Here is a 72,089-nt window from a genome sequence, read left to right as displayed (position 1 = left end):
CAAAGGTAGCAGGTGCATTACACAGGCCGAAACAGAGAACTCGAAACGGCCACAACCACCTGTCAGTACAGAAAGCAGTCTTTGGCCTGGCTTCAGGGCTGAGGGGCACCTGCCAATATCCACTGCGCAGGTCTAATGAGGAGAACCAGGACGATCCATACACCAGATTCAGAGCCTCATCAATGCGGGGCAGTAGATAGGAGTCTTTCTTGGTCACGCTGTTTAAGGGTCTATAGCCCACACAGAACCTTTTCTTCACCGTCTTTTTTTTTACCATGACAACCCCTGAGGCCCAAGGGCTGTCAGATGGCTCAATGATGCTAGCTTTCAGCATCTCGTCAATTGCGCTGTCCGCATCTGCCTGATGTGCAAGGGGAACGCGGCGGGGGCGTGCTTTGATAGGTCGTGCAGGTCAAGCATGCACAGGGCTGTTCGTAGAAAGTCCAGTCCTATGATGCAGGGGTCGCGTACCGCGGCAACCCACACCCGAAAGTTCATGCATAGTCCCCCCACTTGGATAGTCACCACCCCCCTTCCAAGCATAGAGGTGAGCTCGCCAGTCACTGTTCGAAGCTTGACTTCCAATCGTGCCACGGCTGGGAATACATCAGGCCTCAACAGTGTTGCAGTGTAGTCGGTGTCGACAAGGGCTACACAAGGAGACCCCCCAAGCGAAATGGGGACGTGACAGAAATCCCCCGCATGGGTCCAACCAACCACCCTCACAGACTCTGCAGTATCACCTGCTTCTGGGGAAAATGGAGCTCCTCTCCCCCATCTTTGTGGTTGGGTTCCGTCTCCAGGATACAAGGCGTGTTGGGACACAGGTGCAGGGGTCTGCGGCGTCCACTCTACACAGACCCCGGCCCGTTTCCCTGACCATCTGCCTTCTTGGGGCACCGCACGCTAATGTGCCCAGGCTGGCCACACACCCAACAAACTGGAGGGCCCCGTCGGGAACGAGCACTACTGCGTGGCGACTGCAGTGTGCTAGTGCGAATAAGCTCAGCCAGCTCATCCACCCGTAATGGTTGCTCTTGGATTTGGTTCACCGGTGTGGCAGAGTGCACAACATGGCCGTCAACATGGTCAATCCGTGTGGTGTCCCCTATGACCTCTCTCTCCACGGCCAGCTCCAGTGCCTCCTGAAGAGTACGGGGATGAGCCAGTTGAGTCTGTATGCGCAGTTCTCTTGGGGTAATGGCCCGGATAAACTGGTCCCTGGCCAGCTCACTCTGCACAGTGAGTCAGTCGGCATATGGGCATATGCACGCCTTGACAGGATTTCAATGTCATTCGCGAACACACGCAGTGGTTCACCACCGTCTTTGCCTGTTAGAGAGCTCCGAGCGTAGAACATTAGGTTGACTGCATTGTCCAAAACGCCATCTTAGGGAACCAACAAAGCGCCATAGTCATCTCTTTCGGCTGGGCTGAGCAATAACAAGCAGGACAAAGCTTCCTCCGTAAGACACATGGCCAACTGCAGTGCTTTATCCTTCTCAGTCCAGCCAGCAGCCCGTGCCAAAAGTTCAAATTGGGCATGGAAGGCCTCCCAGTCTGCCCTACCGGAGTATTTTGGAGTCTTGACAGGCTGATGACGACAATGGCGACCGTCAACGTCGTTCGCGCTGGCTCCTCCTCCAGCGTTCAATGAGCCGAAACCAGCATCGAACGCCAGCTTCCTTGCGGCCCGCCTCAGGTGGTTAACATGCTCCGAAACACTTTCGGGGTTCATATCACGGCCACATGCGCCATCGTAAGAATTGTCCACCACCTCCTCCTTGACTCGCGGGCGGCCGCCGTAACTTTCTTTACTCGTTGCTATACTGTCGTTATCACTTCTGACACCAGTGTAACGTTGTATAATAAATCATGCCGATTTGTTCATCAGCGATCACTTTTCTTATTAAGCCAGAAACGGCTGCTGTTGGCCGCAACCACGCCGATCAGAAAACTAAAAAAACAACAACAACATAACCTTCACCCTTGTCGCTTCCCCGCTGCATTCACAGCCTCCCCAAAAAAGAGGAAGACACAGAACCCTTGAACTATTTACAAAGTGGCTACAATATCAAAAAGTGCAAAAGAACAGAACAAAGAACAAAAGACGACTTGACAAAACTAAGCTTGACGACAAGACAGGTCAGAAAACAGGGACGAGAACGTCGGAGAGCGACAACGACAAGTGACAAGCGACCAACCAGAAATGAAAGCAACCAGGGAACTAAATACAAACACAGTGTAGCTGCCGTCAAAGGCAAATCTAATTTATTTCATTCCTTTATTTCATAGTTTAATGTGGTTCAAAAGTACACTGAATGAAGACATTATTTTGTGTTTAAAATGTTAAGTAAGGTATAATTGTCAGGTGTTTTGGTTTAAAATCGTAGTAAAGGGGGGAACTTGTTTTTTCTTCCACATGTATAAACTGTTGTTTCGGGACATGGGCATAGATGCACACAATGGCCAGAAGAGGCAATGTACCCTGAAGAGAAGGCAAGACGACAAGTCACGTTTGTGTGAAGATTTGTAAACCTTTATTCCTTTTGAGTGAATGTGGCCAATGAGGTGCTATTTACTTTAAGTTTCTTTATTGTTTTGTGAGCCATCCTTATTTGTGTGCTTTATCCGTTTATATCCAGGGGTGCGCATAACTGGTACGCAGGTACGCATGCGCAACAGAAATCAGGGATGCGGAACGTCAAGTGCGTCACGACGCGCCTTTGCGTACCTGTACACACTGCCATCAATCCACTATTTCATCAGAAGCACAACGAACGAGGTGAAAAATGCCAAAAAAACAACAGACTTGAAGCAAATTTTTGGGTCTTTCACCACCAAAAAAGAAACAGCCAAGCGAGCCTGAGCCGAACTAGAGAGCATTTTCAAAAAAGTGGCTCCAAGATGTGCCGTGGCTTGAAGCTAATGATGAGCGTACTGAAATGTGGTGCAAGATTTGCCGCTCACATCCACATATAGCTGATAAAAGAGGTGCGTTTTGCTCAAAGACCTGGGTCTGCTTTTTGATGGATCGGAGGACATCACAAAAACTGAGCAGGAGATCGTTTCCGTCGTGTCGGTGTCCAGTGACGGCGAACTTACCTCAGACTTCGTTGGACTAATTGAACTGGGTGCTGATCGAACCGCACAAGCCATAACTGACGGACCAGTGAGACTTTTTGAGGACGCAGGCTTGAATAACTGGGCCGCTAAACTGGTCGCTGTGTGCACGTTAACGTTGGAGCGTACAACGGCATTGTGCCGAAACATAAGCAACTCTCTGCAGTTGGAGGCTCCCTGGTGCACATTTTGTGCACCGCAGACACTGGAGAACTGAGCCAAGTCAGGTGATCACGGTGTGCCCTACTGTGTCACATTTAAAGCTGATGCAGTTTTATTTACAGAAAGGTGGTGCAAAAAAAACACTGAAACACTGAAGAAATTGTGCAAAGAAAATGGGATCTCTTTTGTGTAGTAAGTTTTATAACGTCAGGAGGACATCAAGGAAGAAAAAAAAGACCAGAGTACCCCACACTATTTCCTGGTACCCATGAAAAATATTATGTGCACCACTGAAGATAACAATGATTTGCATCGCAAATAGCGACATCTGTCGGTGAGTTGGTGACATTGCTCCACACAGCCAGCAGCCAATCATATCACAGCGGGGTGTGTCCTGTTCTTCCGCCTTCGTGCGGAACAGACTGCAGTTTTCACTCAAGAAGTCCATTCAGCGCTACTTTAAAAAAAACGGCGCCATCTTTCATTTATTTCGTCTCACAAATAGAAGCACACGAGTTATCGCCTCGCGGAGATCAAGTGCGGATTTGTTGGGATTGGCGTTTGAAAATGTGTGCAAGAACGACACCCAAGTACAAAGAGGAACTTTGTGGAGTAAAAGAAGAGAACGAGCAACATCTTCCACTGCTGGGCGAAGGTTGCAAGCAGCCTCGTGTTGTGCTACACAAAGCAGGTTTGTACACGTCTTACTCTCATTTGCTTAGTAAAGAACGACTTTCTATCGTTAAAAATATGCATCACAACATTAAGTTGTTTGGGGAAATCGTTCAAGGTTATTGCCGTTTTATTTTTAAATGTTGCCTTTTACTTGTCGGTTTGCTGAACATTTGTTTTTGCCAAATGAAATCAGTGCAGAAAATAAATGCCACAGAATAAACAATAGTGGGGGGTAAACTCCATGTTTTTTCCCAGTATAAAATTTGAACTGATTATTTAACATTTTACATTTTCAGTTTTTTTATATCTTGTTCAAGCAACTCCTAATGGAAGGAATTCTATCTGACTCTAAAAACTGTGCACACTGCGGCGAAAACATCAATGGCTGTTCATCAATTTTAGTGGATAAAACACAAAATATTAAGTTTTTTAAAAAAATCAAGTACGTATTGGTCTTATTTATTCATGAACTTTGTACTGGCGTAGTCGGGTGAGAGTTAATGAACCTCGGGTGGCCCTGCACAGTTTTGTGCACATGTGCGTAGTTCACCTCATCCAAACATTTAAAATACATTTAATGCATCTAGCATGCTTAGCTCGCGCATGCTTAGCTCGCGCATGCTAGCTCGCGCATGCTAGCTCGCGCATGCTAGCTCGCGCATGCTAGCTCGCGCATGCTAGCTCGCGCATGCTAGCTCGCGCATGCTAGCTCGCGCATGCCAGCACTGATCCTCTTCTGCCCTGACCATGTGTGGAATTGAAAATATTGTGTAGACAGCGAGCTAAACATTTTTCCAATAAAAGCACAAAGAGGAGAGTCTTATTTCACGCTTTTATGGAAGTCCTTTTTGTGAAACTGCAAACAAATACAGAGAATGACAAAGAAAACATGTGGATAAGTAAACAGATCGAAATATATATACATGTATATATGTGTATGTATGTATATATGTGTATGTATGTATGTATGTATGGATGCATGTATATGCAAACACACAAAACATGTGCTAACCTTGACTGTTATTGGATGAAATGATATTTCAGGAGACATTCAACCACAACAAAAGGAAACACAAAATACTGGCAGTTTAAATGTAGCAAAAAAGCTTGTAAAATAAACTGAAACTGAACTAATAAACATACTGCATAAAAATGTGCTTAATTATATATATTACTTGCAGATTGTGCCAAAATTAGCTAAATCAAGGAGGATGCAGTATGAAAGAAAATAAAGCCTTCTTCATTGACGTGTGTCTGTTCAAAATGGCGCCCCGTGTTAAAAATAAATGCTTCACCCTTGTCGCTGACGTCACATCTCTTCTAATTTCTGGGTCCAGAATAGATACGAATAAGGGATTGCTGCCAGTAGCGGCTCCTCAAACCAATGAGAGATGTCATGGCAACACATCTAATCGACAACGTTTGGGGAGGGATTTCACTGGTCACCACACCTTAGAGTCACTGTTTCAAATCAAAACCAAAAATATCTCTAAACAGCTTACAAGCAAACAATGAAGCAAAGAAATAAAAATAACACAAAAAGAGTTTCTCTCATGCCATTCATATCCCAAATAAACAACACAAAAACAGTGCTGATGCATTCTGGGAGCCTCAGCCTATCAGATGGCTGGTAAGAAAGATGAGTGGTGTGCTTTGGGCAGTGTGTTTATATTTATTATTTTATATTTTTGCAGTCTGTTGTCTTAACCTGTGATGTTTCTTGCTAGCAAGAACATGAATCATAAGACAGACTACAACATCGTGGACAGCTGCCCTTTTGTCCAACTTTCTCCTGCACCATCTATGTCACAGTCAATTCGAAGCAAAGATGTCTCAGACTTTGGCCGGCAGGGTGTGCTAACATGCACGCTGAAATACCTCAAGGGGAACATGCCCAATGGTCGGACGAGTTGCTCAGTCTATATAATAGGCGTGTTGCATTACAAGGCGCCTCGTTTGTTTTTGGGAAGATTTAGGATTTATGGTTGTGAAAATACGGTACCCATGATGAATCTCTAAATCTCTATCTCTAAATGCAAAATGAAATACTTGGAAACATATTTCACTTGAACGATTCCTATTCTATCAATGACATTATGTTGCGATGGCCCCCATCAATGTTAGGGTCCCACAACAGGTGTTCCATCAGACGCACACAATAACCTGTGTGTGCTAACTTCAGCTCGCTTCCAGAAACGTCTGTGACTATGTCCGGAATGAAATCGGGCATCAGCCGCAACGTGCTTCCTTTTTAAATGCTCGTTTATCACTGTTGTGCTGCTAGGAAAGGGAGGTTTACATCGTAGGACGTAATTTTGTGAAATGCCCCCATGGTCCGGTCCAAGTTGGGGTCGCACGATTGCTCCGTGTGCGGCAGGCACAAGTCAAGGTAGCACGGTAGAAAATAAGACAGTCGCCACATGAGCTTTGACTTGACCAAACCAAATTTGTCTTTTTGTGTTCTGCAGACGTCAGACAAAATGATCTCTGCTCTGTGAAAGAGGAGCCAGACTGGACTCACATCAAAAAGGAGGAGGAGGAGGAGGAGATCAACAAGTCACCAGTGAACGGTGTCCCGATAAAGACTGAAGATGAAAACAAGGATGAGAGTGAGGACAACAGAGGGGCGGAGCCTACAGGCAGCAGCTCAAGCCATCACGTGACAACAGAAGTTGATGAAGACCACTGGGGGCCATCACAAGCACAAAATGAGGACACATTATCAGACGCTCATGTCGATGATGATGATGAGGTTGACAATGGGCAAGCCGAAGGTGAAAGGGCATGTCACACTGACTCCTTAACTTCAAAGTTGTCTTTAAAACCGCACACAAGAACCCACGGTAAAGAAAAACCTCTTTCTTGCTCAGTTTGTGGCAAGAGTTTCTCTTTTAAGTCAGATTTCAAACGGCACACAAGAACACATAGTGGAGAAAAACCCTTTTCCTGCTCAGTTTGTGGCAAAAGTTTCTCTCAAAAGGCACATTTAACAGAACACACAAGAACACACAGTGGAGAGAAGCCTTTTTCCTGCTCAGTTTGTGGCAAAAGCTTCTTTCAAAAGTCAAGTTTAAAAAGGCACACAAGAACACACACTGGAGAAAAACCTTTTTCCTGCTCAGTTTTTGGCAAAAGCTTTTCTGTAAAATCAATTTTAACATGTCACACAAAAACACACAGTGGTGAAAACCCCTTTTCCTGCTCAGTTTGTGGTAAAATGTTCTCTCTAAAGGCACATTTAACAGAACATACAAGAATACACAGTGGTGAAAAACCCTTTTCCTGCTCAGTTTGTGGCAAGAGTTTCTCTCAAAAGTCAAGTTTAAAAAGTCACACAAGAACTCACAGTGGAGAAAAGCCTTTTTCCTGCTCAGTTTGTGGGGAAAGATTTTCTTTCAAGTCAAATGTAGTTAAACACACAACAACACATCGTGGAGAAAAACCATTTTCCTGCTCAGTTTGTGGCAAGAGTTTCTCTCAAAAGTCAAGTTTAAAAAGACACACAAGAACACACACAGGAGAAAAACCTTTTTCCTGCTCAGTTTGTGGTAAAAGCTTCTCTGATAAGTCAACTTTAACATATCACACAAGAACGCACAGTGGAGACAAGCCATTCAGATGCAGCGTTTGTGCTAAAAAATTCTCCACTAAACAGCATGCGGAGAGTCACAATTGTGCTGGTGAGAATAGCAGCGATCCTTGAAGCTTAAAAAAAAGAAAACAAAAAACAGAAGGAACTGACTCTTTGTGGTAAGATGTAAATTTTGATTTTGAATATGTGATAAATTGAATTTTGCAAAGCTTTTTTATTGACACTAAGCCAATGTGATCATTGCCAGAAGAACCATTGTGTCTGAGTGATGATGATTTGTTTTGGTGTTTACATCAAACATGTAAATAAAATAAATTGCCTTTGCCTGGAATAACATTTTTTAACATTATGCTTTTCAGTTGTCTTTTTAATCGTACCTAATGGAAAAGTTGTGAGAAGAAACGGTGCTTATGAAATTGCTGCCTTCCACAATCATCAATAAAATGACTTGTTCTACTTGCTCAACTGGCCTTCATTGCTCTAAGAAAAGGTGAAAAACATAAGAAGTTGTACTATAAAAAGAAGAGGAAAGAGAAACGCAAATCGTCTCAGTTTCTCTCAAAGGTTTTGGAATGTCAGGAGTTGGCAATCTGATGGCGACTGGAGTCAGCGTTTATTTGTCACCCCGAAGGAGATGATCCGCATCACGCAGTTCGTTGCTGCTGCTGTTGTTGTTGTTGAGCAACGAGATAATTCGGGCCAATTGTATCTCGTTGTTGCCAGGAACTCTTCGTTGGGCCCAACACCTCGTGAAGGTGGTTCCTGTAGTTAGGCTGCTGCTGCTGCTGTTGCTGCGCGTCTGAAGACTGAAATGAAATGAAATATTTAAGTACAGACGCTCCCCTACATACGAACATCCGTGTTACGTGTTACGAACAACGGTACATACAAACATATCTGCGCGTATGTCAAAAAATGTTCGGAAAGAGGTGCTGTAAGTTAGCTTTTGTATTGCGCGCCTTTTTCCGAGTAGTGCTTCTTTCCGCCGCTAATACCGACGCTTGACGCTGTGAGAGCATCCACCTTCCTGATGAAAAAAACGAAGAAGAATACTCTGCAATCGTCGTCAGAGCGCTTCTTTCGGCCTGTTTCGAGTAAATCCTCCAAGGAAGATACTTATCAACCCTCATCTTCTTCCTACATTGAAGTTACGGAGGAGGAAGTATCTTTTGAAGCCCATTGCGGCCTTTCATGTTATAAAATGCTCCTCTTCCTCCATCATCTCCTTAAGCATCGGGTAAATCTTCCAAAAGTAAGTTAAACTTCATTTTATTTATCTTATTACGTACATGTACTTCCTGTGTGTGTCTCTCTCTCTAACATTCGTAGTACAGTACTGTAGGTATTCTCTCCATTTTATTAAATGTTTTTTTCAGTACAAACCAATACAGGTTACTTATACAAGCCTTAAACATACTTATATAAACCTTCAATATACTTATATTGGCCTTAAACATAAATTATAAGACAAAATATAGCGCGAAAGCAACTTACAAACAAATTCAGCTCACGAACGACCGTTCGGAACGTATCTCGTTCGTAAGTTGGGGATGGTCTGTACTTAAAAAAACGCTAAAATATTTTTTAACACATTTAACATTTCAAGAATAAAATAGTGAAACATTGCAATTTAAAATGCGCAACCACATACAGAGTAAATTAAATTAATAATAAAATAGAAACATTTACTCAATATTGAACAAATTCAAGAGTCCTAATTTTGAAAGATAAAAATTTTTTTAATCTAATTTTAAATATATTAATTCAATAAATATTTGGGCACATATTTAAATGAAAAAATATTTTGACAAATACTCGAGATTGAAATAAAAAGTATTTAAAAATATTTGTATATTTTTTACATGTTAAAATAATTGAATAAACATTGTTGTAATCTCTAAAGCAGCGGGGTCAAACTCATTTTTGGGGATGGGCCAAATCATAGTATTGGTTTCCCTCAGCGGGCCGTTACGACGTTACCGCGTACCGAAACAAACTGATGGTTCGCGAGTTTTGAAATCAGAAGCCAGGAAGTAATTGTTTGTTCAACAATTCATTTTAAAGGAGGAGGATTGCTAACAAATGAACGACAATATCTCAGATCTCAATGTTGTTAGAAGTGAAATAAATGTGTTAGAAACAGGAACTTGACACACATGATTTCCTCTTTGTGGGCCACATAAAATCAGGTCGCGGGCCAGATCTGGCCCCCGGGCCTTGAGTTTTACACCTGTGATCTAAAGGATCTAAATCAAGAAGAGCAAAACGTTCCGTTAAAAATAGTGTCTGGGCATTTTTGTTCGTCATGACATGCAATGCACAACTCCGAGTGGTGTTAAAATGAATAAATAAAACAATCAAACAAAAAAGGTTTATAGAAGCATATAGATCTCAAGGGACAATATTATTGAACCAAACAATGATATTTGAAAACAAAAAAATGTTTGGAATGATTACAAAAGCAATAAGAGCAGCATGTTAGAATGCAGAAGACCCTTCTATCGACTGTGTTTTTGAGTCCTCCCGGACGTTGTACTGTTGTAAAATGCGATTGGACAGTAAACAGCCAATCAGAATCAGCCCTAGTGTCCGACTCCTGATTGGTTAATAATTGAGGCACAGTTTGCATCGTAAGCATAAAACCGTGGCCGTGTCCAAATTAACAGGCTGCGACCTCCGAAAGCTGCTTTTTCGGCCCGACACCACCGCACGTGGTGTCCAAATTTACGCTGGCCGTGTCCAAATTAACAGGCTGCGACCTCGGAAAGCTACTTTTTCGGCCGCGTGACGTCTTTTTCGGCGCGGCACAACCGCACGTGGTGTCCAAATTCACGCTGTCACGTACGGCCTTCGAATCCAGCCTTGAAATCGGTATTCGTTTCCGTGGAGACGGCCCCAGAGCCAAGGCCGCTTAGCGCAACACTTACATTACGCCCACACACATTGCTCCGCTGTTCGACGCCGATGTGACGCATTTACGGTGGATTTATATGAATGGATAATCTGCGACGAGCTCCAGATTGAATGAATCGGCGCAAAAAGAATATTTGTATTAAGATTTCATTTTGAACAATGGAACCTGAACTTTTCTTCATTTTATTTCACTTTTTAGTTAACTTACATTTTGTTCTTGAGAGGAGAATCATGCTTTGCCATCGGAAAGTTGTCTTTTATCGAACAAATGAAGTAAGTTACAAATACGTCTACCAGCATTTTCACACTGGAACCAACATTGACAGGAAAATAAGTATATAACGTGATTGTTACAGAGAAACTAAAAATATAGCGAGTAAGATAACTTCAGTAGTACATGTGTTTGCTTCATAATAGAACGAACATCCATCGATCCATCCATCCATTATCCGCGGCTTATCCGGGATCGGGTTGCGGGGGCAGCAGCTTCAGCAGGGAAGCCCAGACTTCCCGCTCCCCAACCACATCTTCCAGCTCTGCCGGAGGGATGCCCAGGCGTTCCCAGGCCAGCTGGGAGACGTAGTCTCTCCAGCCTGTCCTGGGTCGTCCCCTGGGCCTCCTGCCGGTGGGACATGCCCGGAACACCTCACCAAGGAAGCGTCCAGGAGGCATCCTAAACAGATGCCCGAGCCACCTCATCTGGCTCCTCTCTACGTGGAGGAACAGCGGCTCGACACTGAGTCCGAGCTCCTCACCCTATCTCTAAGGGAGAGCCCAGACACCCTGCGGAGGAAACCCATTTCGGTCGCTTGTATCCAAGATGTTGTTCTTTCGGTCGCGACCGACAGCTCGTGACCATAGGTGAGGGTAGGAACGAAGATCGACCGGTAAATCGAGAGCTTCGCCTTTTGGCACAGCTCCTTCTTCACCACTACAGACCGATACAGCGTCCGCATCACAGCGGAGGCTGCACCGATCCGCATGTCGATCTCTCGCTCCATCCTCCCCTCACTCGTAAACAAGACCCCAAGATACTTAAACTCCTCCACTTGGGGCAGGATCTCCTCCCCAACCTGGAGAGGGCATTCCACCCTTTTCCGACGGAGAACCTTGGTCTCAGATTTGGAGGCGCTGATCTTCATCTCAACCGCTTCACACTCAGCTGCGAACCGTTCCAATGAGAGTCGGACATCACGGCTTGACGAAGCCAACAGTACCACATCATCTGCAAAAAGATGAAATACTGAGGTCACCAAACCAGATCCCCTCATCGCCTCGACTGCGCCTACAAATTCTGTCCATAAAAGTTATGAACAGAATCGGTGACAAAGGGCAGCCTTGGCGGAGTCCAACCCTCACTGGAAACGAATCCGACTTACTGCCGGCAATGCGGACCAAACTCTGACATTGGTAGTACAGGGACCCAACTGCCCGTATCAAGGGGCTTGGTACCCCGTACTCCCGAAGCACGATCCACAGAACTCCCCGTGGGACACGGTCGAACGCCTTCTCCAAGTCCACAAAACACATGTAGACTGGCTGGGCGAACTCCCATGAACCCTCAAGGACCCTGTCTAAACCAACCGCCTATGTGAAAGGACTGGTGGGGGAAATTGATATAACGGTTCTGATTGACTCTGGTTCTAACATTTCGCTGATCTCAGAGGAGTTCAGAATGTCTCTACCAGTGCTTTGTGATGAGGTTTTGAGTCAACAATACACTGTTGCATGTTCAGTGGGGGGTCAATTGTTGGACACATTAGATACAATGACTCTTCCTTTGCAGATGGGGACAGGGCCTGGCAGCCAATTGTTGATGTAGTACGGGGGTCCACACAGAAGGTTTTGTTGGGTTTTGATTTCATGTTACAAACTCGTGCTGTGATGGACGTTGGTCGTGATCTGCTCCATATCAGTGATTTGGATATTCCTCTTATGCGCGCCACTGATTTCATACCTAAATGTTGTAATATTTCTGTGTCTTTTGATACAACTGTTCCACCCTGCAGTGAAATGTTGGTCCCTGTTAAGGTGGGCCTACCTCCCAAGGCTATGCCTCCAATGGGACCCTATCTAGGTTGCGTTGAGTCGGAATTCCGGGACACCCTTGGACTGGCCATTGCACGAACGGTGGCGCCAGTGGAGAATGGGTGCACGTTGGCTAGGGTGCTCAACCTGACCGGGAAGGAGCTGAAATTGCACTCTGGAAACCATCTGGGAGAAGTCCATCATGTGGACGAAGGTGATATATCCGCCCCAACCGAAGGCTCGGTGGCCACACAGGTAGCTTCTACACTACCGGATGTTTTGAACAGTATGTTGTCTGCTGAGCAAAAGCGGCGATTTACTTGAGAAACACAAGGGGCTGTTCCGGTCCGGCCGAGAGGGGAACTTGGTCCGGCAACCTAATCGAACATCGCATTCACACGGGCGAGCATACTCCGATAAAGAAGCGGGCCTACCGTACATCTCCAGGGAAACGGAAGGAGATGGAGAGACAGGTACAGTGCCTGTTGGACGACGGCATCATTTAGGAGAGCTGTAGCCCATGGTCCTGTGGTGCACGTCAGGAAAAAAGATAACACCTGGAGGTTCTGCGTGGACTACAGGGCTCTCAACTCTGTGACCATAAAAGACTCTCACTCGCTGCCACGGGTGGACGACACGCCGGACGCCCTCACAGGGGCCACCTGGTTTAGCACTCTTGATTTTTCGGACGGCTACTGGCCGGTGGAGGTCTCACCAGATGACCGTGAGAAAACAGCATTCTCCACGGGCCAGGGCCTCTACCAGTTCAAATCCATGCCCACGGGCCTTACCAATGTGCCGGTGACTTTCCAGAGAATCATGAAGATGGTGCTGAAAGGGCTCCCGTGACATGTCTGCATGGTCTATTTGGACGATGTTCTCCTTTACAGTAAGTTGTTCGAGGAACACCTCGTTGCACTGGAGGAGGTCTTCTCCCGGATTGGCGCGGCGGGGCTGCGCCTGAATGCCCGCAAATGCCAGCTAGCCCGGGACGGGTCTTTGAAACTGTGTAAAACCGTAAGAATACTAGTCAATGTTACGTGAAGAGACAGAGATAGTCTATAAAACTGATAGAGGATAACAGGGCGTATCCTACGCGCGTGTAAAAAAAAAAAAGTAGAAAAGTACCGTTGTGTGAATGAAAAAGTGTGCATGGAGGCTTGCAACCTCATTTTGGAACAGGAAAATTAACTGACAACTGTCTGGGAAGCAAAGGCAAGAATTCCCGCCACTTGTGGTAGAAGCTCGGGAATTACCTAAGACAGAGTAATCGTCGGCCTGTTCTGGGACTGGAGGACAGTTGAGTCACCCTAGGTGAACCACTGACTTCCAACATGGGGAAATCAAACAGTAAAAAAGTTTACAAAAAGGATCCGAAGCAATAATTGACATGGAAGGACTGGAAATTTATAGAAAGCCAGAAAAAGTAAAACACTTAAACTCATGGATAACAAAATATGAATTTGCTGGTCAGCTTAATACACAAAAATAGTCGACTTACAAGATAAAATAAAAATAAAACGAAAAAATAATGGAAAAAAAAAAAAAGATGAATAAAGAATACATTTCTGGCCTGTGGACTCCGGAGGCAGCTGACAGGTGCCGACTGGCCAAGCGGAATACAGCTTCGGTGGTTGCCGAAGCAAAAACTTGGGTGTGGGAGGAGTTCGGTGAGGACATGGAAAACGACTTCCAGACGGCTTCAAAGAAATTCTGGTCCACCATCCGTCATCTCAGGAGAGGGAAGCAGTGCACCATCAACACTATTTATAGTGGAGATGGGGTGCTGCTGACCTCGACTCAGGACGTTGTGAGGGAGAATAGTTCGAAGACCTCCTCAACTCTACCGACACACCTTCCTTTGAGGAAGCAGAGCCTGAAGACTCCATGGTGGACTCACCTATCTCGGGGGCTGAAGTAACCGAGGTGGTTAACAAGCTCCTCGGTGGCGAGGCCCCGGGGTTGAATGAGATCCGCCCGGAGTTCCTTAGGGCTCTGGATGTTGTGGGGCTTTCATGGTTGACACGCCTTTACGACATTGCGTGGACATCGGGGACAGTGCTTCTGGATTGGCAGACCGGGGTGGTGGTCCCCCTTTTTAAGAAGGGGGACTGGAGGGTGTGTTCCAATTATAGAGGAATCACACTTCTCAGCCTCCCTGGTAAGGTCTACTCAGGGGTACTGGAGAAGAGGGTCCGTCGGGAGGTTGAATCTCAGATCCGAGAGAAGCAGTGCGGTTTTCGTCCTGGCCGTCGAACAGTGGACCAGCTATACACTCTCTACAGCAGGGGTGTCAAGATCCAGTCCTGGAGGGCCGCTTTCCTGCATGCTTTCAATCTCTCCCGGCTGCAACCCACCTGATTCAAATGATCAGCTCATCAGCAAGCTCTGAAGAAGCCTGATACCCCTGCCAGGGGTGTCAAACTCCAGTCCTCGAGGGCCGGTGTCCTGCATGTTTTCCATCTCTCCCAGCTGCAACCCACCTGATTCAAATGAGCAGGATACTTATCAGGCTTCTTCAGAGCTTGCTGATGAGCTGATCATTTGAATCAGGTGGGTTGCAGCCGGGAGAGATTGAAAGCATGCAGGAAAGCGGCCCTCCAGGACTGGATCTTGACACCCCTGGTTTAGACTCACCTCTGTCGCATGAGCCTTCCAGGGAGGCAGGAGCCCCTGCCCCCTCACAGTCCTTTTGACCCTGCGTCGGCGTAAATGACATCTGGGTCTCAATGACAGTTACTTGATGTTTCCCGACTCCTGGCTACGTGGGGATGGATACAGTGATCGGCGATGAGGTGATAGAAACCTCACACCGCGACTTGACTGTCAATCCTCTTCAGTGTAATGGCCCCGTGAGCCGCCGTCGTCCCGCTGGCGCGATGAGAAGTCTGTGTTGGCATCCCAGTCCCCTCGCTCTCTCGGCACCATCCTCTGGTGACGCATCCTACCTGCAGCCCACGATGGGGAGAATGGCCCCTCACACACTCGTCTCTCCTGACGTTGCCGCTGGTCGACCTACAGCCGTACTCCCCGCAATCACAGCGGCATGTGCGTCGCTGACCTCCACGCAGCCCCGGGTCCTGTAGACGCTCTCGCTGTAAAGGGGAGCCACTTCGGCCATTCTCACTTCCCTGCTGGCGTGTTCTTAGCTCCCTCAGCTCCGTCTGTAGGTTGTCCATCTTCCTTGTGAGATTCTCCACCACATGGAGGAGACCCTCCGAGGCGCCAGCCATATCATCACCAGCTGGGACCTGTGACGTTCCGAGCTTAGCCACCAAGGTAGGATGCGGGAGGGAGTAGGCGGGTCCACCCAACGGGTTGGTCTTCAGTGCATACCCAGCACGCTCACAGCGGCTAGCCACAGTCATCGCCTCCTCGATGTCCATTGCCCCCTGCTCGTGACACTTGGCTTGGAGGGCAGGATCGAGGCCCGCCAGGAAACGCCAAAACTTCTCCCCCTCTATTGCAGGCTTGTCATAACTTGGAAACACCTCAGCCACAAGTCTGGATACGTCAGCAGAATACACCTCCAAACTTCCGTCCACCTTGCACGGGCGTGCTGAGATGCACGTCTGAAAGTACAACAGGAATTGCTTCTGTCCAAATGCTTAGTGCAGCTTCTCTTTCTTCTGCTCATAATCACATTGTACATCCGCAGGGAAACTGTCCCACAGGGGGAAGGCTGCGCCATCCAGCTTGGTGGGGAGAATATTGAGAAGAGTCCGCTGTCTGCGCGCGCACCGCAGCTTCAAACTGTTTAATCCATGTAGCGAACGGCATCTGACCATCACCACTAAACGGTGGCGGCAGCTCCACTTTAATTTTCAAGTCACTCACAGAACGGTTACATACAGAAGGGTAATGGATAGCCTCGTCTTCCACTTTCGACGTATCCTCCATTTTCCCGCGGGAGAACATCTCCGTCGTAGCGCCCGAACAAGTTCAAATTGTTCCAAGAGATCCAGAATACAAAGCAAAAACACTCCAGTTACCGATGCCACCAATGTAAGATCCGAGTTTAGGACCTTTCTGAGATCTTGTCAACAATAATAGGAACTTAGGATCAACTTGGGAGCGTCACCCGTTTATTCAATCGGCAACAGTTCAACACTCTAACACACTTCTTTTTGTCGCTCCGCTCTGATGTCATCACAAACCAGTCATAACAAACAGAGATTAGAGCACATGAACCACTCCTACGCCTATACTAGATTAAGCTTCCCACGGTACTCCCGCCACTAAACTAGCTATACTTTGCAGCTAACTCGCTACCGTTGCTTCACCGTGCTAACATGCACTTCGTTACTGTATTCAGAATCTATTCTCGTGACTCTGGGCCCTTAACCTGATACATTCCACGGTTATGTGACATCGTAGGATTATACCTGTTCTGCCTTTCATTTTGCGAAGTATATTCTGTCTCTTATTTTGGTGTCAGAAAAGTTCTTAATGCTTTTATTTTGACATCCGGTTTGACAAGAAACAGTTTGGCTGCCATTTTAGATTCCAGCTTGCAAGTTCCTTTCCGATCAAAAGTAGCGTAACTACTATCAGTTTGCCACCTGCTATAAGCTTCGTGTTGTTTGTGCCTTCGAAAGCATCGTCTGTAAGTTACGCATTTGCGATAGAAAGTTATTTAGCAGTGTTAGTTTTATACTGTGATACGTTTGGACTAATCGCAATGTTTATAGACTGTGATAAAACCACGTTTGGTGAGCTTTATGTTTCATGTTTGTATAGTATCTTCAAAAGGCTTGTGTCCTAACTAATTACCATATACAGTGTTTATAGAAAACGTGCTATAATTCATTTGCATTTTCATATGCACATACTTTAATTAAGCAGTCATTTATCGATGCATATTTGTCTGTTTTAGTTTCATTATGGTTCTTATTGGATATGACAGTGCTGCCCAATAAAGCACTTGGAGCTTGGACGCTATTTCCTGACTCCCGTCTTCGTTTTGAATGGAGTTTGGCTCGCTCTTGACTTGTGTACACTTATACATGCAAGAGTAACAGTACAAAACCTTAATGCCAAGTCACAGCAGAAGATTAATTCTGATATGCAGACAACTTTTCTCTTTAGGCTGGCGTAGTTTATTTCAGCAACACACACGAATTGCTCTTCACAAGAGCCAAAAGCAGAGAGAGAGAAATAAGGCGGGAACTCCGGCCAAACATCGCATGTTAACATCATCTGTCAGCGACAGCACCCCTTGTGGCAAATAAGCACATTACAGTAACAAGCAGTCATACAATAACACTCAACAGCTTTGCTGTGCTTCACTAAAAGCCACGCAGGAGAAGAAAACTTTGGCTTTCTTTCTGGGCTTTCTCAATGAAAGGTTCGAGGGACTGCTCCACGTGAGTGACAAAGACAATCTTGGCTGGTTGATTCATTTGTACAGTCATAAGGCTTGTCTGGTTGTTTTGCAGAAACTTCTATGACAGTTCCTAAATATGAACTTGACAAACGTATTCAACTTTACTCTAGTTGCCGATTTTGTTAAAACATCTGCCACCATGTTGTCGGTTGGACAGTATTTCATACCAATTATCCTGGACAGCAGGGGTGGGCAAACTACGGCCCGGGGGCCACATGTGGCCCGTTAAATGTTTTAATCCGGTCCGCCGAACTATAAATGAATAAACCTTGTTCATGTTTTATTTTCTTAATATTGTGGTTTTTCAAAGACATATATATTGTTTTAATGGTTTTTTTTCATTTTCATTTAAAATTAAATGTATTTTTTTTTCTCAGATGAGGTGAGGTTACCAAAACACTTCATACATCTGCTCCTGGTCCGGCCCGCCTGTCAAATTTTAGAACCCATTGTGGCCCGCCAATCAAAAAGTTTTCCCACCCCTGATGTAAAGGATCACGGGAGCCTATCCCAGCTGCCTATGGGCGAAGGGCACACTTCACTCTGAACTGGTCGCCAGCCAGGCACAAGGTAGATAGAGACACTGTCATTGTGTGAGAACCGAAACCATGCTGTCCGCACGCAAGTCAGGCGAATGTACCACTACACCAGGCATCACCAAATGGCGGACCGCGGTCCGGATCCGGACCGCGCGATGGTTCGGACCGGACCCATGACTGATCTACGATGAATTTTTTTCAGGGCGCATTCGCAAAGGTTGGCGCTGCAACTCTAGTTAATACGGAAAAGGCGTCACTGATTTGAGCCAATCAAATCTTTTGTTTACGATCCACTGCCAATTGCACAGCAGACCGGAAGAAAGTGCTGCTGACAGTATGCCTTGCTAAACAGTTAGCAAGGACGATGCGTGTTGTTTTCAACGAATGGACGGAGAAATTTAGTTTCGTTCTGGCTGCAGCCGATTCAAAACCAGTGTGCACCATATGCTCCGAAACCGTTGCTATATTGCGAAGCGCCACTACGAAACAAAGCCCTTTTATGCAAAGTTATCCGCTGAAGTTTGAGGTGAGCGCACACAGAAACATCGAACTTAGAGTGCAATATAACAGATTTTTACATTTTCGTTTACAGCCCAGCGGCATGCAAACGAATGTTCACTAAAAGTATCATGGATTTTGGGGAAACCTAAAAAAAAACATTAATTGATAGGGAAGTTGTGAAGGAGTGCTTAAATGCGGTTGCACAAACATTATTTAAAGGAAAAGACAAAGCCCAGATGTGTGAAATAATCTACCAAATCCCAATGGCCCTGACTCCGTTCCAACTCAGATTTTAAATGACTGGCAGGGCAGTCACAAACTAATTTTTCTCATTAAGAGATGTTAAAAAAAATATTCAAAAGAAAAGGTGGTGTCAAAGCTCATTTTGAATTAGTTTTTCATGAGGACAGCCATTTTTATTGATTGTGTACTGAACATGTTGACCTGTTTTACTTGGATAATTAGGCTTTCCGTTTTTTTCTAGGCTGATAACTCTTTGATTTGAGAGGAAAAAAAGGTAAAAGATGTTAACTCAATGCTAAGCACTTGATATATTTCTGCAGGAGATATTTGATATTTTTTTTCTGGAAGTGGCAAACTTAACTTCCTGGAGCCACATTTTCTTGAATGTGAAATGCACGCCTTATATTTGTTTGACTGGAAAAGGTGTTTAATGTGAACATTGCTAAATATTTAGTATATAAGTGCGCTCTGTTGAAAATGACTAAATATTGAAACTAAAAATGTAAACATAGGCTAGACATTAAGGGAAGTTGGACTTTGGTTCTGACCTTTTAATTGGAAGAAATTTTAGTCGTGGACCTCTGTAACTTTTAATTGAATACTTCTGCACTACCCCATCAGTGACTATCCCAAATCTATTTTCCCATTATTAACAGTTGACGTGATAAAGTGATACTTTGTCAACAAGTTTGCACCTTTGCCTTTTTACAGGCTTTTTCGCCAGCGCTATGGTGCCTTGCTTTATTTTTTGCATGAGATATTTTTTTTCGCCCACGGGGATATTTCACATAGATTGAGCTGTTGAAGTCAAGTCAAGTCAATTTTATTTGTATAGCCCTTAATCACAGACAGTCTCAAAGGGCTTTACATAAACATAATTAAGATTGTTTAAGAATATGCAAAAAAGAAATATCCCAGATCAAAATTTCACGTTGTGGTTTGACAAGTGTTGATAAATTATCTTTTCCATGAGGTATTTATTTGTTGTTTATTCATTTAATTGTATACCCACTTCAATATTTAAGTATTTTTTCTTTCAGTTTTTTTTTACCTCTTTCAGTATTTAATTCGATTTTCATGTAATTATTTAAGCTTGCTTATGAATTACTATAATATGTATTCAAAGATTTTAATATATTAATATATTTAATATTTTTAAATACTTTTTATTTCAATCTTGAATATTTGTCTTCATATTTGTTCATTTAAATATGTGTGGAATTATTTTATTTATTTTTTGAATTAATTAATACATAAAATTTGATTCATTATTTTTTATCTTTCAAAATTTGAAGCCTTTAATTTGTCCATGATTTAGTAAATAATTCTATATTTTTAATTTAATTAACTCTGTATGGTTGCGAATTTTAAATTGAAAATGTTCACTATTTTATTGTTTAAATGTTAGAGTGTTAAAAAAATTATTTCAGTGTTTATTTAATGACTTAAATATTTCATTATTCATTTCAGTATTCATTAAACTATGGTAATTCACTTATCCAATTCAGACAGCAGCAGCAACGAACTGCGTGATGGGGATCATCTCCTCCGAGGTGACAAATAAACGCTGACTCCAGTCACCATCAAGTTGCCAACTCCTGACATACCAAAACCTTTGAGAGAAACTGAGACTATTTGCGTTTCTCTCTCTTGTTCTTTTTAGAGTTCAACTTCTAGTTCAGTTTTTCACCTTTTCACACAGCGTAATAAAGGCCAGTTGAGCAAGTGGAACAAGTGTTTTTATTGATGATTGTGGAAGGCACCGATTTCATAAGCACTGTTTCTTCGCACACCTTTTCCATTAGGTACGATTAAAAAGACAACTGAAAAGCATAACGTTAACAAATGTTGTTCCAGGCAAAGGCAATTAATTTTATTAACATCTTGATGTAAAATCACAAAAAAAAATCATCATCACTCAGACACGTTGCTTCTTCTGACACTGATTACATTGGCTTAATGTATATAAAAGAGTTTTGCAAAATTCAATTTATCATATTTCATTCAAAATCACATTTACACATTTCTCTAATCTCGTTGCACACTTGAGTACAATGACAATAAAGGGATTTCGAATTCTAATTCTACATCTGACCACAAAGAGTCAGTTCCTTCAGTTTTTTTAAGCTTCAAGGATCACTGCTATTGTCACCAGCACAATTGTGTATTTCAGCACTCTGTATAGTGGAGAATTTCTTAGCACAAACACTGCAACTGAATGGCTTGTCTCCACTGTGTGTTCTTGTGTGTTTCATGAAACTTGACTTTAGAGAGAAACTCTTGCCACAAACTGAGCAGGCAAAAGGTTTTTCTCCACTGTGTGTTCTTGTGTGACTTGTTAAAGTTGACTTATGAGAGAAGCTTTTGCCACAAACGGAGCAGGAAAAAGGTTTTTCTCCACTGTGTGTTCTTATATGTTCTGTTAACGGTGCATTTAGCGAGAAGCATTTTCCACAAACGGAGCAGGAAAAAGGTTTTTCTCCACTGTGTATTCTTGTGTGGATTGTTAAATTTGGCTTTCGAGAGAAACATTTACCGCAAACCGAGCAGGAAAAAGGTTTTTCTCCACTGTGTGTTCTTGTGTGAGTTGTTAAATGTGACTTTTGAGAGTAGCTTTTGCTACAAAATGAGCAGGAAAAAGGTTTTTCTCCACTGTGCTTTCTTGTGTGGCTTGCTAAATTAGTCTTTTGAGAAAAACTTTTGCCACAAACCGAGCAGGAAAAAGGTTTTTCTCCACTGTGTGTTCTTGTGTGCCCTGTTAAATGTGACTTTTGAGAGAAACTCTTGCCACAAACTGAGCAGGAAAAGCGGTTTTCTCCACTGTGTGTTCTTGTGTGAGTTGTTAAATGTGACTTTTGAGAGAAACTCTTGCCACAAACTGAGCAGGAAAAGCGGTTTTCTCCACTATGTGTTCTTCTATGTTTTGTTAAAGTTGACTTATCAGAGAAGCTTTTGCCAGAAATTGAGCAAGCAAAAGTTTTTTCTCCACTGTGTGTTCTTGTGTGTCGTTTTAAAGACAACTTTGAAGTTAATGATTTCCCACACTGAGAACATACCCAACTGTCAGTGTGACATGCCCTTTCACCTTTGGCTTGCCCATCATCATCGTCAGGAGGAGAGCGTGATAATGTGTCCTCATTATGTGCTTGTGATGGCCCCCAGTGGTCTTCATCACCTTCTGTTGTCACGTGATGACTTGAACTGCTGCTTGCAGGCTCCGCCCCTCTGTTGTCCTCACTCTCATCCTTGTTTTCATCTTCAGTCTTTATAGGGACAACATTCACTGGTGACTTGTTGATCTCCTCCTCCTCCTACTCCTTTTTGATGTGAGTCAAGTCTGGCTCCTCTTTCACAGAACGGAGATCGTTTTCACTGACGTCTGGAGGACACAAAAAGACAAGCACACATTTGGTTTGGTCAAGTCAAAGCTCATGTCGCGACTTTGTCTTATATTGTTTCTACCGTGCTACCTTGACTTGTGCCTGCCACACACTGAGCGATGCGTGCGACCCAGATTTGGACCGGACCATGGGGACATTTCACAAAATTACGTCCTACGATGTAAACCTCCCTTTCCTAGTAGCACAACAGTGATAAACGAGCATTTAAAAAGGAAGCACGTTGCGGCCGATGCCGGATTTCATTCCTGACATCGTCACAGACGTTTCTGGAAGCGAGCTGAAGTTAGCACACACAGGCTCTTGTGTGCGTCTGATGGAACACCTGTTGTGGGACCCTAACATATTGATGCAGACCACTGGGGGCCATCGCAACATAGAATAGGAATCCTTCAAGTAAAATATGTTTACAAGTATTTCATTTTGCATTAAGAGATAGAACTAAATGTTCCTGGACTTGTTGGTGGAAAAGGGGGTTGTGACGTGCTCCCTTTTTAAGCCCATAGTAAGCCAAAGATGCAGATGTATTCCTTGCAGCATGCGCTTGTTCACTGATGAGATCCGTGCAACCTTGGATGGATGCATTTAATGTATTTTAAATGTTTGGATGAGGTGAAACTATGCACATGTGCACAAAACAGTGCAGGGCCAACCCAAGGTTCTTTGACTCTCACCCGACCAAGACAGTACAAAGTTCATCAATAAATAAGACCGATACGTACTTGATTTTTGGAAAAACTTAATAATTTGTGTTTTATCGACTAAAATTGATCAACCGCCATTGATGTTAATGCCGCAGTGTGCACGGTTTTTAGCGTCAGGTTAAATCATTCCATCAGAAATTGCTTAAACAATATATGTCAGATATGTTTTTGTAAAAAACTAGACAAGCCTGCACAAATGAATCACCCAGCCAAGATTGTCTTGGTCACTTGTGAGGAGCGGTCCGCCAAACCTCTCAGTGAGAAGGCCCAGAGAAAAGCTTTCCCACTCCTGTGCGGTGTTTATTTGAAGCACAGCAAAGTGTGACCCACTAAATATGTGGACACAGTTTGGTTCATTGGGGGCCTGTAACAGATTTTTGCGGGCTCGTCCGGGATCTGCATCGCTTGATGAACAACTGTATGCTGATCCAGTGATTATTGGACCCGAGGACTTAGACCGTGACAGCGTGTTGTTGGAGTGGAGAGGTTTCCAGTGAACGACTCAAGAGAGAGCAGGACTGTTTGCCCAGGCCGACCACAACACACACACGACGTCTGACGACGCCAGGAAGGGACTAAGCTGGTCCATAAGGAAGAAACTGCACTTTTTAACAGCTCAAGAAGCCTATGGGATCACCCTCAAGCTCGAGTTGATGGAAGGACTTGACTTAACCAAACTGAGCAGAGGCGACGAGGAGGCTTGTGTTGAGTATATTTCTGATTATATGTATAATTTAAAACACGCAGGACTGGAAGATGATGGTATGTCAGGCTTGTTGGGCCAACAAGCTATTGTTGATATGACCTTTGAAAACCGGGGTAGGGGTGTATTGTGGACACAAAATGATCCAGAAACTGGAACCGATATTTCAGTTAAGTCACCACGCGTCAGGTGATGCTGCAAAAATTTGTCGAAGACATGAATCATTAGATACTGCTATTGAGACGGCGGTTCATGATACTTATACCGAAATGCGTCAACTCCTCAGGAGCTTAGAAGAGGTGCAGAACACATTTAGACAGAGCGCTTCTACATCTAGTCTAGGTTACGGCCTATCCAGAGCCAGCCTGATAGGCCCCACCCAACTCTTACCATCACAACTCCACAACCAATTTCCAACTCACCTTTCACGTCTACAGGAGCTATCTTACCAGAAGGTATGATTTCCCTCAGAGATCTTTCTTTGCTACAGAGAAAAGATTTTCAGATACATGGAGGGCAAATAACTGCTACAACATTAGACATTAGCTATCACAGTTTATGTAAACAGATTGATGGGGAACCCAAAGAACAGCACACTGACGAAGAGATCATTCTGGGAATACTTTGAGTAACAAAAAGTGGAAACTATAAAGACATGTTAACCAATAAGGAAGATCTTACTCTTATAGAGCTAAAAAGGTTCCTACAATCCCAAGTTGGTGAGAAGGGCAGCACTGAGCTCTTCCAAGAATTGATGTGTGCTAGACAGTTGGAAAGTGAAGTTCCACAACAATTCCTCTACCGTTTGATAGGGTTGGAACAAACAAAAATGTTTGCGTCAAAACAGCCAAATACACTTTTCAAATATGATGCGGCTACACTCCAGGGCGTGTTCTTGAACGCAGTCTATAAGGGCATGGGGGAGAAACACGAAGATGTCAGGCGAGAGCTAAAACCATTTGCTCGCTTACCCCACTGTCTCTGATGACGCGCTCCGAAGACAAGTGCTCAAGACCACGATGGAGGAAAGTGAAAGGAAACGGAGACTTGGACCCAATTTCAATCGCAAGGTCACCAAGCCCACAGCACGACTGCTGTCCCAGCTGAGGCACTCCACACTGTGGAAGAGACTAAAGTTAAAAGTAAGGATAATGTTATACAAGAATTAAGTTTTCAAGTTGAGGCTTTGACGCAAGCCATGGAGACGCATAAACGAATGGTTACACCAGCTGAAGCACCAAAAGGGCCCTGTCAAACAACCTACCGAGATGACTCAGACAAAACCAGACCAGTGAGCAAGACAGCTCGACGGTATGGATGCCCATAATGCATTGCCAAGGCCCTTCCAGATTGTCCTCATTGCTTCCCTTGCGGGCAGGAGGGTCATCGTGCCATAAGTTGATTGAAAAGACAGAAGCAGTCGGGAAACGGACGCCGCTCAGAGGAACGGGACATCCACTGATCGCCCCAAATGATACGTCCCATCATGAAGGTGTTGCAGCAGAAAAATGGGACATGAGTGCCACAGCTATTCAGACACACCAAACCCCTCAAAGGTTAGCCCCACTAATCGGGCGAAAATCCCTCTTAAGATGTAGTATGAACGGTCACGATATAACTGCTCTATTAGATACTGGAGCCATTGTCAGCATTGTCGACCGTGCTTGGAAGGAAAAATATTTACCGGGACAAGATATTTTTCCTCTTTGTGAGCTCTTGGAAGAAGATCTCAGTGTAACAGCAGTCATAGGAGATGAAGTGCAGTCCAGACTTTGAACTACCCTTTGTGCTTCACACTGATGCCTCTGAGAATGGACTTGGTGCCGTGTTCTATCAGCGACAGCATGGAAACCTAAGGGTGATAGCTTATGCATCAAGAACTCTGTCTCCCGCTGAGAAAAATTACAATTTACACTCTGGGAACCTAGAGTGCCTTGCTCTAAAGTGGGCAACGTGAGACATGTTTCGGGATTATTTGTTTTATGCACCACATTTCACGGTATATACTGGCAATAATCCCCTCACATATATAAATGGAACAGCTAAATTGAATGGAGTGGGCCATAGGTGGGTGGGTGAGCTGGCAGACTTCCGATTTGAAGTAAAGTACAGGCCGGGAAAAGTGAATATCGATGCAGACGCCCTCTCTCGCATCCCGCTTAACATCGACTCCTATGTCAGGGAATGCACTGAGGAGCTCACGAGAGAAACTATCCAAGCTACATGGGAAGGCTCTGAGAGTGCAAGAAAGCAAGATGTTGCCGCACTAAATCTGACTTCAGGCTCAGAAGTCTATATGAAGGTGTCACCACTCACCATTAGTCACAGTGAACTAGTTGCATCGCAAAGAGCCGATACTGCCATAGGTGAGTTGGTCCGATTGAAGGGAACAAAGACAGAATTAACCGATCGGGACAGAAAGGGAGCTAGTGGCGTAGTGAGCAGGCAGATGCATGAGTGGGGAAAGCTCCACATGAAAGATCAATTTTTGTATCGGATCACTGGTCAGCGACAACAGCTCCTCTTACCATCACAATATCACTCTATAGTACTAAAACATCTCCATGATGACATGGGCCACGTTGGAGCAGAGAGGGTCATCCACCTTGCGCGAGACCGCTTCAATTGGCCATTCATGAAGAAGGAAATAGAGCTGTATGTGACCAGGAAGTGCCATTGAAGTGCCAACAGAAGAAACCTGTAACACACGTCAGAACACCAATGGGGAACATTACCACCTAAGCACCACTAGAACTTGTTTCAATAGACTACATGCATTTGGAACCCAGCAAGGGTGGCTATTAAAGGAGTGGAAGAGTTTAAACCTGGCTAGTTTTATTCGATGTCCTGCATCTTGTGTCACTGTTATTCTGTGGAATGCTGTGTGTGTGGCTGGTGAAGTTGGAAAAAGAAAGTGAAAGAATGTGAGGTTTGGGAGGTTTTAGGTCGGTGCCTGGCGCAGACAGATACCTCGAGGGGGAAGGGATGCACAAGAAACTGGACCCTTCAGCCACAAGCAGGAGGGGCCACCACTTGAAGAAAGACCAAGAGAAGCAAGCTAAAGTTAACTGCAGCATACACATAGCCAATAGAATCATGCCAGGATGCCTTTGTCTCTGTGTCATTTGCATATTGTGTCTATAAATTAATGCTGAACAGCGAAGACAGAGAGAGCTGTATTGAGAGGGACCCAAACTCAAGTTGTAGATTTGTGTGTTAGGAATAAATCCACTCGTGTGTGAAAATGCCGGCTTCCTGATACCTTTCTATTGCAGAACGAGCGCGCATATTGTTGGATGAGTGAGAGTTGGGTAAAGTCACAAATTGGAGTCAGATTATTAATTTGAGTTTACATTGGTTTAAAATTAAATTCTAACATTGATTTAAAGATAAATTCCAACAATTTATGGTGACGCCTGACGTGATGCATGAGAGGTAAAAGAAGTTTGGAACTTCGAGAAAAACCACATGAGACTGGGTCTCGCACGTCCACACCAGGTGACGACCTGAGAAAGGATAAAGTATAAAAGAGCCACACATCCGACCATCTTTCCTCTTGGGCCCACAGTGAAACAAGGTAAGCAGAACCCTTTCAAATTCTGCACATTGGCAACGCTAAATTATAAGAGGAAGGAGGAGCGGAACGTAGTAAGCGTAAAAGTGTTGGACGCTATTAGGGTGTAAAATCTGGGATTTACCTTCTAGCATAATTAATGGCGCAAAAGTAAAGTAGTATAGTTAAAAAAATAAATAAAAAGTGTAACAGTGTGGACGTTAGTAGGGTCTGAAATCTGGGATTTACCTACTAGAATAGTTTGGAACTATTCGTGGTTAAGATACGGTATAAAATCTGGGATTTACGTATCGGGACACGGTTTAAAATCTGGGATTTACGTGTCTGTGTGGAAGCTGTGTGAATGTGAAGGCTAAAATTGTTCTGCGTAAGAAGTGGTTGGGACACACACGAGTGGATTTCAAGATGGCGAAGGAGAGTAAGTGTGATAGTGGTCTCGGGTGTGGCACGGAGATTAAGGATAAATTCATAAAAATGAAACATAAAAAAGAGAAGAAAAACATGAAGTAGGGATGAAATAAGAAAAAAGAAAGAAAGAAAGCTAGAGAAAAGAGAAGAAATTGTGTCAGTGTAGAGATTGGAAGTTCAATAAGAAAAGAGAAAGGAACAATTAATGTTCCATTGAAAGGAGGATGATGAAACAGGCAGTATTGAAGAAGGTGTGACTTGAACAAATGAAAAGGATAAGAATTAGGGTCTGCTGTAAGGAGGAATTGAAGAAATAAATATTTTATGTTTCATACTTTAGTTGATGGTCTTTCTATTAAGGTAACTGTAATTAGTAACTGGAATGAAATGCACAGATGGAAATGACATGAAGAAAAAGAAAAAGATTGGTGTTATGAAATCTTAATTGAAGGAAGCTTTGAGAGCATGAGAAACCTTTGCAAGAGCATAGGTGGTTCCTGACTTTGTAGTTTGTGATTTGATACCTTGATTGGTTGAGTGGCTTTGGTAAGGCTACAGTGAATTTGGAAAATTAAAGGAAAAAAAATAAGAGTGAGAAAGATTTTACAGAAGGCAATGAGTATAGGTGTAATCGTAAAATCATGAGTGTGCTCTAACAAAGAGTTAACAGCTCTTTGAAGTTAGATGCTCGTTCCAAAGTAGGGGGAGGAAGTCAGAGAAAGAGGATGAAGTGATTGAAAAAGTGGAAGAAAAGACGGAATGTCTGAGAGGCATTTATCCACAGTTGCCAGACTCGCAACAGTATGTGTTTGAGCCGCCGCCCGATCCGACGGCGCCATTAATAGGGGGGGGAGCAGAATGGTTTGAGATGCAAAAGATAACGATTCACAGATGACACCAGCGACCATACAATTGATCGAACAGGCTGTGAATAATGAGAGAGAGGGTGCGCGGAGAACAGCAGGGGAGTGTGGAGACGCCCGTGCTGGCCCCGGGGGGGGGAAGCACCAGCAGGAACATGTAAACATTTCAGACACAAGAGGAAAAACAGGCATCAATGGCAGTCGTTAACTGATTGAAAAGGAAGATATGCCTTTTGGTGCTCTCGAAAGAAGGTCACAGTCTTTTTGTTTCAGAGGTGTGTCTCGGCACCCCCCCCTCGATGTTGCAGACGTTGATCTAATCTTCAGGCATCTGCCTCTCATTGAGGTGTGGAGCAGTTTTTTTTTTACAGTGCTAGTGTAGTAAGGTACGGGATAAAATATATGTATTCAACCTAACAATAAATACAAATTAGCAGGGAATTAGAACACAAGTTAAATACTGAAACATGCAGGGGATGCCTGAGGAACAGCAGGGCGGCGACAATCTTATTAAAATTTAAATTTTTAAGCAAAGGGATTATGGTTTTGGGATAAGTTTTAAGTGAAGTATTCTATGAACATGTTGAAAGAAAATCTTTGGAAAGGGGAATATCTAGCCATTGGAGATTGGTTTACCAAATATAAAGTTGGACTAAATAGTTTTGTAGATGATTTATTAACTGATGTGTATTAAATGTGACAAAGGTGGAAGACAGATGTTTTTTTTTTTTTTGACTGTATGACGCGAACGCTGACATGACAATTTTAGAGGATATGACATCATTCCATAAATACCAGACTGCTAACATTCGCATCTATGAGCTGTTTGATGTCACAGGTGCAGTTTCGTCAGCTACGTCCTTGAGAGGAGAAACAACTTCACGGGGAGTGAATGGGAAAATCCAGAGACCCACAGTTGTAAATTTTGGCATACGCGGGCTAAATTAAGGCAAAATTATGGATCTGCCAGCACAAATCTCAGTGAAATCAAGGCGGACGCGCCAAGGGAGGGGTCTCCGTGTGGAATTGGAAAGTATCGTTTGGTGAATGAAAGTGTGAAAGAAAAAGTGTTTGGATGCATATGTGGTTTGAGTGAATGTTTAAGGGACGGGCCTCAGGACAGAAAATTGTTTGAGGTCACCGGCAAGCCCTTACAGTACTTAGGATGCAATGGGTGGACAGGCCTGATCAACCTGAATCCCTATTGCACTCCCGAGTATTGATTTTCAAATTGTTTTTGGAGAAAGATTGGAGTAATTAAATTCAAGCATCAAGTGAATGATTGATTGACGTTATTACACAAAATTTATGCAAAACTGAAAGTTTTGGAAGGAAGATAATTTGTCTCTTCTCACTGGCAATTGCCACACCTCCAGTTATCTCCACAGGTTTGAGGTGACATGTGACCAGTGTGACCAGAAGGCCAGAGAATGCTTCAAATAGCGCCTCACCACTACCATCCCAGAGGTTCTCCTCAACAAGGAGGGAGATATAAGATATATTCACATTGGATGCGCGACTAGATAACACACACCCAGTCCAGGATAGGGCAAAATTTTCTTGGATTGTTCAGACTTTTCCATATAATACAGCACCACAGCAGTGATACTTGAAGTTAATGTCGAATTAGTCGCACTGTTTTTATGGAAAATTACTCACTTAACGCAAGGGTAAGTTGTTGTAGAGGAGATATTTCAGACAAAACTGACCCTGAAGTGGTCACAAGCACGTGTCTTATGTTGGATGTATGAAATTTTATTCTGATATTTTCCATTGTAACGTATTTCATTGTATTTAGGACTAAGACATTGTAAAACACTGTTTGGAATAACTTATAGAATACCTCAAATTTAAGAACAAATGGGAAATAGATGTTGAAGCAACTTTAGTTGACCATATGTGAAAAATGTTAGGAAAACAAAAGACAGGCGCAAATTTAGAGTGACAAAGCTCTTTCCGTCTCCCAGCAGGGCAGTAATCTAGTAAAGCCAGGATACTGGGTGCTTGTAAGAAGTTTGAAGATAAGACATTCGTAATTACCCAAGGGGGGATTCCATGTTAAGTGTTAGTGACAGCTCTCACAGCTGTAAAGATAGCAGAAAGGTCAACATTGGTTTATTTGACACGTTGTAAAAAGGTCACGTTGGTTGAAATCTCCTACAAAGGAGACACCAGACTAAGAGGTTTATACAGAGTTACAAGCGGGACAAAATTTATTTAAGAGGAACTGTCCTCACTTGAGGCCGAGGCCAGACCTGCTGACCAGCATGATGGTCACCAGCTAAGTGGGGACACCTCAGGTGAGATTGGCCGTGCCGTGCATCAGATATTTCTGGCCCGTTGGGGTCGATGTTGCTGTGTCTTTCAGGTGTGGAAGGGGGAGACAGGCCTGGTCTATGTGGCCAGGGCGAGACGTGAATAGAGTGAGACTTCCGGCAGTGACCCATCCAATAATGTCGACATTACACAGCTGTTCCAGTCGGCCGTCCACAAGGGCGTGCCCCTCCCAGTGGCAGAAATCAGGCGAAATAGTCCATCAATGAGAAATGCTACTCGGGCTAAGTAGAACACATTTTGTACAGAATTTTGCACGACATCAGAAAAGGAAAATATGGGATTGGATTAAGGAGCGTGACTAAAATGATTGTACTTGCAGGTTTAGAAGGCCAAGAGAGATAAGAAAAAAGGAGGCAGCTGCTCCTTCCACTTCTGCTGCTTCTGGGCAAGGTTCGGGTGACGCAGCGCCACAGCAGACTGGCTGCTGTCCATAGCAGGCCGGTCAACGAGGTTGGGTTTGCAGTAACAGAGGTACGGGTGGTTATGGACGGGGGTTGTGAGTGGGGTGTGCTCGTGCTGCGGGGTGTGGGGTCACTGGGTGATGGGCTGTCCATGCCGAGCCACTTTCTGGAATGTGCCATCCTCCGGTGCCATATCTGTCACAAAGAGCTCCACCAGCGCAGGGGGCGCCACCGTTACCCACTCCCAACGCACTTGACACAAACCCGCTCGTACCCCATTCCATGACAGGGGGCCGCGGAGCTTCAGCGTTCGAGGACTAGCAGGTCCTAGCATTCCGGGGACGGTGGATGGACAAGTTTTCGATGGTGCTGGATATTGGGGCGAGCTATGAGCTCCTTCCGCAACCCCCACTGAGCCATGTGGACTCTCAAGATTGCCTGAGTCACTGCCATTGACTGAACGAACACTGGAATTCAAGTGGCATTCCCGGATGGGACTGAACTTGACTGTGCACATCCGTCGGAGGGAGCATATGTCGTGCTCTTTTCCTTCCCAGTGGCTAAACTGAACTGAAACATTTGAGGGCAGCTCTGAAACCTGGTTCCCATGCTCCCGCGGTGGGTATGCCCTGTTCTTGCTCTGGTCTGAGTGGTTTAGCAACCGCCACCCTTTCAATTCACCGATTGACATATCACATTGTACATGTGATCACAAACATGATTTGGTTTATCAAAAATGCACTCATCCAAATTTAGTCATGAGTGCATCTTGCGTTAGAATTATATATTTGTTATGTCTACCTGCGTTGCCTCGCACGCGTGCCTTGTCCCTGGACAGCGGAAATGGTATGAATTGTTTACTTTCGCCGAGCCACAAATCGCATTGAATATTGATGCGCGTCATCATACTAGAGATCTAGACCCCATAGTTGTTGCACAATCGGGAGATCATATTTCAGCACCGACTACAAATTCTTTGGTTTTGGGGACATTACTAAATTTCAAAATTTCCAGGGAAGGGTCGCTCGGAAATGGTAGTTCTGTGTGTGTCTCTGCTAGAGGTGTTGTGGACCCAGGGCCCGACTGATTTGGGGCTCGGCTCCACAGCTCCGCGATTGTTTTTAATGTCTCTACCCCCTCCCCCAGTTGACAGAATCAGTGTGGGCACAGCCTGTAGGTGGATTGAGCCAATCATGAGACAATAGGAGGTGAAGACTGCAGCGGTCTTGGAGCTGTCTATGTCTTGTAGAGCACCTTTTCTTCCCATAAAAAAAAAAAAGAAAAAATAGAGGTTTAATTCGGTATCTGCGTTATTATAGTTTTGGGATTTTTTATTTTAAGCATAAATGGTTACTATTTCATTTGTGTTGCTTTAAAATTTGTCAATTAACAGTCAAAATTGGAGCGTTAGCTCGAGGCTTAATTTGTAATCTCGGAACACAGTTAGATATTTGAACTCAGTGAACTCAGCATCACTGGAGTCGGACATCGCTCCGTACATCAACCTCCGGGTGCTTTCCCGGAGGTGGACTCGATCTCGCTGATAAGGACAGTTTAGAGTTCTGGCTAGAACCTGACACGCCATCCAATTGGGAACTACAGGACAAAAGTGGTACCATAACTCACAGTTGCGCCCGGCCCCAGTATTTGTGCCCGCCATGGTTGAGCTTAGAGGTTGACCGCCCGGACGGGCAGGTCAAGAGAGGGAATGTGTAGATGGCATGAATTGGATCAAAGTCAGACACTTTCGAGTCTGAACAAAGACGATGACGATGCAAATGTTTAACTTATTGACTATTTTACCTGCTGGCGTGTGCTTTGTGTGGACGATGTTTGCGTTTGAACATAGGATGCGGGATGACAGAAGTGATGGAGCGAAAGGAGCATGTAATGGAATGGTATGGTATGGAGCAAAGCGAGATGATGGTAAGACGCTGACACAGACACAACAACTACTGCTAAATCTGAAATATAAACAACCGACACAGGTGAACACTTGGGTACAATTTTAATTGGACACACCCATGGAATGATGTGGGAATAAAAAAGAAAGAGCCTATTTTTGACACCCAAGTTGCAAAACAAAAGTTCACCTGCCTAAAAGTTAAATGGGACTGGTCCTGGGATTGGAAATCTCCAGGAGTCATGGTGTAATGAAAATGTGTCTTTGCCAGTAGGAATCCCTCTCGCTCGTGATGATGTTTGGCTGTGGTGTGGAGAGAAAGTGCTGTACGATAGGCTTCCCACCAATGCCTCAGGTAAGTGCGCCCTGGTAACGCTGATCATGCCAGTTAGTGTGACAGCCTTAGATCTGGCCAAAACGGAGTGGGAAGGTGTTGGACAATGGGGAAGAATCCCCTTCCTTAACAGGAAGAGAAGGGACATGCAAGAATGGTTGAATGCAGGGGATCCCACGTATATAGATGCAATTGGAGTTCCAAGAGGGATCCCTGACGAGTATAAATTGGTGGATCAAATTGCGGCAGGATGGGTGAGCCTTTTCCTGTTCGTTACAGTAAACAAAAATGTGGACCGGATTAATTATGTCCACTATAATGTCCAACGATTGGCGAATTTTACCACCTCAGCACTCCAGGCAGTGCATGAGCAATTGGCTGCCACGTCTCTTATGGCATTCCAGAACAGAATAAGCTTAGATATGTTGTTAGCCGAAAGAGGAGGGGTGTGTGGTATTTTTGGGGATCAGTGTTGTACTCTGATTCCCAACAATACATCTCCTGACGGTCGCCTTACCAAGGCATTGGAGGGTCTGCGCACGCTAAGTAACAAAATGAAGGAGCACTCAGGTGTGGACACCAGTTGGTATTCTGACTGGTTCAACATCTTTGGTAAATATAAAAGCCTGATTGCATCAGTACTGATTTCTATCGCTGTGTTTGCCGCTATTATGGTGTTATGCGGATGTTGCTGTATTCCATGTATCAGATCATTAACTGTTAAGACAATAGAACGCACGTTGGGGCCACTCCCTCCGGGTGGTCAGTACATGATGATCCCTCAAAAGGACCCCCAGGAGGCGGAGGTAGCCGTGGCCCTCCGGGAGTCCAGGATGTGAGTATGGAAAGATGGCCTCGGGGACCTGAGGCCATAAGGAGGGAAGGAAATTTTCTACTGATTCTTATTCTTTTTCTAATTGTTTGATGTGTTTTAGTTTTATGGCAAGTGATGTCGAGCTTGTGTGCAGCAATGAAATAAGGTGTTCAAGTGATGACCTCAGATGTCTGAGGTCATGAGAGGGATTAAAGGATAATGTAAATGGCAGTCAATTTAAAACTGAACAAAGGTTAGACTGCTAGGAGCCACTTTTGTGATCCTGGCATGGAAGTCCATTGTTTCAGAGGGGTCTCGTTCACACCTCCTGTGGTGCAGCTGTGATCTAATCTTCCTGCATTCATCTCCTGAGTGTCTGGTCATTAGCATGGTCTAAAACTTCAGTTACACTTAAAGGATTTCATACTTTTGACTATTAAAGGAATATAAGAGTTTGAGCTTAACATAGTTCATTAGATGTTGGTGCATCCAATGTCTGAAAATGTGATATTGTAAAATGCTGAGAGTGTGACTGGTGGCGCGAAACTGGTTGCGGGGGTTGTGCATGAATGGAATGTTTTAGAAGCAGATGGTGCTGAGCGAGACGAGATGACTCCGGGACCAGTGGACGAAGGAGAGGCCATCGGGGGATAGCACAAGCAGGAGGAGTCGCCACGGGATTCGGCGGGAGGAGAAAGACCAATGAGAGCGAGCTAAAGTTAACTGCAATACACATAGCCAATAGAATCATGCCAGGATGCCTTTGTCTGTGCCATTTTGCATGTTGTATAGTATGAATCAGTACTGGGCAACTCGGAGGTAGAACACATTCGCTGGTGGCAAGAGAGGTGTAGACTTGTATTGAGAGGGATTCGAGATCCAGGTGCCATGTAGAAATCTGTGTATTAGGAATAAATCCACTTGTGCGTGAAAATGCCGGCTTCCTGATACCTTTCTATTGCAGAACGAGCGCGCATATTGTTGGATGTGTGAGAGTTGGGTAAGGTCGCAAATTGGAGTCAGATTACTTATTTGAGTTTACATTGGGTTAAAATTAAATTCTAACATTGATATAAAGATAAATTCCAACACCATCAAGTTGCCAACTCCTGACATTCCAAAACCTTTGAGAGAAACTGAGACTATTTGCGTTTCTCTTTCTTGTTCTATTTATAGTTCAACTTCTACATCTGTTTTTCACCTTTTCACGCAGTGTAATGAAGGCCAGTTGAGCAAGTGGAACAAGTCATTTTATTGATGATTGTAGAAGGCAGCGATTTCATGAGCACAGTTTCTTCTCACACCTTTTCCATTAAGTACGATTAAAAAGACAACTGAAAAGCATAATGTTAACACATGTTTTTCTTGGCAAAGGAAATTAATTTCATTTTTAATGTTTGATATAAAAACAAAAAAAAATCATCACTCAGACATGATGGTTCTTCTGGCACGGATCACATTGGCTTAATGTCAATAAAAAAGCTTTGCAAAATTCAATATATCATATTTTATTCAAAATCAAAATTTTCATCTTACCACAAAGAGTCAGTTCCTTCAGTTTTTTGTTGTCTTTTTTTTAAGCTTCAAGGATCGCTGCAAGTCTCACCAGCACAATCGTGTCTCTTAGCATGCTGTTTAGTGGAGAATTTTTTAGCACAAACGCTGCAACTGAATGGCTTGTCTCCAGTGTGTGTTCTTGTGTGGCGTCGTAAATACGACTTTTGAGAGAACCTCTTGGCACAAACTGAGCATGAAAAATTTTTTTCTCCAGTGTGTAATCGTGTATGTGTTTTTAAATGTGTCTTAAAAGAAAAGCTTTTGCCACAAACTGAGCAAGAAAAAGGGTTTTCTCCACTGTGCGTTCTAGTGTGGATTGTTAAATCAAACTTTTGAGAGAAGCTTTTGCCACAAACTGAGCAGGAAAAAGGTTTTTCACCACTGTGTGTTCTTGTGTGTGCTATTAACCTTGCCTTTTGAGAGAAGCATTTTCCACAAACTGAGCAGGAAAATGGTTTTTCTCCACTGTGTATTCTTTTGTGGTATATTAAACCTGAATTTTGAGAGAAACTCTTGCCACAATCTGAGCAGGAAAAAGGTTTTTCTCCACTGTGTGTTCTTGCGTGGCTTGTTAACGTTGAGTTTTGAGAGAAGCTTTTACCACAAACTGAGCAGGAAAAATGTTTTTCTCCACTGTGTGTTCTTGTGTGGCTTGTTAACGTTGAGTTTTGAGAGAAGCTTTTACCACAAACTGAGCAGGAAAAATGTTTTTCTCCACTGTGCGTTCTTGTGTGCCTTACTAAATGAGACTTTCGAGAGACGCTTTTGCCACAAACTGAGCAGGAAAAAGGTTTTTCACCACTGTGTTTTTCTGTGCCCTTTTAAAGACAACTTTGAAGATAATGAGTCAGTGTGACATGCCCTTTCACCTTTGGCTTGCCCATCATCATCATCATCATCATTAGTATCATCATCATTGTCATGGGCGTCTGATAATGTGTCCTCATTATGTGCTTGTGATGGCCCCCAGTGGTCTTCATCACCTTCTGTTGTCATGTGATGACTTGAGCTGCTGCTTGTAGGCTCCGCCCCTCTGTCGTCCTCACTCTCATCCTTGTTTTCATCTTCAGTCTTTATAGGGACAACGTTCACTGGTGACTTGTTGATCTCCTCCTCCTCCTCCTCCTTTTTGATGTGAGTCAAGTCTGGCTCCTCTTTCACAGAACAGAGATCATTTTGTCTGACGTCTGCAGGACACAGAGAGACAAATTTGGTTTGGTCAAGTCAAACCTCATGTGGCAACTTTGTCTGATATTGTTTCTACCGTGCTACCTTGACTTGTGCCTGCCGCATACAGAGCAATGTGTGCAACCCCAACTTGGACCGGACCATGGGGGCATTTCACAAAATTACGATGATGTCAACCTCCCTTTCTTAGCAGCACAACAGTGATAAACAAGCATTTAAAAAGGAAGCACGTTGCGGCTGATGCCCGATTTCATTCCTGACATAGTCACAGACGTTTCTGGAATATGTATTCAAATTCAACTAAGATACACCATAATATTTTTTTAGAGTTCACTGAATTATTTTCGAACTGCAATGATGCTTAACAGCCATAGGGTGTCAGTAATGAGTAACAAAGTAACACAAGACCTCCCACTGATACATCATCATTGTCATTTGGATAAATTACCAGGAACTATGAGTTGTGGGGGAGATCCAAACCACCTGGGCCACAGGAATTTTATTACCAGGAACTAATTGTTCCTGTACTTGTAGGTAGAAAAGGGGGTTGTGACGTTCTCCCTTTTTAAGCCCATAGTAAGACAAACATGCAGATGGATTCCTTGCAGCATGCGCTTGTTCACTGGTGAGATCCGTGCAACCCTGGATGGATGCATCAAATGTATTTTAAATGTTTGGATGAGGTGAAACTATGCACACGTGCACAAAACAGTGCAGGGCCACCCGAGGTTCTTTGACTCTCACCCGACCAAGACAGTACAAAGTTAATAAATAAATAAGACCAATACGTACTTATTTTTTTTTTTAAACTTAATATTTTGTGTTTTATTCACTAAAATTCATCAACCGCCATTTATGTTTTCGCCGCAGTGTGCACATTTTTTAGAGTCAGGCAGAATTCCTTCCGTAAGGAATTGCTTGAACAAGATATAAAAACCAGAAAATGTAAAATGTTAAATAATCAGTTCAAATTTTATACTGGGAAAAAACACGGAGTTCACCCCCCACTATTGGTTATTCTTTGGCCTTTATTTCCTGCACTGATTTCATTTGGCATCAACAAATGTTCAGCAGACCTGCAAGTAAAAGGCAATATTAAAAAATAAAACGGCAATAACCTTGAACGATTTCCCCAAACAACTTAATGTTGTGATGCATATTTCTAACGATAGAAAGTCGTTCTATACAAAGCAAATGAGAGTAAAACGGGTACGAACCTGCTTTGAGTGGCACAACACGAGGCTGCTTGCAACCTTCGCCCAGCAGTAGAAGATGTTGCTCGTTCTCTTCTTTTATTCCACAAAGTTCCTCTTTGTACTTGGATGTTGTTCTTTCACTCATTTTCAAATGATAATTACAAAAAATCCGCCCTTGATCTCTGTTTGGCGATGAGTCATGAGCCTCTTTTCGTTAGCGGCTAGCTAGCTAACAAGCTAAGCTAACTACGCCGAAAAGCATCAACGCGCGAAGATGAGGTTATCGGGACACAAAGACTTAATGAATTATGTCGTAGTCCTTTAGAGTAGCATTGGACATTCTGTGAGAAAATTACAGTCAGTTCCACACTAAATGAGAAGAATTTAGTGGTGGGTGTTTTTGTTCCGGTGTGGACGGGTCGGTGGATGTGGTCGAGGTCCTTCGGAAGCTGCGCGCTTGCTAATGACGTCATGCTTTAAGCACGTATTTTTCAAATATATTTCTTTGCCTCTGTGTTTGTTTTTACCTCTGGTTGTTCTATTTTAATATATATTTTATATAATATTTTAAATCGGTTGATAAAAAAATTAACAAAATAACTAAATTAACGCCACATTGGCGAGTCAGCTCCTACGTCACTTCCGCCGATGCCCCGAGAAGCCGCTGCTGCAACAGCACTGGGACGTTTACGTTTCTCCTACCGAACTTGCAACAATGCTGTGGTTCACTCGGGCTGCAAGATTGAATGAATATAATGTCTGCATATACTAGCAGTGCCTCTCAATTATTTCACGCCCGCCCCTTCCAAGAAGAAAAAGATTCGCGCCCCCCCACCACCAATTTCTTTTTGTCTTTGTATAGTGATGTTAGATTGTCAATAAAATATCCCTTAACTAAGCTAAATTCATCAGAAATATAATTTTGAGCCTGTCCGGTTGTCGTCGAACTCTTGTTGATCTTTGAAGAGGTTCAGTCATCCCAGAAATTGCTGGTGGCTGAGGTCTGTGCTTCTTCGATGTATCCACCTGCTATGCAGCCTCAGCCTTATCAGAAGATTTCTTACAGTTCCCGGGAACCTTCAGAAGACTCCTCCTGTTCCGCCTCACTCTTTGTCCATCCTTTGTTTCCACAATGTAAGATCTCGGTCCGGCTTCGCTGAGGACAGTCGCTTTTCTGTCCCAATGAGGTCCCTCGATCCTTACAGTGTCTTTCTCAGAAAGAGGTTCCAGATGTTTTGTAGCTCTGTCATATGCAATTTTCTGTTTGAGTTTGAGCATTCTCTTCTTTTCAATCCAAATGTTGTTGTCCTGTCCTTGTGGTATTTGTGGAAGCGTGGTGCGAAGCTTACGGCACATGAGTAGGTCAGCAGGCGATGCTCCCCACTCCAGAGGCGCAGCTCTGTAACTCAATAGGGCAAGGTAAGGATCAGATGCATCATCCTTGGCCTTCCTTAGCAGTCTCTTGATGATTTGCACTCCCTTCTCAGCCTGGCCCTTTGCCTGTGGGTATAAAGGGCTTGAAGTGAATCCATATTGCTTTGCAAACTGTTGAAATTCTCCACAGTCAAATTGCAGACCGTTGTCACTCACAACACACTGCGGAATTCCGTGGCTTGCAAAGAACCCTTTCATGTGAACAATAATGGACTGTGCAGTGGTGCTGGTGAGTTGGGCAATCTCAGGATAGTTAGAGTAATAGTCAATATTAATAACACAAACTTGTACGTACCCACGATGCTACCAAAGGCAAAAGATGTATGCAGATTGTGCTCGATTGGACTTCATTATCATCACATTTCTCTCTTATTGGTGATCTATTATTATACTTCCTGCTTCCGCGACATCCGATTTGATGACGTCATTTCCGGGTACGAACTACGCTGCTTCATTACGAAACTAAAGTTGCGTTGTACAAAAAAAATTTAGAAAAATATTTAACGTTACACTTCACAGTAATTTGAATGCAATAACAGGATTTAAATGAACTACAAATTGAAAATAGAACAGCAATACTTTTCTTGCCACTCAAAAGGTAAACAGTTTGCACGCTAGTATTATGCAAAAACATTAACAGTAGGGACCCATATTGCTATTATTAAGGTTATTTCGTTAGAGCAGGGGTGTCAAACTCATTTTTGTGGACGGGCCACATCGTAGTTGTGGTTTCCCTCAGAGGGCCGGTATGACTGTGAACCCATATAAATTGAATGGAAAGCCAGTTTTGAAATCAGAAGCTCCTAAGTAATTGTTCAACAATTTTTCCATTTATTTTAAAAGGGGAGGACTGCTAACAAATAAATGGCAATATCTCATATCTCAGTGTTGTTAAAAGTGAAGAAAATATGATAGAAACAGGAAGTTGATGCAGATGATTTGCCCTTTGCGGGCCACATAAAATGAGGTTGCGGGCCAGATCTGGCCCCCGGGCCTTGAGTTTGACATGTGCGTTCGAGTGAATTGTATGTACCTTGTTGCTTTTCATGTGCAGAATGTCACCGTGAGGGACATCTCTTGACCGCAAGAAACGTTCCAAGTCCCCCTCTAAGATTATTGCCGCATCTGACGTACTGTCGTCTCTCGAACAGCCGCGCATCAGAGGCTAGGCAAGCCAAACTGACCCGGAAGTACATAAACACGTATTAAAAAAATAAATAAACGAACATTCACTATCTTTGCAAGGGAAAGCAAAGATTTTGCGAGGGAATGCAAAGTTGTTTTTTTTTCTTCCATGTCCCCTAAGGGGCTCCGGAATTTCCGAACGCCGTCAGAGGAAAAGGAGAAATAAAAAAGGAAAATCTGGATATCAGTCTGAATCGTGGCCTTTTTGCTGGACTACACTCCTGCCATTCCAAAAACTTTGAGAGAAACTGAGACTACTTGCGTTTCTCTTTCTTGTTCTTTTTATAGTTCAACTTCTAGTTCTGTTTTTCACCTTTTCACACAGCGTAATGAAGGCCAGTTGAGCAAGTGGAACAAGTGATTTTATTGATGATTGTGGAAGGCAACGATTTCATAAGCACCGTTTCTTCTCACACCTTTTCCATTAACTACGATGAAAAAGACAACTGAAAAGCATAACGTTAACAAATGTTGTTCTAGGCAAAGGCAATTAATTTCATTTATAATGATTGATGTTAACACACAAAAAAACTCATCATCACTCAGAGACAATGGTTATTCTGGCACTGATCACATTGGCTTTGTGTCAATAAAAGATCTTTGCAAAATTCAATTTCATCATATTTTATTGAAAATCACATTCACATCTTACCACAAAGAGTCGGTTCCTTCAGTTTTTTTGGTCATTTTTTAAGCTTCAAGCATCGCTGCTTTTTTCACCAACACAATTGTGTCTCTCAGTACTATGTTTAGTGGAGAATTTTTTAGCACAAACGCTGCAACTGAATGGCTTGTCTCGACTGTGTGTTCTTGTATGGCTCGTTAAATGCGACTTTTGAGAGAAACTCTTGCCACAAACTGAGCATGAAAAAGGTTTTTCTCCACTATGTGTCCTTGTGTGTTTTGTTAAATTTGACTTATCAGAGAAACTTTTGCCACAAACTAAGCAGGAAAAAGGTTTTTCTCCGTTGTGTGTTCTTGTGTGATATGTTAAACTTAACTTTTGAGAGAAACTTTTTCCGCAAACTGAGCAGGAAAAAGGATTTTCTCCACTGTGTATTCTTCTATGTTTTGTTAAAGTTGATTTTAGAGAGAATCCTTTGCCACAAACTGAGCAGGCGAAGGTTTTTTCTCCACAGTGCGTTCTTATATGTTCTGTTAAACTTGACTTTTGAGAGAAGCATTTTCCACAAACTGAGCAAGAAAAATGTTTTTCTCCAGTGTGTATTTTTATGTGACTTGTTAAATTTGACTTTACAGAAAAGCTTTTGCCACAAACTGAGCAGGAAAAGTTTTTTTCTCCAGTGTGTGTTTTTATGTGACTTGTTAAATTTGACTTTCCAGAAAAGCTTTTGCCACAAACTGAGCAGGAAAAAGGTTTTTCTCCACTGTGAGTTCTTGTGTGGCTTGTTAACGTTGACTTTACAGAGAAGCATTTTCCACAAACTGAGCAGGAAAAAGGTTTTTCTCCACTGTGCGTTCTTGTGTGGATTGTTAAACTTGAATTTTGAGAGAAGCTTTTACCACAAACTGAGCAAGAAAAAGGGTTTTCTCCACTGTGCGTTCTTGTGTGGATTGTTAAATCAAACTTTTGAGAGAAGCTTTTGCCACAAACTGAGCAGGAAAAAGGTTTTTCACCACTGTGTGTTCTTGTGTGTGCTATTAACCTTGCCTTTTGAGAGAAGCATTTTCCACAAACTGAGCAGGAAAATGGTTTTTCTCCACTGTGTATTCTTTTGTGGTATATTAAACCTGAATTTTGAGAGAAACTCTTGCCACAATCTGAGCAGGAAAAAGGTTTTTCTCCACTGTGTGTTCTTGCGTGGCTTGTTAACGTTGAGTTTTGAGAGAAGCTTTTACCACAAACTGAGCAGGAAAAATGTTTTTCTCCACTGTGTGTTCTTGTGTGGCTTGTTAACGTTGAGTTTTGAGAGAAGCTTTTACCACAAACTGAGCAGGAAAAATGTTTTTCTCCACTGTGCGTTCTTGTGTGCCTTACTAAATGAGACTTTCGAGAGACGCTTTTGCCACAAACTGAGCAGGAAAAAGGTTTTTCACCACTGTGTTTTTCTGTGCCCTTTTAAAGACAACTTTGAAGATAATGAGTCAGTGTGACATGCCCTTTCACCTTTGGCTTGCCCATCATCATCATCATCATCATTAGTATCATCATCATTGTCATGGGCGTCTGATAATGTGTCCTCATTATGTGCTTGTGATGGCCCCCAGTGGTCTTCATCACCTTCTGTTGTCATGTGATGACTTGAGCTGCTGCTTGTAGGCTCCGCCCCTCTGTCGTCCTCACTCTCATCCTTGTTTTCATCTTCAGTCTTTATAGGGACAACGTTCACTGGTGACTTGTTGATCTCCTCCTCCTCCTCCTCCTTTTTGATGTGAGTCAAGTCTGGCTCCTCTTTCACAGAACAGAGATCATTTTGTCTGACGTCTGCAGGACACAGAGAGACAAATTTGGTTTGGTCAAGTCAAACCTCATGTGGCAACTTTGTCTGATATTGTTTCTACCGTGCTACCTTGACTTGTGCCTGCCGCATACAGAGCAATGTGTGCAACCCCAACTTGGACCGGACCATGGGGGCATTTCACAAAATTACGATGATGTCAACCTCCCTTTCTTAGCAGCACAACAGTGATAAACAAGCATTTAAAAAGGAAGCACGTTGCGGCTGATGCCCGATTTCATTCCTGACATAGTCACAGACGTTTCTGGAATATGTATTCAAATTCAACTAAGATACACCATAATATTTTTTTAGAGTTCACTGAATTATTTTCGAACTGCAATGATGCTTAACAGCCATAGGGTGTCAGTAATGAGTAACAAAGTAACACAAGACCTCCCACTGATACATCATCATTGTCATTTGGATAAATTACCAGGAACTATGAGTTGTGGGGGAGATCCAAACCACCTGGGCCACAGGAATTTTATTACCAGGAACTAATTGTTCCTGTACTTGTAGGTAGAAAAGGGGGTTGTGACGTTCTCCCTTTTTAAGCCCATAGTAAGACAAACATGCAGATGGATTCCTTGCAGCATGCGCTTGTTCACTGGTGAGATCCGTGCAACCCTGGATGGATGCATTAAATGTATTTTAAATGTTTGGATGAGGTGAAACTATGCACACGTGCACAAAACAGTGCAGGGCCACCCGAGGTTCTTTGACTCTCACCCGACCAAGACAGTACAAAGTTAATAAATAAATAAGACCAATACGTACTTATTTTTTTTTTTAAACTTAATATTTTGTGTTTTATTCACTAAAATTCATCAACCGCCATTTATGTTTTCGCCGCAGTGTGCACATTTTTTAGAGTCAGGCAGAATTCCTTCCGTAAGGAATTGCTTGAACAAGATATAAAAACCAGAAAATGTAAAATGTTAAATAATCAGTTCAAATTTTATACTGGGAAAAAACACGGAGTTCACCCCCCACTATTGGTTATTCTTTGGCCTTTATTTCCTGCACTGATTTCATTTGGCATCAACAAATGTTCAGCAGACCTGCAAGTAAAAGGCAATATTAAAAAATAAAACGGCAATAACCTTGAACGATTTCCCCAAACAACTTAATGTTGTGATGCATATTTCTAACGATAGAAAGTCGTTCTATACAAAGCAAATGAGAGTAAAACGGGTACGAACCTGCTTTGAGTGGCACAACACGAGGCTGCTTGCAACCTTCGCCCAGCAGTAGAAGATGTTGCTCGTTCTCTTCTTTTATTCCACAAAGTTCCTCTTTGTACTTGGATGTTGTTCTTTCACTCATTTTCAAATGATAATTACAAAAAATCCGCCCTTGATCTCTGTTTGGCGATGAGTCATGAGCCTCTTTTCGTTAGCGGCTAGCTAGCTAACAAGCTAAGCTAACTACGCCGAAAAGCATCAACGCGCGAAGATGAGGTTATCGGGACACAAAGACTTAATGAATTATGTCGTAGTCCTTTAGAGTAGCATTGGACATTCTGTGAGAAAATTACAGTCAGTTCCACACTAAATGAGAAGAATTTAGTGGTGGGTGTTTTTGTTCCGGTGTGGACGGGTCGGTGGATGTGGTCGAGGTCCTTCGGAAGCTGCGCGCTTGCTAATGACGTCATGCTTTAAGCACGTATTTTTCAAATATATTTCTTTGCCTCTGTGTTTGTTTTTACCTCTGGTTGTTCTATTTTAATATATATTTTATATAATATTTTAAATCGGTTGATAAAAAAATTAACAAAATAACTAAATTAACGCCACATTGGCGAGTCAGCTCCTACGTCACTTCCGCCGATGCCCCGAGAAGCCGCTGCTGCAACAGCACTGGGACGTTTACGTTTCTCCTACCGAACTTGCAACAATGCTGTGGTTCACTCGGGCTGCAAGATTGAATGAATATAATGTCTGCATATACTAGCAGTGCCTCTCAATTATTTCACGCCCGCCCCTTCCAAGAAGAAAAAGATTCGCGCCCCCCCACCACCAATTTCTTTTTGTCTTTGTATAGTGATGTTAGATTGTCAATAAAATATCCCTTAACTAAGCTAAATTCATCAGAAATATAATTTTGAGCCTGTCCGGTTGTCGTCGAACTCTTGTTGATCTTTGAAGAGGTTCAGTCATCCCAGAAATTGCTGGTGGCTGAGGTCTGTGCTTCTTCGATGTATCCACCTGCTATGCAGCCTCAGCCTTATCAGAAGATTTCTTACAGTTCCCGGGAACCTTCAGAAGACTCCTCCTGTTCCGCCTCACTCTTTGTCCATCCTTTGTTTCCACAATGTAAGATCTCGGTCCGGCTTCGCTGAGGACAGTCGCTTTTCTGTCCCAATGAGGTCCCTCGATCCTTACAGTGTCTTTCTCAGAAAGAGGTTCCAGATGTTTTGTAGCTCTGTCATATGCAATTTTCTGTTTGAGTTTGAGCATTCTCTTCTTTTCAATCCAAATGTTGTTGTCCTGTCCTTGTGGTATTTGTGGAAGCGTGGTGCGAAGCTTACGGCACATGAGTAGGTCAGCAGGCGATGCTCCCCACTCCAGAGGCGCAGCTCTGTAACTCAATAGGGCAAGGTAAGGATCAGATGCATCATCCTTGGCCTTCCTTAGCAGTCTCTTGATGATTTGCACTCCCTTCTCAGCCTGGCCCTTTGCCTGTGGGTATAAAGGGCTTGAAGTGAATCCATATTGCTTTGCAAACTGTTGAAATTCTCCACAGTCAAATTGCAGACCGTTGTCACTCACAACACACTGCGGAATTCCGTGGCTTGCAAAGAACCCTTTCATGTGAACAATAATGGACTGTGCAGTGGTGCTGGTGAGTTGGGCAATCTCAGGATAGTTAGAGTAATAGTCAATATTAATAACACAAACTTGTACGTACCCACGATGCTACCAAAGGCAAAAGATGTATGCAGATTGTGCTCGATTGGACTTCATTATCATCACATTTCTCTCTTATTGGTGATCTATTATTATACTTCCTGCTTCCGCGACATCCGATTTGATGACGTCATTTCCGGGTACGAACTACGCTGCTTCATTACGAAACTAAAGTTGCGTTGTACAAAAAAAATTTAGAAAAATATTTAACGTTACACTTCACAGTAATTTGAATGCAATAACAGGATTTAAATGAACTACAAATTGAAAATAGAACAGCAATACTTTTCTTGCCACTCAAAAGGTAAACAGTTTGCACGCTAGTATTATGCAAAAACATTAACAGTAGGGACCCATATTGCTATTATTAAGGTTATTTCGTTAGAGCAGGGGTGTCAAACTCATTTTTGTGGACGGGCCACATCGTAGTTGTGGTTTCCCTCAGAGGGCCGGTATGACTGTGAACCCATATAAATTGAATGGAAAGCCAGTTTTGAAATCAGAAGCTCCTAAGTAATTGTTCAACAATTTTTCCATTTATTTTAAAAGGGGAGGACTGCTAACAAATAAATGGCAATATCTCATATCTCAGTGTTGTTAAAAGTGAAGAAAATATGATAGAAACAGGAAGTTGATGCAGATGATTTGCCCTTTGCGGGCCACATAAAATGAGGTTGCGGGCCAGATCTGGCCCCCGGGCCTTGAGTTTGACATGTGCGTTCGAGTGAATTGTATGTACCTTGTTGCTTTTCATGTGCAGAATGTCACCGTGAGGGACATCTCTTGACCGCAAGAAACGTTCCAAGTCCCCCTCTAAGATTATTGCCGCATCTGACGTACTGTCGTCTCTCGAACAGCCGCGCATCAGAGGCTAGGCAAGCCAAACTGACCCGGAAGTACATAAACACGTATTAAAAAAATAAATAAACGAACATTCACTATCTTTGCAAGGGAAAGCAAAGATTTTGCGAGGGAATGCAAAGTTGTTTTTTTTTCTTCCATGTCCCCTAAGGGGCTCCGGAATTTCCGAACGCCGTCAGAGGAAAAGGAGAAATAAAAAAGGAAAATCTGGATATCAGTCTGAATCGTGGCCTTTTTGCTGGACTACACTCCTGCCATTCCAAAAACTTTGAGAGAAACTGAGACTACTTGCGTTTCTCTTTCTTGTTCTTTTTATAGTTCAACTTCTAGTTCTGTTTTTCACCTTTTCACACAGCGTAATGAAGGCCAGTTGAGCAAGTGGAACAAGTGATTTTATTGATGATTGTGGAAGGCAACGATTTCATAAGCACCGTTTCTTCTCACACCTTTTCCATTAACTACGATGAAAAAGACAACTGAAAAGCATAACGTTAACAAATGTTGTTCTAGGCAAAGGCAATTAATTTCATTTATAATGATTGATGTTAACACACAAAAAAACTCATCATCACTCAGAGACAATGGTTATTCTGGCACTGATCACATTGGCTTTGTGTCAATAAAAGATCTTTGCAAAATTCAATTTCATCATATTTTATTGAAAATCACATTCACATCTTACCACAAAGAGTCGGTTCCTTCAGTTTTTTTGGTCATTTTTTAAGCTTCAAGCATCGCTGCTTTTTTCACCAACACAATTGTGTCTCTCAGTACTATGTTTAGTGGAGAATTTTTTAGCACAAACGCTGCAACTGAATGGCTTGTCTCGACTGTGTGTTCTTGTATGGCTCGTTAAATGCGACTTTTGAGAGAAACTCTTGCCACAAACTGAGCATGAAAAAGGTTTTTCTCCACTATGTGTCCTTGTGTGTTTTGTTAAATTTGACTTATCAGAGAAACTTTTGCCACAAACTAAGCAGGAAAAAGGTTTTTCTCCGTTGTGTGTTCTTGTGTGATATGTTAAACTTAACTTTTGAGAGAAACTTTTTCCGCAAACTGAGCAGGAAAAAGGATTTTCTCCACTGTGTATTCTTCTATGTTTTGTTAAAGTTGATTTTAGAGAGAATCCTTTGCCACAAACTGAGCAGGCGAAGGTTTTTTCTCCACAGTGCGTTCTTATATGTTCTGTTAAACTTGACTTTTGAGAGAAGCATTTTCCACAAACTGAGCAAGAAAAATGTTTTTCTCCAGTGTGTATTTTTATGTGACTTGTTAAATTTGACTTTACAGAAAAGCTTTTGCCACAAACTGAGCAGGAAAAGTTTTTTTCTCCAGTGTGTGTTTTTATGTGACTTGTTAAATTTGACTTTCCAGAAAAGCTTTTGCCACAAACTGAGCAGGAAAAAGGTTTTTCTCCACTGTGAGTTCTTGTGTGGCTTGTTAACGTTGACTTTACAGAGAAGCATTTTCCACAAACTGAGCAGGAAAAAGGTTTTTCTCCACTGTGCGTTCTTGTGTGGATTGTTAAACTTGAATTTTGAGAGAAGCTTTTACCACAAACTGAGCAGGAAAAAGGTTTTTCTCCAGTGTGTAATCGTGTATGTGTTTTTAAATTTGACTTTAAAGAAAAGCTTTTGCTACAAACTGAGCAGCGAAAAGATGCTTCTCCACTGTGTGTTCTTGTGTGAATTGTCAAATGAAACTTTCGAGAGAAAATTTTGCCACAAATTGAGCAAAATAGAGGTTTTTCTTTACCGTGGTTTCTTGTGTGCCGTTTTAAAGACAACTTTGAGGTTAATGAGTCAGTGTGACATGCCCTTTCAGTTTTGGCTTGCCCATCATCATCATCATCATCGTCTGATAATGTGTCCTCATTATGTACTTGTGATGGTCCCCAGTGGTCTTCATCACCTTCTGTTGTCACGTGATGACTTGAGCTGCTGCTTGGAGGCCCCGCCCCTCTTTTGTCCTCATTCTCATCCTTTTTTTCATCTTCAGTCTTTATCGGGTCAAAGTTCACTGATGACTGGTTAATCTCCTCCTCCTCCTCCTCCTTTTTGATGTGAGTCAAGTCTGGCTCCTCTTTCACAGAACAGAAATATTTTTCACTAACGTCTGCAGGACACAAAAAGATGAACACAGATTTGGTTTGGTCAATTCATTCCGATTCAGATCAACCCACTCGTGTACAAACCTGCTTTGAGTGGCACAACACGAGGCTGCTTGCAAACTTCGTCCAGCAGTTGAAGATGTTGCTCGTTCTCTTCTTTTATTGCACAAAGGTCCTCTTTGTACTTGGGTGTCGTTCTCGCACACATTTTCAAATGATAATTCCAATAATTCCGATCTCTGCTCGTCGATGAGTCATGTGCCTCTTTTCGTTAGCGGCTAGCTAGCTAACAAGCTAAGCTAACTACGCCGAAATGCATCAACGCGCGAAGATGAGGTTATCGGGACACAAAGACTTAATGAATTATGTCGAAGTCCTTTAGAGTAGCACTGGACATCCTGTGTGAAAATTACAGTCAGTTCCACACTAAATCAGAAGAATTTAGCGGTGGGTGTTTTTGTTCCGGTGTGGACGGGTCGGTGGATGTGGTCGAAGACCTTCGGAAGCTGCGCGCTTGCTTATGACGTCATGCTTTAAGCGCGTATTTTCCAAATATATTTCTTTGCCTCTGTGTTTGTTTTTACCCCTGGCCGTTCTATTTTAATATAGATTTTATATAATATTTTAATTCGGTTGATATTTTTGTTTTTACAAAATAACTAAATTAACGCCGCATTGACGAGTCAGCTCCGACGTCACTTCCGCCTATTTCCCGAAAAGCCGCTGCTGCTCCAGCAGTGGGACGTTTACGTTTCTCCGACCGAATTTACAACAATGCTGTGGTTCACTCGGGCTGCAAGATTGTATGAATATAATGTCTGCATATAGTGTGAAATATTTCTCAATCTAGTATTTCCAAGTTTTCAATTGACGTGACTTCTTCGACAGGCACACAGAGTATGATGTAAATATACTTTATTATTTTGTAATTGTTTTTATTTAGTAACTCAGAACACACAAATGTAACACACAGGGGTGACAAACATGCAGTCAAAGAAATATAGTACATAAATATATTATAACGCCTGACGTCATCAGCAGGCTTCCGAAGGACAACATCCACAACCCGAACACATCGAGCAACCCGACCACATCTAGTACCGACACCGGAGTGAAAACCGGAAGTCAGTCAGGACATTCCTCGCTGTGATGTGATTGGCTGCTGGAAACAACACACAATATAATAAACAACAAAAAAAGTATATTCAGAGAAACAAACCCAACATATTATCAAATTTCCCCATTGTGGGACTAATAAAGGACATATTTATCTTTATCTTTAGAACAGCACATTCTGTTTCTCATTTCAACAATATCTTTTTCAAATTGTCCGTTTCTTCTGTATGAATGAAAAACAAAGGGCGACTCTTAATAAATCTGCACGAATTAACCGTTTCGCCATTGATAAAATCCACCGTTTTGTGGCAAACTAGGATTATACCTTAATGCCAAGTCGCAGCAGAAGAATAATTCTGATATGCAGACAACTTCTCTCTTTTGCCAAGTGGCGTAGTTTATTCCAGCAACGCACACAAACTGCTCCTCACAAGAGCCAAAAGCAGAGAGAGAGAAATAAGGCGTGAGCACCTGCCGAACATCGCATGTTAACATCATCTGTCAGGGACAGCACCCCTAGTGGCAAATAAGCACATTACAGAAACAAGCAGTCATACAATAACACTCAACACTCCCACTTATGAACTACTTGTAAACTGTACAACTTTCACAAAGATATATCAAGAAAAACAAATAACATGACATTTGAATGTCAAATATTTACATGCCAAATATGACCCCTGTAAATTTTTTCAATTTAGATTTGGTCACATGCTTGGTCATAACATCTGCTGCCATGTCATTTGTGGAACAGGAAACAAGTATCATCTTCTCATCTTTTATGATGGATCTAATGAAATGATATTTGATGTCCACATGTTTACACCTCTGCCGGTTCCTCACAAGTGCGCTAGCCCCTTGATTGTCCTCATGAATGACAGTTTTCGTGCACACATAGTCATCAATACCTTTCAATAGTTGTTCCAAATATATACACTGCTGTATTGTTAAGGCTAAAGTCATGTATTCTGCCTCACACTAAGATAGTGCTACTGTTTGTTGTTTCTTGGTCCTTCATGAGACCAGTGCACTGTCATCACACATACTCACACAATACCCCGTGGTACTGCATTTGTCAGTGGCGTCTGATGCCCAATCTGCATCACTGTAAGCTCGAAGGCCCTAGACCCTCACTGCTCTTTCTGAAACAGAGCTGTCCGTCGGTTGTACCTCTGAGATAACGCAAGACATGTTTGACCGTGATCCAGTGCTCATCTGTGGGTTCAGAAAAAATGTTGCGATAGTCGGCTCACCACAAAACATAGATCAGGGCGTGTGCCGGTGGCCAAATATATGAGACTGCCAACCGCTTCTCTGTACATTTTCACATCAGTCATTCTCGGCGCATCTTCAGTGTAGTCTAGTTTTTGTTTGCAGGGTGTTTGCCTTGTTCTACACATTGACAAGTCAAAATGGTTTAGGATCTTTTCCACATACCGTATTTTCCGGCCCATAGGGCGCTCTTTAAAGTCCTGAATCTTCCGCAAAACAAACAAAGCACGCGCCCATTATATGGACAAAGTATCACTCGCGACCATCAACCCTTTTACTCATTGGGCTGTTCGGAGTGCATGTTAGCACACCCTGCTGGACAAAGTGTGAGTTATCTATGCTTCTAATTGACCGTGACTATACATTATGTGACTATGTTGTTTGGGTGATGGTGAAGGAGAAAGCTGGACAAAAGGACAGCTGTCCACAATGTTAAAGTCTGTCTTATCATTTATGTTATTGCAAGCAAGAAACGTCCCAGGTTTAGACAACAGACAAAATGCCCGAAGCACAACAGCACATCTCTCTAAACAGCCATGCACATCTCTCTAAACAGCCATATGATTGGCTGAGTCTGAGTGGCTCCCAGAAGCCATTGCTATAATCTTTTTGTGTTATTTTTATTTCTTTTGGGTATATAGATGGCATGAGAGATACATGTTTTGTGTTAATCTTATTTCTTTATTTCATTGTTTGCTTGTATGCTGAGTTTTTTTTTGTTTTGATTTGAAACCGTGACTCTAAGGAGTGTGGTGACCAGTGAAGTCCCTCCCCTGACGCGATCAAGTAGACTATTGCCAAGACACCTGTGATTGGTTAAAGTCATTGTTATTGACAGTGACTCCTAATAGCTTCATGACATCTGTCATTAAAATGGGGTGATATCTCTGACAGCAATTCCTAATGGGATTGAGTCCGGGTGAGCTGACATCAGCTGAGATTGCGCGAACGAGTTAGCGCAAACCCAGCTGAGCTAGCGCCTTGTAATGCGGCGCGCCTAGCATATGCGTTAAAGACAGAAATAGCACCCTCAACTGGTGTTGCGTAAAAATACGGTACTTGTTTTGTGTCACATTTACACAGCCTTCCGAGTGGCTGAAGACCATGCCAAGGAAATGTTTTAACCTGCCTAGGTCCTTCATTTTAAACTTGGTGGATCGCATGCTCTTCACTTGCTCGAAGCCACTTTTGTGTTATTGGCGGCAATGATGAGGTCATCAGCCCAGATAACAATGATCACTTTCCCTTCTACTTTAGACTCTTTCGTGTATACACAGTGGTCTGCTGGGTTCTGGATAAATTTGTTCCCGATTAGGTATTTGTGAAGTAATAAATTCCAATTACGTCCAAATTGTTTTCGGCCGTAAATGGACTTCTCCAGCTTATTCACTAGCCCATCTCTTCCTTTCTCATAACCCTCAGGTTGTTCCATGTATATTTCTCTCTCAATGGGTGCGTGCAAATAAGCTGTTTTTACGTCAGCCTTTTGCATCGCCACCCGTACACGAGTCAGATTTGCTGTTGGTGAGAATATTTCACCATAGTCTATTCCTGCTCTCTGGCTATAACCTTTCACTACAAACCTGGCCTTGTACATCTCACGTCCATCACTGCCTTCCTTGATTGAATAGACCCACTTTCCTCCCACTGTCTCTCTGCCATCTGGCAATTTAGTCAAAGTAAAAGTCTGGATGTCCTCAAAGGACTTCATCTCCTTGTCCATTGCTTTCTTTAATTTTTCTGACTCAGTTGATGTTAAGGCCTCTTTAAAGTTTAGGGGAATATTGCACATTACTCTGTTGCAGTAGTCTGTGCTAACGAGTGTACTGTCATCCTCCTCACTGCTGTCTTGAGTATAATCTTTTAGATAACCCGGTGGTCTATGTTCTCGGGTAGGATATCTCCCACTACTTGGGACCTGTGGTGTCCCTTTAGGGTGCTTGTCATCATCATCTTTTGGTTGTTTTGAACCACCAATTTGTATGTCTGTGCTCGCACTAGGTTGTGGGGTGTCTTTGACTTCACAACTCACTCTAGGTTGCAGGTCTAACTCATAAATCAGCGTTTCATTTTCACATGTTGTCTTGGTGACAAACTTTACCAGTTTGTGCTTTTGCACCTTTCCCTCACTGGATAATAAACTAGAAAGGCTGGACTGCCTTTGTCTTGCCCTACAAAGTGTCCTTTTTCACACTTAAAGTCTAGTTTAATCCTGTCTTGTTGATAGGCAAGGCATATTGACCCGAACTTGTGCATCCTTGATAAATGACACATTTTTCCTGTCAGTGCCGTGTATAGTGTGGTGCCTGTATGCTTATTAAAACACACATTTCTTGTATAAGCCGCGTCCTGAACAGCATTGTGCCACAGGCTCTTTGGTAAGTTGCAGTCAATAAGCTTACACCTGGCCATATCAAAAAGATTCCCTCTCAGCTACCCCATTCTGGTGTGGGGAATAAGGACAGGAGGTTTCATGTCTCATATTGTTCTTTCGTAGCAGTGTCTTAAAGTCTCTGTTTGTGAACTCGGTTCCATTGTCTGACCGTATGTATCTCGCAGTACCATATGGTGCTACATCAGATAAGAACTTCTTGGTAGCTTGAAGAGCATCGCCATCATCCTTGCTTTCAAAAAATAAACAAACACCACACCTGGATACACATCTGTAAAAGATTGCACATACTTAAAACCATCAATGGATTCGTTGCTAATAGGACCAGCTAAATCTGTATTCATCAGTTTTAGCAATGTCTTTACCTTGTCAGTTGGATTTCGGTTTCTCGTTTGGGTGAACTTCCCTTTTATGCACACATCACATTCTTTATCAGGCTTGTGTTTCGCACCACTAATGTGCCTATCCCGAGCCGTCCCTGGTCCCACATCGCCGTGGATTTTGTCACGGGTCTCCCCCCATCCGATGGACATACCGTCATACTCACGATCATCGACCGCTTCTCCAAGTGTGTGCACTACGTTCCCCTTTCCAAGTTACCCACCGCCCTGGAGACGGCCAAACTACTTACTCAGCACGTCTTCCGACTCCATGGCATCCCATTAGACATAGTATCCGACAGAGGTCCCCAATTCTCGTCCCAGGTCTGGAGAGAATTTTGCAGGGCGGTGGGCGCCACAGCCAGTCTCTCCTCCGGATACCATCCTCAGACCAACGGGCAGACCGAGCGGGCCAACCAAGACCTGGAAGCGGCGCTGCGGTGCGTGGTGGCCCGTAACCCGGTGTCATGGAGCGAGGCCCTGCCCTGGATCGAGTACGCCCACAACTCCCTCTCCTGCGCCGCTACAGGTATGACCCCCTTCATGGCCTGTCTCGGTTATCAACCCCCCTTATTTGGGGAACAGGAGCATGCCGTGGCGGTTCCCTCCGTCGAGGAGAACCTCCGTCGGGTCAAGGGAGTCTGGGCCGAGGTGGAGGCTTCTGTCACCCGTTCGGCGCAGCGGAACAAGCGCCTGGCCGACCGCCATCGGTCCCCGGCTCCAGACTACAAGCCCGGCCAGATGGTCTGGCTCTCGTCCCGCGACCTTCCGCTTCAAACAGACTCACGTAAGCTGTCTCCCCGATTCATTGGTCCCTTCCCCATCACTAAAGTAATTAACCCGTGCTCCGTCAGACTCAAACTTCCGGACTCGCTAAAGATCCATCCCACGTTTCACGTCTCTCTCCTCAAGCCTGTTTCTGCCAGCCCTCTGAGCCCTCCGACCGTCTCCCCTCCACCCCCCCGGATGATAGACGATCACCCTGCCTTCACGGTGTCCAAGGTGTTGGACGTGAGGCCCCGGGGTAGAGGCTTCCAATACTTGGTAGACTGGGAGGGTTATGGCCCAGAGGAGCGCTCCTGGATCTCTCGCAAGCTCTTCCTTGATGACTCCCCGATCAAAGACTTCTATGCTGCACACCCGGACAAGCCGGGTAGGACGCCAGGTGGCGTCCGTTGAGGGGGGGGTACTGTGGTGGTTCGGGTTTGGGGGGGCCTGGCGAGTTATTGTTGTTTTCAGGTCTCCGGCGGTTTCCATCCAGGCACGCCCCCGGCTTGAGAAGGCGTCGGCTCCTGCGCACCTGCCACCCATCAGCGGCAATCAACACCTGTATAAGACCCAGCGTCGCCAGGAGCCAGACGCCGGATTATCCTGTAACCTAACGTGGTATTGGCTCATGTCTTCGCTCGTTTCATTCTCGCCAGATCGCCTTGACGCTCGCTCCTGTTTGACTCCTGTGTTTTCGTGTTCCTCCTCCAGCCGTCCAGCGCCTGTCCGAGCCCGGGCCCCCGCTGCCCACCTCAGAGTTCCGGATCACCGTCTGCGCCTTGCCCGCTCCGACCCTGCCTGCCTGCCGCTTCCCGCTCCTGCCGCCTCGTCATGCTTCTCCCCCACGACGCCGATCACCTTGCCTGCGCTCCTTCCGCTACGCCGCCTGCCTGCCCTCCTCGCGCCGCTTCCGCCGCCTCGCCACCTGCCCACCTCCCGCATCCAGCTCCCGCTGCCTCGCCACCTGCCCGCCGATCCTCGCTCCCGCAGCCTCGTCGGACCCGCCGCGCCGCTCCACCCCCAGCTCCCTACTCCCGGGTCCCGATCTCGCTGCTCCCCTGCCTCTCTTCTCAATAAAACCTCTTCACCTCACCCCGGTTGCTCTTGGGTCCTGTTTTCCCTCCACACGGTTCACTGAACCACCACACCCTGCTTGCTTTGACTTTTTTCTTTCAATTTCCTAATCAACTCAGAGTTTCCAGTAGTCACATTTCGTATGGCCGCGAGACACATGCTCAATAAAGCCTTTGTGTTTTGGTTTCATAAACTTTTTATCTCAAGTAATTTCATCGCCAATCCTCTCCCGTAATTTAATTGCTAATCATCCCCTGAAATTTTTATACCAATCATAATTTTACACTCAAACCATTTCCCCATTTTTAATCAACTACGACTCAAGCAGTGTGGAACTCTCACCGGAGCAAGGTCCATCCTATCACAGATTTTGGAGTTTTGGATTCTCCTCTCTGTACTACCAAAATATCCACAACTTCATTATTTATTCACTCCAACCAATCAGGCAGTTTTATTTTATCACCGTTATGTTTCCCCCTGTTCTGCTTCAGGGTTGCATTCACTCACACGATCGCTTGAACTTTCACACGATATATTGTATGCACCACACGTTACTTTAAGCATGTTTTGTTGTGAGTGTGGGACGCAAACCCCACTCTCTCCTTTTTATCATCACTCACCAGACATTAACACTCTACTTTCTCTTACACCCCCTAACATTAAACCAATTGAGCATCATAGGACATAGACGCGGGAATTATAAACATGAGACACAACAACCCAGTTGAACGCAGCACAGCAAGGGCCACAAATTGCCACGGGACACACACAACGTATAGACAATTGCACAACAAATACATGTCACAATTAACATTCAGACAACAGCACAAACACACAACAGAGCAAGTGAACCACATTGGAACACCCTGAAATCAAGAAACTGTCAACAATATCGGAACACCTTAAAATCTATTCTATATTCCAGCAACCGGAACGCTCCACGCCTCTGTCAACCACGTATATCGTGACTGCCCGCTCTTTTACCGTGACTGCGCACTCTTTTTTGAGGTTGCAGTGCGACCATCAGCTCGTCAGCTGTGCACTTCCCTCCACCGTGTATGCCTCTGCAGCGACAAATATTGGCGGTCCGAAAGATCCAATCTTTCCCAGCCTCAGGCCACTTATATACTATACGATACTATACTAACTATACTGAGCGTCACTTTATTGGGATCGCCGTGCACACGTTCTGCTAGTCAGCTGTGCATCCCCTTCTTCGACTGCCAGAGCAGGAGTCCCCCTTTTTGACTCCGGGTGCTAATTTCTGTTGCCGGCCGACAACAGGAGCCCCCTACTTATTTCACCTGCGTACGCTTCCAATATTACTAGTAATCCATGCGCAATCTACATTCTATACAAAGCATTCCTGAAGTCGAGAAACAATATATCCAGAACCACTGACAAAATTTAACGGTCTAATAATCGGCCACGTCTTTCCACTCTACAATATAACAAATCAGGAGACTTTGAAAAAACAGGCTCTCCCCTACCTTTGTTCTGATTGTCCAGGCCTGGAATATTGTAGAGTGTGAAGAACAAGCCGCAAGGACTCCCTTTTTGAGAAAATCACGTCGGGGTCACCAAAACTGCTGGAGTTGAACCACCGAGAAAACGAGAAATATTTCGAAAATGAACCTGAAAATCCAAACTTACTCCAATGCGTGTTCGTTTTTTGTACTCAAGAAGAAAAGGGTCAAATAAAGACTCAACAACAACTGATTAGGGTTGCGATATTTTAGTTTCTTCGATTTCTGGAGTTCAGGAAATAGTATCTGGGCGGCTTTTTCTTAATCTGACGAGAAACTGTACTCGGACGAGCACAATCGAAAAATGGCGCGCTGATCTCAGCCCAGCCTCACATTTTATAGGAGGTTTTCTATGTCAAGGGTCATGTAGGTTGAATCGGTCGTCCTTGCTCCCTCCCACTTCCACGTTCCACGTCCAAGGCTGACCTTCTCAGGCAGGCGGCAGTCTCTCCGTCTCTCCTTCCCCTGTAATCTCGTCAGTGTACAGATTGTGTGGTGTATGTTTTCCCAGATCAAATTGTTATGTTTTTTGGTGTTCTTGATAGCGTCCCGGTGACGTCCTCCCCTGCCCAACTTGATATGTTTGAATCTTCGATGGCCTATGTGGAGAATGTGTTTTATCGTATTTGTCCATGAAGTGCTATCTGGTTTGTCATCAGTTTGACCTGAGCAGACTGAATCTGTTTGTTCTGAATGAGAGTGTGGGTCATGAAAATACGATGTGTGCAAGTCTGAGGTCTTACATTGAAACTAAGTCATATAAATTTAGCATATGAATGCATCAGTAAACACCATGACTACAATCCCAGTCAATCTTATCTATGCACTGCACTTCTACTTTCATTTGATAAATGCTTTTTGTTCAATCAATGTTGAACATATTCAGTAAATATGAACCTGCTAAATTAAATAATTGACCTTTTGTCCCGTGTTTAAAATAATGCCAGCAATCGTCATACAATCCTTCACTATTAATTACATAACGCCTACAATAAAGCATAACTTTAACTCTATTGATGAAAGTAAAGTTTAATTTAGGCTATTAAGTAACTCAGTGTTGGGCCTTCAAGGCCTTCTCTGCTGGCCAAAAATAATCAATAATAAAAAAAAAACATAATCGGCGCATTGGTGTCATATTATAGCTGAGCGTTGTATTTTTAGGTGAGAGTTTTGAATCCAATCGGAATTCCGCTTGCTCGTGTTGCTGGGCAGGTTTCACAATACGAGGAGCGCGCATTATTCGTTCCGAGGCCTTAAGATGCAATTGTGCTAGCGTCTCTTCTGTCAAAGTCAATGAGCTTTCATATTTGTTAGACGGTTGCAATAGCCAATCAGATCACGAGTTGGTTACAGTGAGCCTTTTCGCTGGCCTTACGCTGAGGGTGATGAACGCGTTTTGTGATTGGATACTCACTCGTGAGGGGGCAGCGCTATGCCGAATCAACACACCAAAAAGTCGTAACTGGCGACCGTTCGAAAATCTAAAATATATTCTTGCTTTTTTTTAAACCACAATGGCCAAAGGAGGCAAAAGCATGGATTTAATTGCAGATACACTTGCAAGGACATTTTCAAGTCGGACCTTTCAAAAGAAGCTATATCGTCCAACACTCACTCAGTGGTGCGTAAGTGTGTTTCTGGATATTATTTGTCCAGCCGTGGTGTCATAAATGATGGTATTTTGTTGGGGATTCATTCTAGTAGAACAAAGTAGGAATTCCCTGAATGCACAGGTGTGAAATGCACTGAAGTAACTTAAAAATTAAAAGTAAAAAAAATTACGATTGTTTAAGAATGTGCAAGAAAGAAAAATGTTGACAAATGTTGAAAATAATGATATTTTCCAGGAGGTATTTATTTCTTTGTTGTTTATTCATTCAATACGATACTTATTTCAATATTTGAGTATTATTTTTCTTTCAATATGTCGTATATTATGTCTTTAAAGTGTGGGTCCTTGCTGCCTTCTGGAGAGCCAGCCGAGCAAGGCTGGATTGGTGATGAAAAAGAACTGGTTCGAAAAAGATTTTATTCTCGTCACATGCTGATGTCAAAAGAAGTCTCCCCAAAAACTTGAGCCCCCTCTCAGACATTCCCTTCTTATAGGGAATGCCCAAATGGGACATGAATATCTAATTTTCCCTTGTTGCATATGCATTCCCATCCCGCTAGTCTTCTGGATTTCCGTCCAAAAGTCCCCCAGAGAGAGAGAGCAGATGCGTCTCCCCTTTGATACGACCAGTCTACTCGTGACCACCTCAAATTACTCTCACACCCTGGAAGGTCACTGACCTGGCGAGAGAATTGCCCCCACCATAAACAATGCTCAGGCCTATTTTCTCTCAGGGCAGTATCTGGTTACATCGGAACTTCAGAACCAAGACTGGTCACGACTGTGAGCTCCAGTCCCTTCATAGTTTCATAAAGAGAATTACTTCCCATATCTAAATTAGGCCATTTAAAAATACATGACTTTTTAAAAATGTATTTCAATGTATATTTAAGCTTGCTTATATAATACTACAATATTTATTCAATTATTTTAATGTTACAACAATTTAAACCTTTTTATTTGACTCTTGAATATTTCTGAACAAATTTGTTCATTTGAATATGTATGCAATTTAAATTATTCCATCCATCCAGCCATTTTCTGCCGCTCATCCGGGGTCGGGTAATTGAATTTATTTAATATATAAGTATTTTTTTATAATTCAATATTTATTTCAAGATTAGGACTCTTCTCAATGAGTTCAATATTTATAAAATGTTTCTATATTTCTTATTAATTGAATTACGTCTGTATGTGGTTTCCAATTTTTAATTTTAATATTTCCCAATTTCAATATATAAATAATCCAATGTATAAAAAATATAATATAGCATGAAAAAAAATATTTGGCATACAGTAATACCCCGGTTATCGCGGTTAATGGGGACCGAGACCACCCGCGAAAACTGAAAACCCGCGAAGTAGCGGCGCACCTTCAAAAATGCTTAAAAAAAAATATATATATATATATATTTTTATATATATATATATATGTGGGTAAAGAGAGAGAGAGTGAAATTCATGTTATAACAAAAAAAAAAACAAATTATTATAAAAACTTATTTTTTTTTATTCCCCAGCCATTATTTTTGTATTTATTCAATTACTTCTTTTTGCATTTATTTAAATACTTCGACTTTTACCTGCTGGTACGCCGTCCGGTGTGCCCTGTGAATGTTATGATCCTCCAGCTCACGGGAAAAAAGGTGGTGATACAAAGATATTTATTATAATCACAATATAGTCAGTATCCATTTACAATCTAGGACTATGAGGCTATGATACATATAATACCAATCTATCGGCGCAAAGAACGTAAAGCGCTGGTGGAACACTCGCACCAGGAAAAGGGAATAACTGTAGAACGAAAAACGCTTGCAAAAGGCAAGGAATGACTAACGAAGATTGCTTACCACGGAAGGATAAGAGGAGACCAATCATCGACAGAAAACGAGCCGAGCTGTAGCTGATAACGAAATGAAAGAAAAACGCGACAACAAGAAACACTTGAACAAGATAACGATCGAAGTACGGGAGCATGAGCAAGTAGGATAACAATCCGACGCCAGGTAGTCAGTGTAGGTGGATTATATAGTGAGTGTAATCAGTGAGTGAATGGGAATCCGGTGCGGGGCTGGTGGGCGCGTCTCGCAGCAGCTGACGGCATGGCGCGGGACGATCGCTGGAGGAACGCCCACACAGCTGAAAAAACAAAAACACACGCGGCATGACAGGCACGGATCATGACAGTGAAATGAAAGGTGGCATTCTTCATTTATTTATTTATTCATTCATAACTGACAGCCTCGCGCTCCGCTCGTGCCCGGGCGGAAGAGGTGCTCCTCTTCGGCTTAATTGTCACGCACGCCGGACCTGCTCCCCCGAAGCGTGTCTCCGTTCGGTTGAACTCGGTTTCATTTCGCCCCGCTCGTGCCCCGGGCGGAAGGTGCTCCTCTTCGGCGTAATTGCCACGCACGCCGGCCGGCCTCCTCCGGAGCTCTCGGAGCTCTCGTACGGTCCCGAACGGAGCGAAATGTCGCCCCGCTCGTGCCCAGGCGGAAGGTGCTCCTATTCGGCTTAACTGTGACGCACGCCCGCCCTCCTCCTCCGGAGCTTCCATTCGGTTATACTTAGGGCCCGCTTGGCACCGCCTGTGCTCGGGGAAGGTGCTCCTCTACGGCTTAACTGTGACACGAGCATGCCCTCCTCCCCCGGAGCTTCCATTCGGTTAAACTTAGGGGCCGCTTGGCACCGCCCGTGCTCGGGGAAGGTGCTCCTCTACGGCTTAACTGTGACACGAGCATGCCCTCCTCCCCCGGAGCTTCCATTCGGTTAAACTTAGGGGCCGCTTGGCACCGCCCGTGCTCGGGGAAGGTGCTCCTCTACGGCTTAACTGTGACACGAGCATGCCCTCCTCCCCCGGAGCTTCCATTCGGTTAAACTTAGGGGCCGCTTGGCACCGCCCGTGCTCGGGGAAGGTGCTCCTCTACGGCTTAACTGCCATGCACGCCGGCCGGAGCTCTGGTACGGTCCGAACCGCGCGAAACGTCGCCCCAAATCGTGCCCGGGGGAACTTGCTCTTCTTCGTCCACTCTCTTCTTCGTCCACTTTCTTCTTCGTCCACTCTCCTCTTCTGCGCACGCCGGCCGTCTAACCGCTCCAGCGCCCCCTCGTGCCGCTCGGCGAAACTACAATGCCCCCGAATATTTTTTAGACCCGCGAAGCACTGAACCCGCGAAAGGTGAACCGCGAAGTAGCGGGGTATTACTGTATTTGACAAAATGATAGTTTTTCCAAAGTGAGATTCTGCTTAGCAACAAACCCCAAACACTTGATAGAGCTCAACCTAGAACGTGTTTTTAGCAAGTCAGAAATTTATTCAGAAAGTGAAATATTAAATGTATGTGAGGGGATATTCGAAGAGTTTGAGTTTTGTTCAATGGACCATACATATACGAGCCAGCCAAACACAACGAGAAAATCAGCGCTGACTCCAGTCGCTATCAAGTTGCCAACTCCTGACATACCAAAACCTTTGAGAGAAACTGAGACTGCTTGCGTTTCTCTTTCTGGTTCTTTTTCGAGTTCAATTTCGAGTTCAGTTTTTCACCTTTTCACAGCGTAATGAAGGCCAGTTGAGCAAGTGGAACAAGTGATTTTATTGATGATTGTGCAAGGCAGCAATTTCATAAGCACAGTTTCTTCTCACACCTTTTCCATTAAATACGATTAAAAAGACAACTGAAAAGCATAACGTTAACAAATGTTGTTCTAGGCAAAGGCAATTAATTTTATTTATAATGTTTGATGTGAACACACAAAAAAACTCATCCTCACTCAGACACAATGGTTCTTCTGGCACTGATCACATTGGCTTTGTGTCAATAAAAGATCTTTGCAAAATTCAATTTTATCATATTTTATTGAAAATCACATTCACATCTTACCACAAAGAGTCGGTTCCTTCAGTTTTTTTTGTCATTTTTTAAGCTTCAAGCATCGCTGCTTTTGTCACCAACACAATTGTGTCTCTCAGCACTATGTTTAGTGGAGAATGTTTTAACACAAACGCTGCAACTGAATGGCTTGTCTCGACTGTGTGTTCTTGTATGGCTTGTTAAATTCGACTTTTGAGAGAAACTCTTGCCACAAACTGAGCATGAAAAAGGTTTTTCTCCACTGTGTGTTCTTGTGTGCATTTGTAAATGTGACTTTACAGAGAAGCGTCTACCACAAACTGAGCAGGAAAAAGGTTTTTCTCCAGTGTGCTTTCTTGTGTGGCTTATTAAACTTGCCTTTATAGAAAAGCTTTCACCACAAACCAAGCAGGAAAAGGGTTTTTCTCCAGTATGTGTTGTTGTGTGTTTTGTTAAACTTGACTTATCAGAGAAACTTTTGCCACAAACTGAGCACGAAAAGGGTTTTTCTCCACTGTGTGTTTTTGTGTGGCTTGTTAACGTTGACTTGACAGAGAAGCATTGTCCACAAACTGAGCAGGAAAAAGGTTTTTCTCCACTGTGTGTTCTTGTGTGGCTTGTTAACGTTGAGTTTTGAGAGAAGCTTTTACCACAAACTGAGCAGGAAAAAGGTTTTTCTCCACTGTGAGTTCTTGTGTGGCTTGTTAACGTTGACTTTACAGAGAAGCATTTTCCACAAACTGAGCAGGAAAAAGGTTTTTCTCCACAGTGCGTTCTTATACATTCTTTTAAACTTGACTTTTGAGAGAAACTCTTGCCACAAACTGAGCATGAAAAAGGTTTTTCTCCAGTGTGTGTTTTTATGTGACTTGTTAAATTTGACTTTAAAGAAAATCTTTTGCCACAAACTGAGCAGGAAACGTTTTTTTCTCCAGTGTGTGTTTTTATGTGACTTGTTAAATTTGACTTTAAAGAAAAGCTTTTGCCACAAACTGAGCAGGAAGTTTTTTTCTCCACTGTGTGTTTTTATGTGACTTGTAACATTTGACTTTCCAGAAAAGCTTTTGCCACAAACTGAGCAGGAGAAAGGTTTTTCGCCACTGTGTGTTCTTGTGTGTTCTGTTAAACTTGCCTTTTGAGAGAAGCATTTTCCACAAACTGAGCATGAAAAAGGTTTTTCTCCAGTGTGTAATCGTGTATGTGTTTTTAAATTTGACTTTAAAGAAAAGCTTTTGCCACAAACTGAGCAGCAAAAAGATGTTTCTCCACTGTGTGTTCTTGTGTGAATTGTCAAATGAAACTTTCGAGAGAAAATTTTGCCACAAATTGAGCAAAAAATATTTTTTTCTTGACCGTGGTTTCTTGTGTGTCGTTTTAAAGACAACTTTGAGGTTAATGAGTCAGTGTGACATGCCCTTTCAGTTTTGGCTTGCCCATCATCATCATCATCATCGTCTGATGTGTCCTCATTATGTGCTTGTGATGGCCCCCAGTGGTCTTCATCACCTTCTGTTGTCACGTGATGACTTGAGCTGCTGCTTGGAGGCTCCGCCCCTCTGTTGTCCTCACTCTCATCCTTGTTTTCATCTTCAGTCTTGATAGGGACAACGTTCACTGGTGACTTGTTGATCTCCTCCTCCTCCTCCTCCTCCTCCTTTTTGATATGAGTCAAGTCTGGCTCCTCTTTCACAGAACGGAGATCGTTTTCACTGACGTCTGTAGGACACAAAAAGACAAATTTGGTTTGGTCAAGTCAAAGCTCAGGCGGCAACTTTGTCTGATATTGTTTCTACCGTGCTACCTTGACTTATGCCTGCCGCACACGGAGCAATGCGTGCGACCCCAATTTGGACCGGACCATGGGGGTATTTCAAAAAAATTACGTCCGATGATGTCAACCTCCCTTTCTTAGCAGCACAGCTGTGATAAACGAGCATTTAAAAAGGAAGCACGTTGCGGCTGATGCCCGATTTCATTCCTGACATAGTCACAGACGTTTTTGGAAGCGAGCTGAAGTTAGCACACACAGGCTATTGTGTGCGTCTGATGGAACACCTGTTGTGGTACCTTAACATATTGATGCAGACCACTGGGGGCCATCGCAACATAATGTCATTGATAAAATAGGAATCCTTCAAGCGAAATATGTTTTCAAGTATTTCATTTTGCATTTATGGATAGTTTCATCGTGGGTACTTTTTGCTTCCATTATAATCTGGATCCCTAAAAGAATTAAAGGGGCCCTGGAATCAGAGTGGCTATTTATTGCATGATTTACGTTTGGGTTTTTTTTTTTACCCAAAATGACATTTAGCCTGCTAGTACGTTCCGACATTCCCTTTTTTATATTTATAAAATTTCTGTTTCTAAATAAATTTTAAAACAAAATTGTGTTTGAAGAGTAAAAGTTCTTACACATAAGCATTAAGCAACAACACTTTCACTCTGACTTTCGTGTTGACATATTTGAAAAATTACTGTATATATTAAAGTTATCCAATACATCTTCAAATTAGACTAAGATACACCATAATATGATAAGAGTTCCCTGAATTATTTTGTAACTGCAATGATGCTTAACAGCCATCGGGTGTCAGTAATGAGTAACAAAGTAACACAAGACCTCCCACTGATACATCATCATTGTCATTTGGATAAATTACCAGGAACTATGAGATGCAAACCACCTGGGCCACAGGAACTTTATTACCAGGAACTAAATATTCCTGTACTTGTAGGTAGAAAAGGGGGTTGTGACGTTCTCCCTTTTTAAGCCCATAGTAAGCCAAAGATGCAGATGCATTCCTTGCAGCATGCGCTTGTTCACTGATGAGATCCGTGCAACCCTGGATGGATGCATTCAATGTATTTTAATTGCTTGGATGGGGTGAAACGATGCACACGTGCACAAAACAGTGCAGGGCCACCTGAGGTTCATTGACAGAGCCAGTAAAAATTTCATAAATAAGACCAATACGTACTTGATTTATTAAAAAAACGTAATCATTTGTGTTTTATTCACGAACATTGATCAACCTCCATTGATCTTATTGCCGCAGTGTGCACAGTTTTTAGAGTCAGGTTGAATCATTCCATAAGGAATTGCTTGAACTAGATATGTCAGAGAGGTTGTCAAAAACGAGACAAGCCTGCACAAATGAATAACCCAGCCAAGATTGTCTTTGTCACTTGCGAGGAGCAGTCCGGCAAAGAGAAAAGCTTTCCCGCTCCTGTGCCGCGTTTTATTGAAGCACAGCAAAGTAATTTGTATATGCAAACTCATAAAGAATGGAAAAACATGAACACTTTGACTTTATCACACTTCTGTTCAATGCGAGCTAAACGGTTTCCTGTCAAACACGGTTCAAGACATGCATCGGTTTTTGTGGCTTCCTGCTAAACTGCCAGCATAGACACAACTCTGTTACCACTGAACTCACGTTTTCCTGTTTAAGAGGTCCATGTTTTTGTGACCTTCTATAAACCCGTAAGCATAGTTTTGAAACATGATGACATGACAAACTTAATTTCTTTCAAAATAATATAAAAACTTTCGCAGATATTGCAAAAACAAATTGGAGAAGCTGTGGAGCAGAGCACAACATCAGTCAGACCCCGGGTCCACAAGCCCTCTGGCAGAGACGCAAACAGAGCTTTCGCTTCAGAGTGACCCATTCACTATCTACCGTAGTGTCAAGAAATTCGGAAAATGTTCCGTAACAGAAGAATTCGGAATGGGTGCTGAAACACCACACCCTGCTAGTGACATGGAGTATTCAACATCTGAAATTAATTCTGCCAAAAGTCTTCACCAATGGGCCGAAATCTTTAGTATGATGATGTGCACCGATAGTTAATGTGATTTGTGGCTCCGCGAACAGAGACAATTCATAGCGTTTCCTCTGCTCTGGGGCAAGGCACACATGCGAGGCAGCACCGGTAGACATCACAAATACATAATCCAAAAGCAAGATGCACTTTTGACCCTCGAAATTGGGTGAATGCATCCTGACAAACCAAATCATCATAACTCAGTGTTCAATGCAAAGGACCAATTGGTGGTTTGAAAGGGTGGAGGCGGCTACACCGCGCAGACCAGAGCAGGAACAAGGACGTACCCCCCGCGGGAGGATGGAGACCCTGGTCTCAGAGCTGCCCAGTCTACTGGAACGGAGGACAATATATGCTTCCCCCGCCGGATGTGCACAGTCAAATTCAGTCCCTTCTGGAAATTCAGTCCCACTCGAATTCCAGTGTTTCACAGGTGTGGGTTCGGACCATGGCAGTGACTCGGCCAATGTCAAGAGTCCCACAAGGGTGACAGGGTTTTTGCTCACTGGGATAGGCAGAAGGAACTTGCAAAGCGTGGAATATCTTGTTCCACCATCTAAAACTGTTGTCCATCAATCGTCACCGGAATGCCAAGACCTGCTGGTCCTTAAATGCTGAGGCTCCGCGGGCACCCCTATCGTGGAATGTGGTCCCAATCGGGTTGAGGCGTCAAGTGTGCGTTTGGAAGCCATCGAAGCGTTGTCGGAGGAGGGGGTAGCGGTGGCGCCCCCGTGCTAGTGGACCTCTTTGTGACAGGCATGGCGCTGGTCCACAGGCTGACACATTTCAGGAAGTGGCTCGTTTTGGACCACTCATCACCCAGTGACCCCACAGCAAAAGCACGTCCCACTCACAACCCATCTCTATAACCACCCCTACTTCTGTTACGTGACCTTGTTGACTGGCCGGTGCGGACAACAATCCTGCTGTGGCACTGCGTCACCAGAACCTGGCCCAGGAGCAGCGGAAACGGTAAGAGCAGACGCAATGAGCTGCACGCGTCGGCTGCTGCATTAGCTGCTTCCCCCCGGTTTTATTTTATTTTTTTCCCCCCATATTCATTTTTCCTTTCCCGGTGAATTAGCACTCTTGGCGCCCTGAACCCGCAAGTGTAACAATTCTTTTTCTCCATCCAATCTAATATTTTCTTTCATCGATGCAAAAACGGGGGTTCTACTCATACAGATTAGCAGTTTCTAATTGACGGACTGTTTCGCTTGATGTCAGTAACTGGGAGGCGCACGCCCTCGAGGACGGCCACCCAGCACAGCTGAGTGGTGGTGACACTATTGGACGGGTGACTGGCGGAAGCTTCAATCCATTCGCGTCTCGCCCCGTCTCCCATAAGAGCTCACCAACTTAATATTTTACATATATTTTACAAATGCCAATTGGTTTTGTCTTCTGTTTATGATTCATATTCAATCCCCATGAACACAACTATAATTTAGCTATTCTTTTTTAACTAACTAATACAGTGATTCTCAAATAGTGGGGCGCGCCCCCCTGGGGAGGCGTGGTGCGATGCTCAGGGGGGCGTGTGGGACCCTGGGGAACATGATTTGCATGGTTTTGGAACCAAAAAAGGCGATCTCAGACAACGCGAGTTTGAGCTTGTCAAAGCTGTTTGTGCCCCGAGTTCACGCAGTACTGATTAACAAAAAAAAAAGCGTCACCCCGTCGCTCGTTGACCCGGAAGTGATTTCTTTCGCCGCTCCCGAAATGCCCCGCGCCAAGCTATCTTGCGCCTCAGCAGAGCGAGCAAGGAGGCGCTAAGCACGCTAATCGCTAAAATGAATTGCTTCGATGGACGCTCGACTTTGAAAAGAAGTCTGACTCAAACCGCGTTCGGGCGGAGAGCCAGCAGCTATGAACAGAAATGTTGTATTGCAACCATTACGTATCCAAACAAAAGAAGACGATGGCTACGTGAGCAATTTAGCAGACGCTCTCAGGCTGGAACACGGAAATGGCTGACGTCATCAAAACGAAGCGGTTCGACGTCAAACGGATTGTAAACATAAAAAAAAGATGTAGAGTCTACATATTAAAACTGTTGCTTTATGTTATTTATATAGAATTTTTGTTTGAAATCCCCCTGGCTCTTTTTGTCTTTTCTATATTATGTATGTATTAATAACTGTTTGGTTTGTTCATGTTAATAAAGTTAAAAAAAACTAAACAAAAACGTATAGTAAATATTTATCATCCCATCAATATTCGCACCACAGAGTGCTGAGTTTCGAGATCCTCACAATAGTCGTTCTCAAAATGATATTTTTTTTAATCAATTTATCTTTGTTAAGGGATATTTTATTGACAATCCAACATTAATATACAAAGAACATGTACATGAGTACGAAATGTAAAAATATTGTGGTGGGGGGAGCTAATTTATTTTCTTCTTGGTAGAGGGGGCGTGACAGGAAATAATTGAGAACCACTGAACTAATATAACCCCGTTTTCCTCAACCAATGAGTCAGTATTCTTTAAAGTGGATTATCCACAGACTAAAAATTTGTAATTTAATTCATAATCTAATTTAATCCATCACAACATGATAATTCATCATATTCCTGTCATTTCCATCTCAAAATGTCGTTCCATTAATTGAATTGCCGTAGTACATCTGTCGCCAAACTGAAGTATGGAACATTAGATGTTTTATTTTTTTCATTTTGCATGACCTTTAACCTTGCATGTTCCGTTTCAACAAAATTGTATCTTTTATCAGTTTCCCTGTTTCATGAGTTGCTGCCGGGGGTAAAAAGGAGGAGTTCAGAGAGGAATTTCACCCTCAGGGGCAATCCCAAACTTTTGTTTCCAGGACATTGTAACACTCTGGGCTGGTTTATTGTTCTTCTTATTGCAATTTTACTGCATTCAGTCTTCCTCAAGACTGAATACGTTCGAGTGTTTGCCAAATAGTTAATCCTAGTTTCTCACTTTAGCTTTGCACAGTCAATATATGAACTTTTCAACTGCACAATCACTTCATTGAGGTCTAATTACCAATTGTTTACCATAGTCAGACTTTTGCCGTCAAAGAGACCTGTTCCTGAACCATATGTTCACGTTTTCATCACTCAGAGCTTTTCCGTGTTGACAAATCAGATTCCACGGAACATGCATTCATTCTTTTATGATCTTAGATTTCTCTATTTAAATGGTGACAAAATTATCATTATTTTTAACAGAATTTAATAAAAACGTCCACAAGCATAGGATGGATGTTTGGTTGGTGTTAGATGAACGGATATTAGGAGACTTAATTTTTGAGACAAACATCGATTATGAATGAACATGTCCTTTCAATGTATTTAACTTTGCCACGTCTTACCTTCACCCTCACTGTTCATAACAAAAAATATTTTCTTGTCAAATAAATATGCTTATATAAACTCAAGAAATTCCAAGTTTTGTTTTGAATTAAGTCACAAAATTATACATGCATGGTTTGACACATGTTGTTCATATGTAGTGTTGGGGCCGCAACTAATGATTGCCTGTTTGTCCTTTACAAAAATAGTTTAGAATTTAATTGTTACCAATTATTTGATTAATCAGTTGTTGCAATTCATTCATAGTCATGTCGACCCTTGGCCTTGGAAACATATTTTGAGTGATCAGTGGATGATTGCCCAACAGGTGTCACATACTTAATATTTAAAGTAGACCCAGCATGACACAAAATGGTGTGCTTGATCTACTTACTAAATGTAAGGTAACTTTTTGCATCACATTTTTATGTAGATAGTGCAAGGATTGTTTTGTAAAGGCTACTTCATTTCTTGTGTGGAAGAAATTAGATTTGCAAGTAAAATCCACTTAACTTTGCAAGTCAGGTTAGTTTTATTTTCGCAAGTAAAGTCTACTTAACTTTGCAAGCAAGTTAACTTGAATAGTTAGGTTGCATTTACTGAAGTAATGTAGTTAACAAACTTGCAGAATTAAGTTGACTTCACTTGCAAAATTTAAACTAACTTTACATGTAAAATTAAGTAGACTTTACAAAACCGCTTTCTTATGCACAAGAAATTAAATAGATGAAACAAGCACTGTCCTTGCTTTATAAACATAAATGTGTGATGCAAAAGGTTACCTTACATTTTCTAAGTAGATCAGCCCCAAAATTTTTATCAGTGTGGATATAAAAATACACGACATCTGTCAGCATAGTTTTGAAACATGATGACATGACAAACTTAATTTCTTTAACAACATATAACAACTGGAATATGTAAAATGTTAAATAATCAGCTCTAATTCTAAACTGGGGGAAAAAACACGGAGTTTACCCCCCACAAATGGTTATTCTTTGGCATATATTTTCTGCACTGATTTCATTTGGCATAAACAAATGTTCAGCAAACCGGCAAGTAAAAGGCAATTTTTTAAAATAAAACGGCAATAACCTTGAACGCATTTCCCCAAACAGCTTAATGTTGTGATGCATATTTTTAACGTTGTTCTTTACAAAGCAAATGAGAGTAAGACGTATACAAACCTGCTTTGTGTAGCACAACACGAGGCTGGTTGCAAACTTCGCCCAGCAGTTGAAGATGTTGCTCGTTCTCTTATTTTATTCCACAAAGTTCCTCTTTGTACTTGGGTGTCGTTCTAGCACACATTTTCAAACGCCAATCTCAACAAATCCGCACTTGATCTCTGCTTGGCGATAACTGGTGTGCTTCTCTTTGTTCGACGAGACGAATGAAAGATGGCGTCGTTTTTTTCCTTCGAGAAAACCGCAGTCT

The 72,089-nt window shown here is 43.2% G+C and overlaps 1 protein-coding gene across 1 annotated transcript; it reads left to right on the top strand.

The window, feature by feature from the left end:
* The first annotated feature begins 24,883 nt into the window (after positions 1–24,883).
* On the top strand, positions 24,884–55,842 carry LOC148342273 (uncharacterized). Its single transcript, XM_088288117.1, has 6 exons — positions 24,884–24,909; positions 24,968–25,109; positions 25,197–25,258; positions 54,756–54,967; positions 55,193–55,399; positions 55,496–55,842. The coding sequence occupies exons 1-6, from the start codon at positions 24,884–24,886 to the stop codon at positions 55,840–55,842; spliced, it is 996 nt and encodes a 331-aa protein (XP_088144243.1).
* The last annotated feature ends 16,247 nt before the right edge of the window (positions 55,843–72,089 follow it).

Source organism: Idiotropiscis lumnitzeri, chromosome 2 (genome assembly GCF_059441095.1).
Source record: "Idiotropiscis lumnitzeri isolate Australia: NSW breed Sydney's pygmy pipehorse chromosome 2, RoL_Ilum_1.0, whole genome shotgun sequence".
NCBI lineage: Eukaryota > Metazoa > Chordata > Actinopteri > Syngnathiformes > Syngnathidae > Idiotropiscis > Idiotropiscis lumnitzeri.
The sequence above is the reverse complement of the archived record's forward strand: the minus strand, read 5'-3'. Positions and strand labels throughout refer to the sequence as shown.

Bases quoted from the DNA above. Each gene is read 5' to 3' on its own strand.
- LOC148342273 (XM_088288117.1), top strand. From the start codon at position 24,884: ATGGGGGAGAAACACGAAGATGTCAG. The intron at 25,259-54,755 runs GTGAGCAAGACA...GCCTATCCCGAG, and splicing joins ACTCAGACAAAACCAGACCA to CCGTCCCTGGTCCCACATCG. The intron at 54,968-55,192 runs GTCCCCAATTCT...GCGCCGCTACAG, and splicing joins AGACATAGTATCCGACAGAG to GTATGACCCCCTTCATGGCC.